Here is a 72,089-nt window from a genome sequence, read left to right on the forward strand (position 1 = left end):
TGAGTGGTCTTAAAGAAAAGACAGTTGTCTTGCATCTTTCTAACAAATCATTGTCTATATCTTTGGAAACATCTTTAAGTTTGATTTTATCAATATTGGTATGGAAAACCAGTTAGTATTCATCATTGAAGAACTTGTTGATTTTGAATAAATGATAGCTCATGACCTTGATCTTCAGAGCATTGTCTCCCAAAATGGTTGTGATAACTTATTTGTTATGCTCTATGTCCTACTTACCCTTACCTGATCAAGGAATTATGGGTGAATGCTTCCATCGATGAACTAAATCCAGAATATGCTATTCTTTCTATTGTATATGTAGTTCCAATCACCACTACCCCACTCAATTGCTAATGTAATAAACTATGAAGATGAAGGTGTGGTCCTGGATATGCTCTTCTAGGAATCTTGTTTGCCTCCTCATCTCATCTTTGATGATCTCTTCGACCTATCCAAAGTCTCCATTATCAATTCCAAGCCATTAGTCTGGTATCACTTGTTGATTTCAATTTTTTTGCCAAAGAGCAAGGATCTGAACTCTTTGGATATTGATGAAAAATATTTTATGTTACTTCTCAACTCAGATATGAAGATTAACCTCCCTCAAGTTATATTTGATTATTTAAAAATAAATCTCACATCCTTTCACAAGGGAAAGTCATGTTTCATTCCTTATGGAAAGGTTTCTTTCTGAACTCTTCATTCAGCAAGGACTTGAGAAAACTATGACTGAACAAGTATGGGGAGACAAGTTGAAACTTACAAAAGCTTTGAAAGCTGTTAACTTATTCAAGGTCAAGGTGGTCTGTGTAGATGGATCACCTTCTTCTGTTTAGTTGTATTATGTTTTGTGGTTATCTTTACAGCTTATTTACTTTATATTTAATAAAAAAAAATTATTTACTTTCTGTGTTTTATCTTTCATATCTTCTTACTAACTAATTAAAAAGCATTACCATATTTGAAGGATTTCAAAGGAAGATTATGACTATTGGAAAATGAATGGAAACTTTATTCATTCAAAAGACATTACATGATACGATCCTAAAAACTATTACATCCGCTTTCATAATTGATCATATATCTTCTTCTGTGTCTCCAGAAATATTTTTCTGTCTGAATGACACTCTTTCTAAATAAGAGTTTTTAGATCTGTATCTGAATTCTTTCCCTCCTCAGAGACTCCACTAGATGTGCCTTCTTCATATGTAGTTGTGGATCTCTGAGCCTTTGATATTTCTACAGCCTTCTTCTTTTCTTTTCTTGCATTATTTCTCATCAAATTATGTATCTCTTTTATAAAATCTCTCTTATCTCCCTTGAATGTCTTTCTTTTGCCCATTCTTGTGTCTCCCAGAGAAATTTTAGAGTTGTGTGTTTTGGTGTTATTTATGCATCTGCTCTTATAAGGGTATGTTTCAAATCTCCTATATCTTGAAGACTGTGCTCTTTGATTCTTTTGCCTCTGTGGTTACTGTTCCTTGAAAACCATGTTATCAGAATCATCTTTTTGACCATCTTAAGAAAGGTAATACATATGCTTATCAGTCATATGTAACTATCTTTATTTAGTTTTTGTTGATGACAAAAGGAGGAGAAATTTATGGGAATATTTAAGAGGATTAAAAGTATTTTTTAATGCTTTTAATTTACCTGAACCCTAATTATTTTGATATAGCTTCCATCTGAACATTACTTTATCAAAATAGGTTTAAATTAACTTGGATAGGACTTTGGGGGAGCTTACAGAACTCAACCAATGGACTATTAGACTCAGGGGGAGCTTACAAACCTCAGACTATGATGTTGTCAAGTTAGTTAAACTGACCAAACATTGTTCTTAAGTATATTTGTTTGTCATCATTAAAAAAGGGGAGATTGTTGGAACAAGATTGTTCATATCCCTTGGATTTTGATGATAACATAGTACTTAAAGAACAAATGTGTATACTAACATATGTTCAAACTTGCAGGATCACAAGCATACAATTAATCTTGATTGAAAGCATATGTGGAATGGCAATAAAATTCTGATTCTGATTTATTAGAATCTGATAACTCTGAATATGTTCATCAGCCTTTGAAGGTTTAGACTCTATTCATATATTGCTACCTTTGGTGACAGCTCAGACTCTAAAGACTTGAAGAGCCTTTGATCCTTACACTATACCAAAGCAGACTAGTGTTGTCAAAGCCCCAGATTTATGGACAGAGTCAACTAGGGTTTTGTTTTACAAGGTTCAAGGAACTGTGAATGTGACCTCTTTAGTATGTTCTACCTTTTGGTAGATACATGTTACTAACCATATACATTCTCCAATGTCTCTCTTAGCATGCTTTTTCACTAAGTTTGCTCTTCTGTTCAAACCCTCCAATAACTCTTTCTTTACCTCTATAAAAGGCATCTAAGGATTTGAAGGAATGGTACAACAACAAAATACAATATCTTGAGCATAACTTTGAGCTTTCATTTGTAACTGTTACTGCATAAGATCTTAAGATTTATTATCTTTGTATATCTTAGAAATCTTAAGAGGTTAAGAACCTTTATGGTTATTGCATAACTACTATACTTTTGATTGTGTATATAAGTATAATGGTTATATTTTCTACTAAACTATTTGTTTAAAGTAGAGTAAGACTCTTGCGTGTGTGCTTGAGCAAGGAAACCTCCTGTCTGTGTACTTGAGTAGTGAAGTCTCTTTCTAGGTTTATTGAGCATCAGTCTTTTGCAAGGTTGCTTGAGCAGAAGTCTCTTTCTAGGTTGATTGATAAAGTGAAGTCTCTTGCAAGTGTGCTTAAGCAAAGTGTAATATGATGGTTATAGTGAAAAACTCTTGTTGAAACAAGGGGACTGGACTACTCTCAGTTGAGGAGAGGAACCAAGATAATCTTTATATGTTGCTTACTTTTAATTCTAATCACTATTATTTCTGGTGTTGTTACTAGTTCTAATATCAGACTCTGAAAGTTGTTCAGATTCTGAAGTTGCTTAATCAGAAGCAAAACGCGTTTTTGGAATACACAATTCAATTCCCACCCCTTCATGTGTATTTTCTCTCCTTCACTATCATGACAAGCGAAGGAATGCAATTTAGTTCCAAGAGGGTGATCATGTGTTCTTGAGAGTCACTTCAGTGACTGGTGTTGGTCGTGTGTTGGGGTCTCGAAAGCTCATGCCTCGTTTTATTGGTCCTTATCAGATCCTTCAGAGAGTATGAGAAGTGGCCTATAGAGTTGCCTTACCACCATCTCTTTCGAATCTTCATAATGTTTTTCATGTGTCTCAACTTCGGAAGTATATTCATGATCCATCTTATGTGATCCAATTGGATGATGTACAAGTGAGAGAGAACTTGACTTTGAGGCATCATCCCTGCTGATTGAGGATCGAGAAGTGAAACATTAAAGGGGTAAAGAGATCACTCTGGTGAAGGTAGTGTGGGGAGGACCTGCTAGAGAAAGTGTGAAGTGGGAGCTGGAGAGTCGGATGAGGGAATCTTATCCGGAGTTGTTTTCTTTAAGTAATTTTCGAGGGCGATTTTTTTTAAGTGGGGGAGAGTTGTAACACCTCAATTTTAATTTTTAATATTATTAGTAATAGTTTAATATTTTTAATATTCTTTATTTTATAACTATTTGAGGCTTGATATGATTTTATTTAATTAAATAAATATTATAATTGAATTATTTAATTATTGGGTGGGGAGCTTTTACTGAGAATTAGTCAACATTTACATTAACTAAGAAAAATAGAGAAAATAGAATTTTATTAAAATTAAAGAAGGAAATGGTGGAGTTAGTAAAAGGAGGTTGCGAGTTTATGCGGTTAGGGTTATTTTTATTTGTATGGAGATGTTAGAAGAAAAAATATTTAGATAGTGAAATTGGAGAACAAATGAGAAGGAGGTAGAACGAGACCTAGGAGAGCGTAAGAGGAATGGAGAGAAATACCAAAAGGTGAAGTTTCATCGCTCTGCAGTTTTGAGGTAATGGGGGATTTATTGATATATAGGTGGTTAAATAGAGGGATAATAAAGGTTCCTTACCCTCTTGTTTTCTCCCTTTCTCGATAATCTATAATTAATGCTTTGTTCGTGGCCAAAGGGGGTTTGGGGAAAATCCTCTGAGGCGATCGATTTATAATGTTTTTACTTTTGAGTAATATGATATGTATTCTTAGTTGATATGTACTATGACTTTGATAACCCGATAAATGCCTTATTGATGCCTTGTTGATGATTGTATCTTGTTGTGTATGTCAGATGCCTGAGTTATAGATCTATTCAATAGGGTAAATTTTCAAAAAACTCAAAAGTAGAAAAATAGTCAAAATTAAAAAATTAAAAAAAGATCAAAAATCAAGTCATGGCGCTGGGTACGACCTACCCGCGTACGGCCGCATGATGGCGCTAACCGCATGTGGGGTGCGGTAAGTATGGTGTATCACAACATTTTTATTTTAATATTATTAATATTATTTTTATATAATTATTTCAGTATTTTAATTAATTAATTTTATTTCATTAATTTTTTTTGGATGATTAAGTTTATTAGAAAAATTATAGAATTATGTTATTTTAATTAAATTAGAGTAATATTTAATTTAAATAATAATATAATAAAATATAGAGTTTTAGAAAATAGGAAGAGTAGGGGTGTAAGAAATTCGAAGGGTGAAAGGAGATTAGGATAAATTAGGATAAATAAATAGAAAGAGTGAGGTGAGTTTTGTACTGTACGTGCAAAACTTGAAAAAAAAAGGTAAAAAGGCAGAACCTAGAAAGGAACCTTAGAGAGCGAGGAAAAATCTCAAAAGGGAAAAAGTTTTTATCATTCTGCAAATTCGAGGTAAGGCCTTTTTAAATAAAACGTAAAATAAAGATTATAAATAAAATATAAATAGTATTTTAAATAAAACATTAAAGTTAAAATAAATACAAAGTTAATTACTAAAAATTTAAATTACATGACTTAAAACTACCTTAAAGTAATGCTTTACGCGTTCCGAGTGACTTGAAATCGTCAATAATTGACTCCGAACTAATGTTTGCACTAATCTCCCTTTCAATATATACTGTCATCCTATCTCCAAGAAACCCATCATCCATCTTGTTTCTCAACTTAGTCTTAATAATTTTCATTGCTGAAAAAGACCTCTCAGTTGTGGCCGTAGAAACAGGAAGAGTCATGATAAGACAAAGTAGTTTATCAATCAAGAAGTAAGTTTCAGCTTGTCCAGATGCAACCAAACATGAACATAGTTCTTGAATAGTTGATAAATTATTCAAGTTTGATGCTTGACGAGCAACAAATAGAAAATGTTGGAGTTGAAATTGCAAATTATTCTTCTCTTGATCACTAAAATCCATAGGATAGTATTTTTCAACTAAAGAACAAATAGTATTAATGCTAAAAGCTTTATATCCATCCTTAGGAGATAAAGAACAAGAAAGAGTTAACAAATCCATTGCCTGCTCACTGAATCTGCTATTCAACTCTTGTAACTGTTTATCAATGGTAGTGAAAAAGATTTCAACTTTAAACTAATGTTGAATTGTGACTTGATTCTCTTCAAGACGGGAGCGTCCAAATCTTGTTGTTGAATGAACATCATTAAGATTAGGAATCTCAATACCATGCTTTTCACAAAAAGATACCACTTTAGTAAACAATACATCCCAACCATTTTCTCTCAAACCTTGAATAAGATGTTTTGTTGAACGAACCAAGTTCATAGCATTAACTACATCTTGATTTTTTTTGTAAGGCTTGACAAAGCATATCTGTCATACCCTTAGCCACGAATGTTAGAAACATCAAGGTTATGTTGAGAAAGTATATCACATATTGCTTCCTTAAGAGTTAAAGATGTGGTGTGTTTAACATGTGCCACATCAAAAAATCTCTCTTGTATTTAACCAACTTTATCAACAAATCTTAATACAAGAGCCATTTGTTCCTTTTTTGACTCATCACGAGCTTCATCAACAACGATACAAAATTTGGAATCACCAATTTCCTCACGAATACTCTTTTTCACCATACTAGAAAGAATTTGCAAGAGCTCTTTTTGAATTTGATGTGAAGTATACTTGCAATTTTGTGGAGCATTTTCCAACACAACGTTTGCAACTTCATCATTGTAGGATGCTAAAAGTTTCAATAACTCAAGAAAGTTACCTTGATTTCTTGATTTGCTACTTTCATCGTGACCCCTAAAAGCACAAGCTTGTAGTGTTAACCAACAAACAGTGTCAATTGAAGTCTTGAGTCGTAACCGATTATTCATTCTTTGACTTGAACTTTGCACTTGAATAACATTTCTAATATGACCATCTTGATTCAACAAGTCTTGACAAGCTTTCATTGCATTGTTGTGTGGTGAGCAAGGATCCTTCCCTATGTGTTTAAGAAAGGAACAATGTTTTCCATTCCTAACTTTCTTCCAAATTCTAAAACCCATAGAAATAAAGACAAGTGATCTGGGACGTCCACTTAGTTTTTTGCTAAAAAGGTAACATGGTAAGCAATATGCGGCATCTTCAGATGGTGAATATTTTAACCATGATGGAAATATGATAAACCAAGTATGTTGAAACCTTCTCGGATGATCCTCGTTACCGGACAAAGGATAGTTTTCTAAATGAATTTGATATAACCTCATTTTAGATAAGCTCTTCGTATTGCATCCACTTGATTTTGTGGATATTGCCAAATCGGAGGACGCTTTCCAGGATCGCGTTCCAAAGAATTTTCAAAACCATGATGTTCTTCAATTGTTGGATTCTCAAGAACTGTTTCAGATTCGGATGTCGGGATTATAATTTCTTCATCTCTCTCTTCTCTTTCAATTTCACATGCTTTCCTTTTGAAAAAAGAATCAATTTTTCTATTATTCATCTTTACTCTTCCTATAATATCATATCAGATCCAAAAATCAATTTAGAGAACATAAAAATTAAAAGAGAAAAAAATTAATAAACTTAATTAATCAACTTTAATCCGTTTTCAAATACCGGTAACTTCACTATTAGAAATTAACAGCAACAATGATTAAATAAACCTTATTGCAGTGTATAACTATATTTGGAAATTCCAGTGTTATGAATTGGCTTAATAAACCTCATATATATTATTTTAACACATCAAGAAAGAAGAACCCTAAAAATCTCAAAAACACAAATCAAGCAATCATTTTAATTTGTTACTTTTTATAAAAGAAGAATGACTGAAGTTTTTTACCTGTTAGATACCGATCACTTTAATCTGTTCCGATTCCGGTGCCGGTAGCAAACCCATATGAGAAAGAAAGGAAATGTATGTGCTTTTTACCTTGTCTGTATTTTAACCTAACTTTGAATGAAAAATAAAAAATAAAAAATAATTTGAATTTAAAATAAGGATGTTTTAGTAATTTAATATATATGAATTAAAAAAAATAAAAAGTTGAGGGGTGGCCGTGGCCTTCCCACGTCCCCCCTCAGTTCCGCCACTGGACGGATATACAAAAGTATTTGTATTGAATAGAGTCTGAATTTGTTATATTTGATATAGTCTGTCGAAATATGCAATCAAAGTATATAGTTAAAGTATGTAGTTGTCGAAGAAGTCGGTAGAGTCGAAATAATTAACTTACCTAGTCTTAATATATTTCATGATGCCGATTTTACCTCACGTATTGAAAAATCGGAGTATAATTCCTGGACGCGCCATTTTTTTTAAATATACAATATATTCTGTTAGTTATTTTAAAAACCGAGGGGTAAACATATTCAGTGTACATGCTTCGAATCTCATCAGCCTCAATTTATATTTTTATCTCATTAAAAGTGGAGTCTTCTTGAATATTTTATTTTTAATATAAAAGTATGCTACTTTTCACCTCGATTTTCTTTTCAACCAAGGTGAATATATTTCTCTGATATATATATATATATATATATATATATATATATATATATATATATATATATATATATATATATATATATATATATATATATATATATATATATATATATATATATATATATATATAACCCTAACAAAGAGCCCTAAACAATTAGAGTCATAAACACGTACAATCTTCAATACGAAGATGTTATGTGTTTAGTGCTTTCGTTTCTTTTTCAGATATCCAAATTATTTTCTTTTACTTCTTCTTCAGAGATCTGGTACATCAAACATCACTACTAATATTGTTGTCATATTGTTGTTGTTGTTGTTGTTGTTGTTATTATTGTTGTTAATGTTGTTGTTGTTGTTCTTGTTGATGATGTTCTTGTTGTTGAGACCCTAAATCCTAGAAGTTGTTTATTGACGTTGTTGTTATTGATATTGTTGTTGTTTATTGACGTTGTTGTTCTTGATATTGTTGTTGTTTATTGACGTTGTTGTTCTTGATATTGTTGTTGATGTTGTTGTTGTTTTCTTCTTCATTTTGTTGCTTGTATTGAGATTATATTTTTTGTGATTCTTTGTGCAACTCTCATCTTGTTCCGTCGAGTTGAGTTTATTATATCTAATGTCAATTGTTTGTTTCACTAACCCTTCTTTGAACATATAACCTAGTAAATTGATTTTGGAAATAATCATATACAAAATTATGTTATATCTGAAACTTATCTTACACTGATTAATGATTTTTTAGTATTCTATAACTCATCATTCATCTCATGTTATTTTATTATTAAAATCTCTTCAATTATTCTAGTTTTCGTTCAACATTCTTCCATATTTGTTCATTTTTCAAAGAATCAAATTTTATGCTTTCAAGAATGAATTAGTAGAAAAGAAAGTGTTGAATAAAGAACTTGAAACATTGAAGAGATTTTAACTATAAAACAACATGAGATGAATGATGAGTTGAAGGATGCTTCAAAATCACAAATCAAGGTAAGTTGTTCTTCAAATATAATGCAATTATTCATATAATTATTTTCCTAACCAATTTTGATAAGTTATATGTTTAGTATAGGGTTTAGTGAAATTAGCAATCCACATTAGATTTAATAAACTCAAAATTGTTTTACCCCTCGATTTTATTGGATAATCGATTTGAAAATGTGTTATATCATTTGGTGAAATTACAAAACTGAGGGGACATGTATTTTTGCCATTTCAGAATTCTAAAAAGGTTTTCCTGGGGATCGGATCCATGATCTTTTCACATACACGTCGATTATTTTAAAATTGAGAGGTAAAGTTTGCATTTTTTATGACGTCCTTCATTACCTCGCATCTATAGCCGAGGTTAAATGCATTTCGCGTCTGAGGTTAAATATACTTTTTCAGTCATGCATTGGTCATCTTGTTTCAAGTGTAATTTGAGTTTCGTAAGTCTATTTGAAGTGTAGTCAGTTGCGTTAGAAAGATGGTTTAATAATATTTTAAACTAGAGTTTCATAAGTCTATAATTTTTTGTGCAATTTTAGAACCATACATTATATTTTAGAGTTAATTTAAATTAAGAGAGTTGAGTTTAAGTTATTTGATATTTTTAGAGTTGACTTGAAATGTTTAGGGATGAGTTTAGTGTCCTTTTAACAATTTTAGAGTTGAAGGTAAATAATAATGTATTGTATTGAGTTGTATGAAGGGTTATGAGTTGACCCTGTTGAACGTAAGGGTTGTAGAATATTACTGTTACCTTGTTGGTGGGCTTACACAAGTAATAATATGAGTTTAGAATATTATTGTTACCCTATTGGCGAGTATATTTGTTGAGTAATAATATGTTTACCTTGTTGATGAATAATATTGAGCATGTATAATAGTTTTCTTACCCTCTTGGTAGGCTTACATGAGTAATAATATGTTTACTCTATTGATGAGCACATATGTTAGTATTTTCCTTGTTGGTGTGTAATGTTGAATGAATATATAATTATATGCATGTGTTGAGAAGTGATTACATGTATATTGTTGAGTTGAGTAGTTCAGATGAAGAACTACGGTGGTGTCCTTGTATTGGCGATGTACGGACTTCAGTCCAGTGATGAGTTACTGGTTCAGAAGTGGGGACCAGTGACGAGTCTAGGACTTCGGTCCGATGACGAGTCTTAGGTTCAAAGAGGAATCTGAGATGAGTTTTGGAGTTGGAGATTGAGACGAGTATTACATTTATATTTTTTGTCACATTCACGCATCATGTATACTGGAGATAGGTGCACGGACTTCGGTCCAATGACGAGTTTCTGGTTCAGAAGTGGGGACCAATGAAGAGTATGGGATTTCGGTCCAATGACGAGTTTTAGGTTCAGAAGTGGGGACCTGGGATGAATTTTGATTTAGAGAGGAACCATCGGTGGGCCTCGCATATTCCATTGACTCTTGGGGGTTGGGGGGTGAATTGCATGTTCTCTTCAATTCAGAGTATCATGTTAGCCAAGTCTTGAGAATTTTATTGTTGTACAAGTTTGTAGACAATATTCAGCAGGTATGTTGCTCCTTGCATACCTAGGTTGACTTGTAGTTATTGAATGTTCAGGAGCATCTCGTGTCCAAGCATCAACGATTGTGAAAGAGGTTACTGCGAAGGTTAGCCTTGGTAAAACGGTTGCATAGGTTGAAAGAACCGTAAGGCTTAAAACGTTCCCCAGTCAATTCTTGGAGGAGCAAAATCTTCTTACACAAGAGCGGACAAGGAGGTCACGAGGACTCGATCATTCTCTATTGGAGGAGGAGGAGGAACTTTGTTAGCCTCAATGACGGTGTGACGTTGAGCGACAAATATGGTAATCTTTGATGTTATTATGGTTTCAAAAGTTTGTTATCTGATTTGTTTGAGAAAGAGATCGGTGTTTTGAGAAAAGAAGATCGATGATTACTTAATGAAAAATAGTATGAAAATGAGAATGAATTGCATTTCTAAAATTTTACAATCAAATCTTTATATAATATGAATAATTAAAACTGTTTTAATTCAGAACATTATACAAATGACCGTTTAATTTAATATCAATATGGTAGAAGAGATAATCATGTATCTTTGTCAGAAATAAGAAATTCACATATTCAGTTTAATTTTCCTTTTAGCACTTGAGCCTTCTTCGTGAACTTTAAGAACACCTCTTATAACTATTTGACCTAATATTACATAGATTAACCCTCGACCCAATCAAAAATAGTTTGGTTTGGATTTTTTATTTGAAATCCTAACACAATCGACATCTAACACTCTAAACTTTACAACAAAGAAGTAAAGAACAAGTAAGACACTAGTGCATAGTTAGACAATCTAGCTGTCGACTGTGGTACTATAGTTGTACTAATAATATAGGAATAGGACAATGTCCTGAGTGAATCCTAGAAGTTCGGGAAAGAAGGAAGGACAGGACACTAATAAGTACGTACCACGTAGTTTCTGAAATATGACATGGATGTTTCATAGTCAACACGGTTTGAATGTAATCACTTATTGCCTACCTACGCTGCCATGCATAGCTTTATTTGCATTCTTCTCAACTCAATTTGCTGTTTTCTTTTTTTACTTCAAACCCAGCTGGCTTAACGCGTTTGTGATGACAATTCGCATATTACTTATTCATCTGTCTTTTTTTCTTATCCACTTGTAGTATTCTACTGCACACAAGTGAATAATATCAAAGGTATATTTAACAATAAATTCAAATAGAAGTTTTTATTTAAGAATATATATTAATAATGTGACTTGTCGTCTCTTTCATTTTGGGAAGATTTACTTTGTATTAATAATATAATAGTACACGCGGAAAATGTCGACGGAATTGTGTTTCTTTATGAAAATGTCGCATATTTTATTTAGGTAATGGTGCATAAAAATGTCACATTGAATTGAACAGTAAAAATAATAAAAATAAATTTACCAGAAAGATAAGAGAGTGTTCGGATATGATCAGCTTAAGTCTGCGTCAGGAAAAAAAGTCACACACTCACACATGTTGATTTAGATTATTTTGGATCTAACTTTTATTAAAAAAAATTACTCATGCATTTATTTAAACCAAACAACATATATATGTTTGCAATTTCACTGTAATTTTTAATAAAGTAATTTTTCTCATGATTACACACAATTTCACTGTAATTGGGATTTTTCATACTTATATTTGCAGCATTCCAATAAAAATATTTTATTATTCATCAAACCCTCTTATACAATTTTTGTACGGACAAGACTATCTTCACAAATAGAATTGTAATTTTTACATAGATAAAATATAAACTCTTATGAGTACAATTATAATTTACGAGAACAAAATTATAAATTCTCTCAATTTTGACAAAAAAGTTAAAATCCTCTCGACTATAATTCTCAACTACAGTTACATTTTTTTATGAGAAAATTACAATCTTTTTAAAAAAAATTTACAACTCTTTTAAACTATAATTTTTACAAAAATATTACAAACCCTTGAATAAAACATAACTACCTAAGCCCGCAATATGCACCCAAGAGACTATAGTAATTGTAATAAAAAATATTAATCCTCTCTTGATATTTATATTAATATTCTATTTTTCCACTGTTATTCATAGACTGTGATGAATATACACTTTAACACAACATATTCTCCTTGATTCAATTTTTTATATTTTTCATTTTTTTTGTCAATTTTATTTAGAATAAGAGATCACTATCACGACTAATCGAAGTGGCAAAATAATAACTCTTCAATTTGCTTATCTTCTTTTTTAGCCTTAGGCAAATCTTTTACAAACCTTGTACTTGTACATTGACATAAGAAGAAATTCATTCTTCCAGAAAGATATCCAAATTGAATGTAGTCATATTACTATTATCTATGAAAAATATAAATAAAATGATAGTTAATGTCTCTTGAAATGTAAGGCGCAATGCTTCAAATAAACGAACATTATTTTTCTTTCTCTTTTGAATAGAGTCGTTTGTATGTGATGTGTCAAGTGTGAGTTAAAGTCTCACACTGATTGAAAAAATAGATGTCGAGCATCTTATAACTAAGAAGACCAATACACCTAATATTTTAAGATTTTTCGGCGAAAGTGTGATGTCCAAATCACTCATGTGGTTTCTCTTAGCTCAATGTGTTGTTTAAACCTAGTAAAGACTCCTCTCAAGTTTCAATAATTTTTTCACAACCTGATTGAATTTATGGGGAAAGCGAGAGAGATTCATAATGTTGGATCAAGGATACAAAAAGTGTATATATATATATATATATATATATATATATATATATATATATATATATATATATATATATATATATATATATATATATATATATATAGAGAGAGAGAGAGAGAGAGAGAGAGAGAGAGAGTATGTGAGAGTGTGTGTGTGTGTGAGAGTGTGTGCATGTGAGAGAGAGATGTTAACGTGTCAAGTTTGAGTTAAAGTCCTATATAAATAAAAGAGTAGATGTTGAACATCTTATAATTGAGATGACTCATACACATAATGCCTTAAGATTTTAGTGAATGTGTGGTGTCCAACACACTTATGTGGTTGCTCTTAGCCAAATGTGAGTTAATATTCAACACTGGCTGGAACAATAGATTTTGATTATCTTGTAACTGAGATAACCCATACATTTAAAGCTTTAAAACTTTGAGTGAATATGTAGTGTCCAACTCACTTATATCATTATAATTAGCCCAAATTGTTGGTTCAACCTAATGAAGGCTTCCCTCAAGTCCCAACAGGTATTAAATTCAAATTCGACTATGTGGGGAGAGCAATAGAGATTATTTGTGTTGGATTAAAAACACAGAGAGTATCACACTTGAGGAATATATGTTGTGGTGTTGAAGTGAGTTAAAGTTTCTCATTGAATGAAAGAGTAAGTGTTAACATCTTAATATAAGTGAGAAGACTCATACATGTATTGTCTTAAGATTTTAGGTGATGATGTTGAGAGAGCGATAAAGATTCTTGGTGTTGTATTAAAGACGCATGGAGTCTCACACTTGAGGATTAAATGTTATGATGTGTCAAGTGTGAGTTAAAATATCGCATGAAATGAAAGATTATATGTTTAGCATCTTATAAGTGAAAAAACTCATACATCTAATGTCTTATGATTGTGGATGATTATGTGGGGGGAGTGATAAAGATTCTTGTTGTTAGCTTAAGGATGCAGAAAGTATCACACTTGAGAAATAGATGTTATGATGTGTCAAGTGTGAGTTAAAGACTCACATTGTGTGAGAGTAAATGTTGAGCATCTTATAAAGTGAGAAGACTCATACACCTAATATCTTAAGATTTTGGGTAATGATGTAGTGTCGAACTCACTTATATGGTTGATCTTAGTCTAATGTTTTATTCCTACCTAGGGAAGAATCCCCTCAAGTCCCTACATTTCATACCAAGAATTCACTTTCAAAATAAGAGTTTAATTCTGACCATCTGCTGCTCACCTTTTTCGTCTTGCCACAAAATTTATTATTATTGCATGACTTTAAATATTCTACAAAATCGAATGTCAAACCAAAGTCAAATCTAACCTAATCCTAACGTTCTCTCCCAGAGACTCAAAACTTAAAATAACACAGCATAGGACAACACCAACTCTTAGTAACTCTTAATCCAACCACCTAAAAATAGTATACCATACATAGACAATAAGTTTGTAAATACAAACAAATGGTTAATCGACTTATCTAATCCTTACAAAACACACATGATAGACTATTAGAATCCACGATAATCCTCTAATTGAAAAAATTATATCAAATAATAACATTATTCTAAAGTAACATACTGCCAGAAAAAATAATGATCGTAGAAAGAGTTCAACTTTTACAAAATTTATATTAAATTTAGGTACATAGGTTTAAATAGTCTTTTGATCTTTATAAATTTGTGTGTTTTTATTTTTCGTTCTTGTATCTTTTTTTTCTATGTAAATTCCTTAAATGTTGAATTTTATTTGGCTTTAATTCCTAAAATTAAAGTTCATAAATTTCCTATAAATTTTAAATTTAGAGACTAAAATCAAAATTGATTTTAACATTCAAAAATTATTTTCAGAAAATAAAATACAAATAAAAAATAAAATAAAAATTCAAATTTATCGAGACTAAAAAACTATTTAAGAAAAAAAATATTTAAGCCTTAAATAATATATAAATTAATGTAGTAACAGTACCAAATTAACTTAGGATATATATTGAGTAAAATAATAATCATTTATTCAAAACCTAACCATTTTAACATTATCTTGGTGAAAGGTACAAATATGGAAGTGAGGTGTAAAAGATTACTGTTAAGGAAGTTGCTAAGCACGGACTAGTAAAGTTACTTGACAAAATTAACACTAATCCCAATGTGTCAGTTAGTGCCAACCTAACCAACTTGATAAACTTCCAACTAATTGACAAATAAATGTGGAATGTAGCATATTTTGTTACAAATTAAAATTAAAGAACAAGTAAGTGAAGGCTTTTTGGGAGACAAATCCTATTAAGCCTAGCTGATCAGTACATATAAGTACTATTTAATGTTTACATGGAACTAGGATCTACCTAAGTTAAGTGATCAATTAGAACACTTCTTTTGATTTTGATTTTTTGATAAAGACTTCTTTTGATTTTATATACTAATATATGTTTAGATGGCAAATTATGATCGTTATTAATTATTACTTAAGATACTAGATTTTTATATTTTTAATTCTTCGGGTATAAAATTAAAAACATTAGCTACTATATACTCCCAATAGACCTTCGACTAATATATCTTACACCTCATATATGAAGTTGCCTTCTTGATTATATTATATTTATTAATTACGTTTAAAAACTAACATATTATAGTTGTTAAATATATAATTTTTTATGTCGAAGTTTTAATAGGGTGTTTGTATTCAAATACAGTGGTGGAACTAGATAAAAAAATTTGGGATGACTGCTAACATAAAATAAATATTATAAATAAAATATAAATAATATTTTAAATAAAATATTAAAGTTAAAATAAATACAAAGTTAATTACTAAAAATTTAAATTACATGACTTAAAAGTACCTTAAAGTAATGCTTTACGCGTTCCGAATGACTTGAAATCGTCAATAATTGACTCCGAACTAATGCTTGCACTAATCTCCTTTTTAATATATACTGTCATCCTATCTCCAAGAAACCCATCATCCATCTTGTTTCTCAACTTAGCCTTAATAATTTTCATTGCTGAAAAAGACCTCTCAGTTGTGGCCGTAGAAACGGGAAGAGTCATGATAAGACGAAGTAGTCTATCAATCAAGAAGTAAATTTCAGTCTGTCCAGATGCAACCAAACATGAACATAGTTCTTGAATAGTTGATAAATTATTCAAGTTTGATGTTTGACGAGCAACAAATAGAAAATGTTGGAGTTGAAATTGCAAATTATTCTTCTCTTGATCACTAAAATCCATAGGATAATATTTTTCAACTAAAGAACAAATAGTATCAATGCTAAAAGCTTTATATCCATCATTAGGAGATAAAGAACAAGAAAGAGTTAACAAATCCATTATCTGCTCACTGAATCTGCTATTCAACTCTTGTAATTGTTTGTCAATGGTAGTGAAAAAGATTTCAACTTTAAAGTAATGTTGAATTGTGACTTGATTCTCTTCAAGACGGGAGCGTCCAAATCTTGTTGTTGAATGAACATCATTAAGATTAGGAATCTCAATACCACGCTTTTCACAAAAAATACCACTTTAGTAAACAATATATCCCAACCATTTTCTCTCAAACCCTTGAATAAGATGTTTTGTTGAACGTACCAAGTTCATATCATTAACTACATTTTGATTTTTTTGTAAGGCTTGACAAAGCATATCTGTCATACCCTTGGCCACGAATGTTAGAAACATCAAGGTTATGTCGAGAAAGTATATCACATATTGCTTCCTTAAGAGTTAAAGATGTGGTGTCTTTAACATGTGCCACATCAAAAAATCTCTCTTGTATTAAACCAACTTTATCTACAAATCTTAATACAAGAGCCATTTGTTCCTTTTTTGACTCATCATGAGCTTCATCAACAACGATACAAAATTTGGAATCACCAATTTCCTCACGAATACTCTTTTTCACCCTACTAGAAAGAATTTGCAAGAGCTCTTTTTAAATTTGATGTGAAGTATACTTGCAATTTTGTGGAGCATTTTCCAACACAACTTTTGCAATTTCATCATTGTAGGATGCTAAAAGTTTCAATAACTCAAGAAAGTTACCTTGATTTCTTGATTTGCTACTTTCATCGTGACCCCTAAAAGCACAAGCTTGTAGTGTTAACCAACGAACAATGTCAATTGAAGTCTTGAGTCGTAACCGACTATTCATTCTTTGACTTGAACTTTGCACTTGAATAATATTTCTAATATGACCATCTTGATTCAATAAGTCTTGACAAGCTTTCATTGCATTATTGTGTGGTGAGCAAGGATCCTTCCCTATGTGTTTAAGAAAGGAACATTGTTTTCCATTCCTAACTTTCTTCTAATTTCTAAAATCCATAGAAATAAAGACAAGTGATCCGGGACGTCCACTTAGTTTTTTGCTAAAAAGGTAACATGGTAAGCAATATGCGGCATCTTCAGATGGTGAATATTCTAACCATGATGGAAATATGCTAAACCAAGTATGTTGAAACCTTCTCGGATGATCCTCGTTACCGGACAAAGGATAGTTTTCTAAATGAATTTGATATGGACCCCATTTTAGATAAGCTCTTCGTATTGCATCCACTTGATTTGGTGGATATTGCCAAACCGGAGGACGCTTTTCAGGATCGCGTTCCAAAGAATTTTCAAAACCATGATGCTCTTCAATTGTTGGATTCTCAAGAACTGTTTCAGATTCGGATGTCGGGATTATAATTTCTTCATCTCTCTCTTCTCTTTCAATTTCACATGCTTTCCTTTTGAAAAAAGAATCAATTTTCCTATTATTCATCTTTACTCTTCCTATAATATCATATCAGATCCAAAAATCAATTTATAGAACATATAAAAGAGAAAAAAATTAATAAACTTAATTAATCAACTTTAATCCATTTTCAAATACCGGTAACTTCACTATTAGAAATTAGCAGCAACAATGATTAAATAAACCTTATTACAGTGTATAATTATATTTGTAAATTACAGTGTTATGAATTGGCTTAATAAACCTCATATATATTATTTTAACACATCAAGAAAGAAGAATCCTAAAAATCTCAAAAACACAAATCAAGCAATCATTTTAATTTGTTACTTTTTATAAAAGAAGAATGAATAAAGTTTTTTACCTATTAGATGTCGGTCACTTTAATCTGTTCCGATTCCGGTGTCAGTAGCAAACCCATATGAGAAAGAAAGGAAAGGTAGGAGCTTTTTACCTTATCTGTATTTTAACCTAACTTTGAATGAAAAATAAAAAATAAAAAATAATTTTAATTTAAAATAAGGATGTTTTAGTAATTTAATATATATGAATTTAAAAAAATAAAAAATTGAGGGGTGGTCGTGGCCTTCCCACGTCCCCCCTCAGTTCCGCCACTAGACGGATATACAAAAGTATTTGTATCGAATAGAGTCTGAATTTGTGATATTTGATATAGTCTATCGAAATATGCAATCAAAGTATATAGTTAAAGTATGTAGTTGTCGAAGAAGTCGGTAGAGTCGAAATAATTAACTTACCTAGTCTTAATATGTTTCATGATGCCGATTTTACCTCATGTATTGAAAAATCGAGGTATGATTCCTGGGCGCACCATTTTTTTTAAATATACAATATATTCTGTTAGTTATTTTAAAAACCGAGGGGTAAACATATTCAGTGTACATGCTTCGAATCTCATCAGCCTCAATTTATATTTTTATTTCATTAAAAGTGGAGTCTTCTTGAATATTTTATTTTTAATATAAAAGTATGCTACTTTTCACCTTTCCAACCAAGGTGAATATGTTTCTGTGATATATATATATATATATATATATATATATATATATATATATATATATATATATATATATATATATATATATATATATATATATATATATATATATATATATATATATATATATATATATATATATATATATATATATATATATATATATATATATATTTATATTTATATGTATATATAACTTTAACTTGTAGCATTCAATTTTATTTGTCTAAACAACACAAATAGAACCCTAACGAAGAGCCCTAAACAATGAGAGTCATAAACACATACAATCTTCAATACGAAGATGTTATGTGTTTAGTGCTTTCGTTTCTTTTTCAGATATCCAAATTGTTTTCTTTTACTTCTTCTTCAGAGATCTGGTATATCAAACATCACTACTAATATTGTTGTCATATTGTTGTTGTTGTTGTTGTTATTATTATTATTATTGTTGTTATTGTTGTTGTTGTTCTTGTTGATGATGTTCTTGTTGTTGAGACCCTAAATCCTAGAAGTTGTTTATTGACGTTGTTGTTATTGATATTGTTGTTGTTTATTGACGTTGTTGTTCTTGATATTGTTGTTGATGTTGTTGTTGTTTTCTTCTTCATTTTGTTTGTTTCACTAACCCCTCTTTGAACATATAACCTAGTAAATTGATTTTGGAAATAATCATATACAAAATTATGTTATATCTGAAACTTATCTTACATTGATTAATGATGATTTAGTATTCTATAACTCATCATTCATCTCATGTTATTTTATTATTAAAATCTCTTCAATTATTCTAGTTTTCGTTCAACATTCTTCCATATTTGTTCATTTTTCAAAGAATCAAACTTTATGCTTTCAAGAATGAATTGGTAGAAAAGAAAGTGTTGAATAAAGAACTTGAAACATTGAAGAGATTTTAACTATAAAACAACATGAGATGAATGATGCGTTGAAGGATGCTTCAAAATCACAAATCAAGGTAAGTTGTTCTTCAAATATAATGCAATTATTCATATAATTATTTTCCTAACCAATTTTGATAAGTTATATGTTTAGTATAGGGTTTAGTGAAATAAGCAATCCATATTAGATTTAATAAACTCAAAATTGTTTTACCCCTCGATTTTACTGGATAATCGATTTGAAAATGTGTTATATCAATTGGTGAAATTACAAAACTGAGGGGACATGTATTTTTGCTATTTCAGAATTCTAAAAAGGTTTTCCTGGGGATCGGATCCATGATCTTTTCACATACACGTCGATTATTTTAAAAACGAGAGGTAAAGTTTGCATTTTTTATGACGTCCTTCATTACCTCGCATCTATAGCCGAGGTTAAATACATTTCGCGTCTGAGGTTAAATATACTTTTTTTAGTAGTGTAGTTGAGTTAGTTATTTTGTAGTTACTTTGAGTGCAAGTAAACTCATTATAAATAGAGAGAAACTCTATTTCATTTGTAACTAAGTGATAATAAGTTTTGTATTGTGTCGATTCTAAAATTACGGTTATGATTAACATACATTATCAAACACTTAGAATGCAGTTTGCACAATAATATACATTCATCGTCTTCCTCCAGAATTTCTCTTTTTCTCTCACTTTCAATTGCATTTTTGTTTATTCTTTCAATTCTCTCTGTAGTGTAGAATCATCTTGCAACCAAGGGATAATTGTTTCACCTGAGTAAAGGGTGAAGAACAAGAGGTATGATCAATCAGAATGATTAATTCTTGTTCATAAAGATTGATTCGATTAACTTCAATATTGGAGTTTTCCCAATATTTGGTATCTAGAGCACTGGTTGTGTGATCCTTGGGACGCATAATCACAATGAATAATCTGAACGGGCATTTTCTAGCGAACCTTTCATTCTTGAATGATAAGAATTATGAAAATTCATTTGAGCAGATGAAGGTTGTTTTTTGTTATCAAGATCTTTGGGATCTTGTGAAGAGTAAAGTAACACCAGTTGGAGAGAATGTTATGGATGAACAAAAGGTTGCACACAAAGATTTGAATAAAAAAGATTACAAGGCTCTCTTTTTAATTCATCAATGCGTTGATCTAGACAACTTTGAGAAAGTTGGTGATCTAGATTCAACAAAGGAATCATGGAACATCCTAGAAAAATCATTTGGAGGCGTAGAGAATGTGAAGGAGGTGAGGTACAAACTCATAAAAGAATGTATGAATTGCTTCAGATGGAAGACAATGAAAACATGACTGATTTCTTCACTAGGGTAATAATACTGGTGAATCAAATCAATACTTGTGGAGAAGTGTTGACATTAAAATTTTTAGTGTTAAAGATTTTGAGGCCATTGGCTCCAAAGTTCAATCATGTGGTAGTAGCCATAGAAGAATAGAAGGATTTGTAAAGTATGACAAAAGAAGAGCTTCAAGGGACTCTTGAATCTCACGAACAAAGAATGGCTAAAAGAATTGTAAGCAAGTCAAAACTAACGTGGCTTTGCAAGCTTAGTCAATTAAGAAAGACAAAGGAAGATGGAATGATAACATGGGCAGAGGAAGTTACAATAATTCGAATGGTAGAGGAAACCATCAAGAAGGTAGTTCATCAAATCAGAAACAATCTTTTAACCAAGGCATCCATAGAGGTGGTTATGTAGGTAGAGGAAGAGGCGATAAAAGAAAACCTGATAAAAGTCACATTCAGTGCTACAGTGATCAAAAGTATGACCATTATGCAAGTCAATGTCGAGGAGGTAAGAAAGATCAAGAAAGTGATGCAAAGCTTGTAGAAGACAAAGTGATGCTAATGGTCACAACAAAAGAAGAAGAAAAATTCAAATATTAATGGTATCTCAACTCAGGTTGTTCTTCACACATGACTGGAAGAAAAGATTGGTTAAGCAACCATAGTCCCTCGTCGAAGAACAAGGTAAAATTTAAAAACGAGAATACCATATCTGCTGAAGGTATTGGTGATGTTATGATAAGTAAAAAGGATGGTAATCAATGAGTAATTTCCAATGTTTTGTACATACTATTTACTGTGAAAATTGGTAAACAACAGTTGGTCTTCCAAATTAAGGACACTTTGGTTACTCACGGGATCGACCAGATTGATCCTAGGACATGTGCTATTGTTTAAAATTGTATTTGAAAAAGGATGAACACTTCGACAGTATTCATGTATGAAGAATGTTTATTTAAAGCGTTTTCAAAGGGATAAATTGCATTATGTAAAGAAAGTGTATAAAAACGCTTGGTAAATGACTTGTAATACAAGATAAATTCCGGACAAAAGATATAAATAAACTTTGATTGATATAAAGAAAGTGGTGTTATCAAACGTACATTCTCAATTATACTCGTTTCTAAACACGCTAGATACTTTGAGTAATTCTGAGTGATTGTACAAAAATTGAACACACCGAAATCCTAACACTAAGACTCCTATATATACTAAATCGAAATAACCACTACCAACAACTTTTCTCTTAGGCATTGACATGTCGCACTTGGCATGTCTTCAATTCATGGTAACGCTCCACGCGTCTTTTCTTCAAAACTGGATAAAAATGAAATATGGTTATCCCTCTTTGATTCAAATTTAAATATGTGTCGAACGAACCCTTCTGCCGAAATATCATTCTGAACTTAGAAGCATTTCTAAGTCTCGCAGCAATCCCCTCTTACACAAGGCAAACTTTGACTGGCTTTCTCATACCATGTTCTTTTTTTCGAAATCAAAAATATATTTAAGAGCATTCTCTCTTCTTTGTTTATTAGCTCCATCTTGACATCTAAATTTTTAGCCTACAAGTTTCCCCCAAAAAAATGTCTTTTTCGACATACCAAAGGAAATGGCATTTTTTCACAATCCAATTCGATGTCACAAACTATTCATCTGTTATGACGTCACAGTGATGATGATAACTTTTGCAAAAAGTCTCCTCAAAATCCATGTGAAGATCTTTAGGGATTCATCACGTTTCCTAGTCTCTAAGAGATCGTGGTTAACCTTTAATTGCTAGCGTTCTTCATGGCCATTTTAATTGACATGTGTCCCACTTTCTTTTCACCCATTAATGTTCAACAAAAACCGTTTCCACTTCAGCAGCTTATAAATAGGTACACTTAACACTTTTTCTAACTTTTCATAGTTTGAGCTTCCTCAAACAACGATTTCTTCTACTCTTCATCTTCCTCAAACAAAAAAAAACATTTTACTTCTTCCTTCAATCTTTCTGGAACAATGGCGTCATCTGCAAAAGCTACCAAGGAATCCACTAATAACACAAAGGATTCCAAGAAATATCAAGGTCTTCCTCTTGATGATAGGATTTTGGGCCCTAATACCATTGGTAATCAATAATATGTTCCAGAACTTCTTACTGAAGAATAGAGGATAATTTTTCAATCACAGGTATTGATTCCTATTTCTATCTTTGGAAAAACTCATGCAATGTTAGGACCCTTATCAAATCCAAATGTTGATCATGATAAGCTCAAGGAATTTTTCCCAACTTACCACGAATATAAACCCATAGATTGCGCTAAAAACCCTAAGGTTAGTCAGGAAACCCATACTGAGGAAAACCATAACCAAGATAATCAGGACAACCCTTCGACCGATGAACCCATTAACTTAATATATATGAATAGTGGTTTTAAGGTATTTTGATCATGTCCTTTATTTAGGGATCCTTCTGATTATTTAGGTTGGTTGAAAAAAATAGAGAAGAAGAAATCCCAAGTTTGGAAAGAAGTGAGTATTTTCGACTTAATACAATTGTCAAAAGTAGGACCTGGTTATTGCCAGACAATGGTAGTTTATTCCTTATATCTTTGGGATAGTACCCACCATACTTTTCACCTCCCTTGTGGAATGATGACGCCTACACTCTTCGACATAGCTGCCATCACATGGCTTAAGCCCACTAGTGAAACCTATGATCCATATTTTCTATCCAAAGACACCATTGGCTTCGACACCTCTAGAGTCGCCTTTACCATACACATATCCTATTACCATGATAAGGATATTGACTAAGTCTCTAACACAGAGCACATTGCCTTTCTTTCTTTGTGGTTGTCTCGTTATTTTTTTTTGTTCGAAGTCTTTCTAAGTAGCAAAGAAATTCCTTACATTGGCAAACCAGCTTCATGCTGGACGCAACATATGTCGCAGCGAAATGATTTTAGCCAATCTTTATGAATCTCTGGGCGAAGGTGTAACTGCCCTTACAAACATCCAAACAAAAGGGAACTTACTACTTTCTGGCCCCTTCTGGCTGCTACAATTATGGTTGAATGCTAGTTTTGAAGCTTGTCTTCCAATTCACAACCCTATCGATGCAGATGATGATGCAATGAAGAATATGAGAGTCGAAGGGACGCGCTTAGCTATGTTAACTCCAAGTGATGAAGGTCAAAACCTTCAACAAAGCTTCACCAATTACGTCATGATGTTTGCTAAGTGCTATAACTTCACTCCAGCTATGGCCCCTTTTGCCCCAAGAACATGCGGTCTGGAGTGGTTCACGAGGAAATTCCCCTCCCCGTTGAAAGATAAAGAAGCTGAATCGATCTCTATTTGGGAAGCATTCCTTACTCCCAGGGTATTCTCCCTAAGGCTTAACCAATCGAAAAGCCAAGTTACTCTTATAGTGTACCAACCAAATCTCGTCGCAAGACAATTTGGTCTCATTCAAATTCTTCCAAAACCTCTTTATGCAAAAAACAATTCTCTTCTTCTTTACAATGCAATCCACGCTGAGGCTACCAACAATAGGCAATAGCTAGATATGTTGGCCAAACAAAACTTACTCCAGTCGCCTTCAAGCCTTATTTTCTCTATACTCATGAATTCGACCTTTGGTGGCGTGGTTACTACTCTGAAGAATTTTTTAATGTTTCTGTATTCCATCACCATCTCACCAAAGCTTTCACTTTTGTGCAAAAGAAGGGTAAAAAAGGTATTTCAAATCACATCAAAGAAATCCAAGCATTCCAAAAGTACTTTGAAACTTCCTATAGACACGATGATCTTAGACGAACCATTCGTGATGCAGCAGTCACTCTGAAGGAAAAAGTTACCAAAAATGGAATTTTTAAAATTACCTTTGTGCGTTAAACCTGAGCAACGGTACAAAACTGCTTTTAATATGTATCCTCCTAAATTCCCTCGACTGCCAAGTGTTGAATTTGGTGTGGCTATTAGCCCTCCATTTCCAGACTGGTTCGTCTGTGGGGACTTTGTAAAAATCCTTCGACAAGAATCTCAGAAAAAGGCTAACCGGGTGGTTTCGACTAAGCACAACTTGGACAGTTTTAAAGGGCACCTTCATATTGGCATTGAAGATGTTCACAATAAGTCTGAAATCTATGAAGGTGTGGAATGGGAGGCTTTTTTACTCGCTTATTCTCTTGATTCTTCTCACTTCTTTATCTTGCAATAATTTGATTCTTTTTCAGTTGTAAAAAAGCCGCCCAAGAAAGCTGCTCCCATAGCAAAAAAGTCCATCGAAGCAAGAGAGGAAGACACCAGCAAAGCAACAACAACAACAAAGGTGTGTATATTTTATATATTGACACCTTCAATTTATGTATCACTTTCATATTTCTAATTATTTGCACCCTCTTTTTTCCTCAGACTAGCCAAAAACCACCACTAACCCCTAAGAAAAGAAAATAAAAAGAACCCGGGGTCAAAGTAATCGAGTCTGATGATGATGACCTATCCCCAAACACTTCCAAACCCACTAAAAAAAGGAAGAAGAACCAACTGAATCTTCAAGGTGCTCATGTCTAGCCGAAGGTAAAAAGAAGCAAGTCAACGAAACCTCATGCCCTAAAAATACTTGGGGCTGAATTTGGGCCAAAGTCGAAGAAGACTCCAAAATAAATTAAGAGTGATAACTCTAGTTCTGGGGCCGAAGGCCCTAAGGTAAAATATTTCACCTTAAATTTTGAGTAGTTAACTGTATCATCGTTTACTTTTGGCTCATACCACTTTTGTCTTATTTTCAAGCTGTTGCAGGAAGTTCTAAACACCCAACAGTTGAACCAATCATCGTCACGATCCTCCCAGAAAGTAATGGTGCTCCAACATATCATCCCACGACTCCTCTTGACTCTGACAAAGGGTTTATGGGTGAAGTAAACAATCCTTCTACAGAAATGTAGGAAGATTCTCCACCAAAAACTATCACTCAGCATTCCCACACTAGTGGCTTCAAACATGGGGATGACCAGGATGAAGATGCCCCTATGGAAAAAGATGCATAAATGCAAGATGATGGGGAAATTCCTAAAGACGAATATGAAGATGGTTCCCTCGAAACTAGCCAAGGTATGGGTGATCCTGATGATGAAAAAGAAGACGATCAATCCCTGTTTAACTTTGATGTAGAACCCCCAAAGGACGAGGATGAGGGACGAAAGATGATGGTAATGAGGAAAGGTCTGTACAAGAGGATCGACAAACAACGGAATAACCTATAACCAACCCAAAAGTTGATGCTGCGAAAAACACCACAAAACCTTCGACTGACACTAACACTGCACCATCTCCTGCAGAGTTAGAAGTGATAAAACAAAGCAATCCACTAGAATATTTGAAGGCTATTACCATTGCCAAGGGTAGCTCATCAGAGAAAAGTCTCAGCACTTCGACAGTGTCAGGGGGGGCAAACTACAAGCCAGTATGGTAGCGAAGTGCTCCAGAAACTTAAAGAGAAAGCCTTAGATATTGACCTGATCCAACTTTTAGAGAATGACACTTCTGTCTCTTACGGGATTAAATACCTTCTAAAACAAATCGATGTCGTACATGCTTCTCTAGAAGTCGCATATCTTGTCATGGATTTGGGGCTGCTGATTGATTGTGTTGTTGTTGACCTTAGTCGAAAAAGGGAAGCTTTTAACAAAATTTAAAGCAAATCAGAAACCTAAATAGCAGAATGGGAGGCAGTCGCTGAATCCATTGCAAAGAATGCTGAGATGGAGAAGGCTTCTGAAGAAAATAAGAAGGAGGTCGAAGCCTGTGACAAAAACATTGAAGCTTGGGAATAACAAATTAAAGAGTTGCAAACAAAAATTGGCAAGGCTAAGGAGCACAGAGAGAAACTCCTAAAGTTGGATGGAGATGTGTTGGAAAAGGAAGTTCAAGTTGGTTTGCGTCATGTGGAAATGGCCCAAAAGTTGGAAGAAGAAATTGACACTCTTACTTGTCACAAATCTGGTTGGGAACGATGCTTACAACTTCAAAAGTCGAAATACCACAAGATGAAAGAATCTCTCCCCTTTTGAATTGGTCGAATTTATTTGAAGTGTTTGTCTCCTACGCAGTTCAATTCTAATGTAATGAATTTTAAGCCCTTTGTGGCTCTTTATGTAATGACTTAGTCATTTTGGAAATTTGTCTAATTTTGATTTTACCATTTTGGCATGACTGGTATACATGAATTACCCTTCCGTTATTTTTGTCTCTTGAAGTGCGGACTTATATTTCTTCAAATATTTCCCATTTACCCTCAAGAGCCTTCAATCTTCAGTCAGTTCTTCGATTTTGTATCCGTCATTTGAAAAAACTTGAATAATTTGAAAAGGGCCTTCCCACTTAGGGAACCATTATCCAAATGTTCTATATTTTTGATCCATGGGTAAAATCACTGTCCACACTAGATCTCCAATCGAAAATAGTTTAACTTTAACCTTTTTGTTGTACGATTTTTCTACTCTCTTTTTCTTCCTTTTCAATAATTCTAAGGCATTTAATCTTTCTTCGTCTAAATCAACTAATTCATCCAACATCATATTCCATTAAGACTCAGATGGAATCTCATGGTATCTTTGAATTCTTGTTGACTGCAAGTAGATTCCGACTGGAAAAATGGCATCATGACCATATGTTAGCCGAAAAGGCATAACATTTATAGCCTCTTTAGTGGAGGTCCGACACGCCCATAAAATATGGTCCAATGTCTTATGCTAGTTTCTTGGCTTCTTCCCCACATGATTTTTAATTAACCCAATTACTACCTGAAATTCTGGTATCAGATATAAGATATCGAAGGTAATGTCACGACACTGATATCTGGTTATAAACAATGGATAATTAAACAGAATTGAAAAGCAAATCACACAAGCAATTGTTAACCCAGTTCGGTGCAACTCACCTACGTCTGGGGGCTACCAAGCCAAGAAGGAAATTCACTATAATAGAATTAGTTCAAAGACTATCCGTACACTTCACCAAGTTACAATCTTTCTCACCTAATCTCTACCCGTGCAATTTCTACCTAAGCACTCTTAGATATGAGAACCCACTCACTTCCCTTACAATCACAAACCCGTGATCTTAAACAACAATCCCTTGTGAAAAGAAAATACTTTTCAATTACAAACTCTTGATTTTACTTCACAGTTTCAATCAAGAAGACACACTCTTGATCTTGCTTCAAAGCTTTGATCAAGAAGACAAATCAGTCCAATTCAATCATCAATAGATGACTTGAATGACCTACAGACACAAACCCTAGCTCTCTCTCTAAATTTCGCTCAGTCTGGGTTGTATGTACAAACAGGTTTTCTGAGTCCCTTTTTATAGAAACAATGGACATCTTGAAAACCCTAAATATATTTTCCAATCAAATCTTTTTATAACAGCTGTATAGATCTCCTTGGAAAATAAACAAATCTGGTTGAAATCCTTGAAAGAATGCGCCAGCTAGCCATATCTTCAATCAACCAATGATTGCCATTAATTGTGCAATCACAAAACACCAGACATTCATACTGAATATTCTGTGTACAGGATGTCATGACATCGGGTCTGACATCTGGGAAAAATCCTGCATAATCCATATGTCTTTTTATAGCAGGTACAACCATATCAGATACCATGACATTGTGTATGTCATCTGAAACAATCCTGCATGAACATGTCTTCCATTTAAGCTCCAGCAGGTACAACTAATATCAGAAGCCTTGTTATTTTATGTGGCATTCTGAAACAATCCTGCTTGCACATGTTCTTTAACTCCAGCAGGTACATAGGATATCTTATGTTAAGACATCACACATGACATCTTGTGAACACTCTTTGTTTTACCAAAATTGCTGCCAACACTTAGAATCAAAACTATCTTATTCGCTGCTTCAACCTGACCATTAGCCTAAGCGTAATATGGTGTAGACGTTAATAATTTGAACTCCAATTCCTTAGAAAACTCCTGGACTTTTTAACAAGTGAAAACTGATCCTTGATCCGTTGTAATAGTTTCTGGGATTCCAAACCTATAGATAATATGCTCCTGGATGAATTCGATTACAACTTCTTGGTCCACACTCGTTAAAGGTATAAACTCAATCCACTTAGTGAAATAATCTATACCCACTAGAATGTATCTTTGACCTTTAGATGACGCTGGTCGATTTTATCCAACTAGATTTTCTTTAACACATTTGTACTCCTTTGTGAGTTATTTTATTACTAACTCTGAATCTCCTATTATTTCGACTCGAGTTACCCCCAATTCCAACAAGATCTCAAGGCCGACTATCAAAGCCTCATACTCAGCCTCATTGTACGAACAAAGGCCTCCGACCTTGTACTTGAATTTTGTTGGAATTCTGTTAGGAGAAATAATTAATACTTCCACACCCATTCCATCCTTATGAGTAGAACCTCGAAGTATAACTTCCAGGGCTCAAACTCCAAATAGTTTAAGGAGTTTTTGACTATGGAGTGGTCGACTATAAAGTCTGCTACCACTTGTCCCTTAACAACCTTTAAAGGCATGTAAGTTAAAGAATACTCAGCTAAAGCCAATGCCCATTTACCAATTTGACTATGTAAGATAAGTTTAAATAACATATGCTTAATAACGTCAAAATAAGACGAAACATAAACAGCAACTGACTTTATATAATGCTTTAATTTTGTACATCAGAAATATAGACATATGCATAATTTTTTGACTACACTATATCTAGTCTCTACATCATTGAGAACTCTACTAAGGTAGTTAATGGACCTTTCAACTCCATTTTAATCCTCTTGAGCCAACATGCTCCCTAAAGTTACATCAGATGCAGCTATGTACAATATCACACTTCTATTCCTACAAGGAGGTGACAGAATTAGAGGATGCACAAGGTAGTCTTTGATCTTGTCGAAAGCCTCATGTTGCACTTTCCCCCATTCAAATATTTCTTGCTTGAGTCTAAGTAGAGGTGATAAGGCTTGACTCTTGCCACTTAAGTTCTATATAAACCTCCTTAAGAAGTTGATCTTGCCTAGCAACGACTGTAATTCCTTATTTGTCGATGGCGATTTCGCCTCCATGATGACCTTGGTCTTAATCTGGTTAATTTTGATCCCTTTCTTATGGACCACGGAGCCTAAGAAATCCCCAACCTGCACACAGAAAGCACACTTTAGAGGATTCATCTTTAGGCTATGTTTCCTCATTCTTTCAAATGATTGTAGAAGATGGTCTATATGACTTTTTGCTGACACAAACTTAACCATAATATCATATATATATATATATATATATATATATATATATATATATATATATATATATATATATATTTGCATAAACGTTTTGATGAAATCACGGAAAATAGAATTCATTGCCCGCTGATAAGTTGCCCTAACATTTTTTAAGCCAAAAGGCAATACTACCCATTCATAGGTTCCTAAGGCTCCAGGACATCGAAATTTCGTTTTTGGCACATCTTTGTCAGCAATAAAGATCTGGTTATATCCAGAATATCTGTCGAGCATGCTAAGATACTCGTGTCCTGCGGAAGAATCTACTAGCATTTCTACCACATGCATTGGATACTCATCCTTTGGGGTTGCAGCATTCAAATCTCTGAAGTCAATGAAAACCCTTAAAGTACCATTCTTTTTAATAACTGGTACAATATTAGCAATCCATTCGACGTACCTGGTGGTGCGGATGAATTTGCATATGAGAAGCCTTTCAACCTCTTCTTTGATCTTTGACAGAACTTCAGGTGCAAAACGCCTTGGAGTCTGCTTGTTGGGCTTCTTCCTAGGCTTTATTGGCAGCTTCAGTTTGACCAGATCTCTGCTTAAACCAGGCATTTCATCGTAATCCCATGCAAAGCAGTTTTTGTACTCCTTCAGCAACTGGATCACTTCGATCTTGAGTTCTTGGCTGATGTTGGAACTTACGTATGTTAGCCTTATGATCCCCCCTTTACCCAAGTCAACTTGTTCTAGAGGATCTTGCGCTAGCATCTTTGTGTTATTCCCCAACGGATCCTTTTCAAAATCCAAAGGCTCGTCATCATAGACGACGTCGAGCCTCTGGCCTTGCGCTTCTTCTCAAACCTTATCAGGTGGTTCTGGCTCAAAGTATTTAACAGGACCATCCAAGTGCATTTTAATCTTTTTAGCTTCGACATCCATGTATTTAGCTTCAGCCTCTAAGGTCGCTTTCAATTTGTTTTCGGCTACATAAGCTGAAATCCTTTCTAATGTCTTTGGATCAGACATCATCACCGAATTCGCTTCCCTAACCCGTGGGTTGGATACCTTCTGTACCTATATATCTGAAGTCTTCTTCGCCTACAACTTCTCTATCCTATTGAAAATCATGGGTTGGGTGTATATAGAGGGAGCAAAATATGTTGTATGCAGGTGAGAAGTCGAACCCTACTGGATTGCAAGGTGTTATGAGGGTCAAGGTCTTCTCGAAGTTGCTTATGTCCACATGATTAACTTCGGCCATGAAATAACTCTAGTCCACTTCTATGTTTTCCATGATCCCATCGTTTCTCTAGATGGTGATCCTCTGGTGCATCGAAGAAGGGATCACACCTATGCCATGAATATACTCTCTACCCATCAGTAGATTATAATTGGCGTTTGATTCTATCACCATGAACATTCTCGGCCTTGCTATTGTGCCGACAGTAAGGTCTACTTGTATTATCCCCATTGTTGTTCCGACATTTCCTTCATAGTTCGACAAAACCATGTTGTGGGGCCTTGTGTCGGTGTTTACTTCCATTCCTCACTCCTCACTCTCTCTAAAAATATTTTTGTTTACTTTCTCTAACTAAAGTTTAGTCGTAGTGCTTTTGAGAAAGTTGATTTGCAAATGAGGCAGTTGTAATTCGGGAAGGGTAGATATGTAAGTTCGCCAAGGAAGTTTTGTTTTTACCTTGGTTGAAAAATTCATCCATTTAGGGATTAATTATTTTGGTTCGAAGCTAAAATTCTTAAAAGTTTGGTTTGGGGGATTTAGTTACTAAGTCGCCGATTCGGTTCGAAGATCATCCTATTAAAAGTCTTCATTTGGTTCAAGCTCAACTCGATATTAAAAGCATATTAAGGCTGGAGATCGACCCAATATAAAATCTCATATGTTCTTGGTTAGCCCGGTATAAAACTATGGTTCAATTCATGAGCTCAACTCGATGTTAAAAGCTCTCCCAGGTTCAAGATCAACCAGTGCAAAATCTTGGTTTGAAGCTTGAAGACTAACCGCTCCAAGTTTCTTATGAAAGAAAAGACTATCTAATTCAATCCACCGTTTGGAAGGAAGACCTGCGGCTTCTCTCCTTGTTCGTTGTTTGGAAGTTAGCCACAAACTTTACTTTCCTTTTATAAGGGGGATTGAGAGTTCAACATACTAAAAGCTCTTAAATTTTATTGGTTACTCTCAAGATTAAATATTAGAGACAAGATTAAGTCTTGTTTAACTATACATGTATAATTTCTTGTGTATTCTCTCTTCCCTTAACTTTTACTTTTTGTATTTTACCTTTTAAATTTTATTTTCCACTACTTACTATAAAAAAAATTCCATAATATTTTTAGACTCTGAAATTAATTCTAAAAGTTTTTCAAAATCAAAGGAGAATAAATCAATGAAACAAAACCGCAAACGAATGAAGTGATGAAACAAAGTCGAAAGGGAATAAAGCGATGAATCAAAACCGTAGGTGGATAAATAGTAAATAAATATTCAAATATTAAAGGCGATTCAAAAAACCAGGAAGGAAAATAACTAACCAATTGCTAAGTAATTAAAAGCATTGTCTAGATAAAGGTACAAATGCCTAAGAAACTAAAAGTATTATTTAAGCAAATATCATAAAAAACATCTTTCCTCTCCCTTCAGGCCCCTCGTCCCTCTCTTCCTCCTCGCTGTCTTCTACGTCATCCTTCATCGCCCTCTAAATATCACTTACAATCTCCCTGATAACGACCTTCTTTTGCAATCACATCCTCTCCCGAGAAATTTCAATTCCTGGGAAAAATATTTGAATTTGGTTGATGGCCCTCTAAAAAGTATTAATGGCACCTTAAACGCAATCATTGACGGCATCATCATACTCCTCTCCTAGGTATTGTACATGTTCCCTACGAGATTACCTTTCTTCTTCTAAGGCCCCTTTAGCGACAACAAGTTGGGAAGACAACTCAATTTCAGAGAACTTCGCCTTCTTCGAAGTTTTTTTTATGTCAACTAATGTCGCCTGGAGGTTGGTGATCTTAGTGACAAATTCAGATAGAGCACCATTAGTATCTACCTACTTTTTAAGGCTATCCATCTTCTTACCCTCCTTATTCTTGTCCTCTTATTACTTATGGGACTTCTCCAGTTCCTCATGAACCTTTGGAACTTTTTTTTGGTGTAAGCCCTAGAGGCCAATACTTTTGATACTTGTATCGAATTATTTATTAATAATAAAAGGATTTTTCTTTATTATGTTTATTTAATAAAGTCCCTAGAATAGTTAGTCCGTTTAATGTATCAAGTGTGACTTAATCATGAGATACCATTGAATATATGGACACTATTCTTAAAGTATCCGTAGTCGAGCTTTGTTGTGAATTGGGATAACATTAAAGCATTAAGACTATTATGTATATAGACTGATGATCACATCTCATGGATCATGGATAAGGAGTTATAAAGTCTTAAACATAAGTATGAATATTGAAAGTGATATTTATACTGGATTGACCCACTATGAGAATACTATATAGAATGTTATGCTAAGTGTCATAAGTTATTCTCATGGTGATAATGGTGTATACCACCCTTTGACCTGAAACCACTATGTACCCTAGATGTAGAGTCGAGTGCCTTATTGATGATCAAATATTGTCTGTAACTGGATGACCATAAAGACAGTTGATGAGTACTCCACGAAGCATGCTGAGAGACATGAGTGACCTAGATAGAATTTGCCCATCCTGCGTAACAGGATAAATGTCTACGGGCCCAATATTGAACTGGACAAGGATGACACGGTCTATGCCTTGTGTTCAATATAGACATAAGGGCAAAAAGGGTAATTGTACACATAAGTATTATCACAAAAGGATTTGTCATATCACATGATATTTTCGTGTCTTAGGTAGCAGTGATGTGTTGCTAGATACCACTCACTGTTTATTATGTTAAATACGTGATTTAATATAATTGCCAATGCCGCGAAAACCTACAGGGTCAAACACGAAAGGATGGATTGATGAGAGATAGAGTAAATAAGGAACACCGTAAGGTACGGTGCACTTAAGTGAATTGTAGAACATCGTAAGATACGGTGTACTTAAGTAGAATACGAAATATGTTAAGGTACCACGCACTTAAATGATTTTGACATATTATAAGATATGGGCCACATACACTTAAGTGGGCTTTTTAGCTTCAGCCCACATAAGTGGTTCTATAAATAGAACCCTTGTGCAGTTGCAATTTCGTTTTCTCTCTCTCTCTCTCTCTCTCTCTCTCTCTCTCTCTCTCTCTCTCACTCACTCAAAGCCTTCATTCGTAGCAGCTAGCACTGAGATTGAAGGAATCCGTTCGTGTGGACTGAGTAAAGGCGTTGTCACCATTCAACGTTCGTGATCGCTCCGTAGATTTGCATCAAAGGTTTCAATCGCCACAAGAGGTAACGATTCTATCACTGATCATGCCCATTCGTAAGGATCACTAAAGAAGATTTTTTTTTAAATTCCGCTGCATTTTGGATCGCTCTTCTCCTTCACCTTTTCTCGGAGAGCAACCCACTTACATATGGTTGCCTCACACTTTCTCTTCCATTGTTTCTTCTCCTTGAGAAGTTGTTTGGATCAAATATTCCCCCAACCATCCGCTGCCATGGTAATAAGAGAATTACCACAAAACATATGGTAAGAAGTCTCAACCATCAACTTCATCTTGCCAGTATATAAAGTCCTTGAATATAAGTGGGGTCATGCTGATTAAAACATGTTCGCACCTCTCGTTAAATACAAGGAACCCAATGAGAGAGAACGACTAGAAACTTGAGAGGAACCACCTCAAAAGTATCAAGAGAAATTCTAAGAATGACGGAACTAGAGGACTTAGACTTCTTGCCTGACTCACCTTCTTAGACCAAATTCTTATCTTGACTCTATTTGTTCTTATCACCGGCTACGGGAGAGGGACAATAATTTTCCTTTTTTCTCCATCTTTTTCCTTGCTTGAAGGTAACTTCCTATGCTTGGGAGATAAGTAAAATCTTAGCGGCATTAGAAGGCTGGTCGATAGCAGTAGTTAAAGAAGGATGACATGTTGCTTCTGTGGGGGAAAGGACGAGATGAAATGAAGAAGCCGGGGGAATAACAACGGTCACCCTAACTTTCTTCCATTCATATCGACTTTTGATGGACGCCATAGATTATGCAAAAATAATAAAGTAATTAATAACTATTAAATAAATACAAAAGCAAGTATAAAACAAATATCATTTACTCACCGAAAAGGTCTCTCTTCTTCTCAGCACCGACAACATCCAGGATGACCCGAGTATTTATGAGTTGCCTCTGTTGTTTTCTAAGTGCCACCTGTTCAAGACCTTCTCCCTCATAAAAACCTAAGCTTTTCCAGAAGGTCACTAGGTCCTCATTTTTCAACACTTTTTTATGGTTAGTTTCAGGCCCGACCTTTAGCATGAGCAAAAAGTGCTATAGCACTGAGCCCCAAATTTTGAGGGCTCCACATATTTTTTTTATTTGCTACAAATATATATTTTACACCTGTTATTTTAAAAATAGGTGTTAAATCATTATGTTTTCAAAATCTATTTTACATCTGTTTGTTAAAAATAGGTGTAAAAATATATTTTTTTTCCAAAATTTATGATTTTGTACCGTTTTTTTTTTAAAAAATCGATATAAATTCATATTCTTTTAGGGCAATTTTTAAAATTAGATCGGGGCCCCCGAATTTATTGGGTCGACCCTGGTTAGTTTGTTATCAGAGATGACATAATTGAACGAGTTTCGCTTGAAATGGTTCCAAGTCTCGTATTTACTAATCTCCCCCTGCACTTGTAAGGCAAGGAGGCGAAATCAATAGCAGGGGAAGAACCCCTATCAGAAACCTTACAAAAACGGAGTGAGCTTCCAAAGTCAAAGGAGTCACCAAGATAAAACGATCCTTCAAACTCTACCGATTATCCATATAAATTCCAAATGTCCTAGTTGATTGTCGGAGCGAAAGTATCCCATGCCCGCGGACCGGATCCCTTGAAGTATGAGTTATAGAGAATAAATTGAAGAAGATATTAAGGGACGAAATTTTCTCCGGCTAATTGCACCAATAGATAAACACCTTGGCAAAGACCCAAATTGATGGGTGAAGTCGAAAAGGAGCAACATTTAGACAATTCAACATCTCTCTTAAAACCCACTGAAGGGCAACCTAAGCCTCAGTCGGGTGAAGACAAAATCATATAAGGGGATTGTGCACTTATCAATAGGGTCCCGAACATACGCCTCTGTAAAACATTCAACATAAAAGAAGGCTCTTCGCTCATCTCGTGTTGTTATGGTTGCGTCCCGTTCATTGTAGGATTAGAAGGAGGAGGCAATGAAGGAAACTACTTCTATATAAGTTGGATTACAATATTTCCCATCTCCACTCTCCTCAAAAGAGCTAAGAGTACCATCTCCACTCTCAACGAAACCTCCTCCAAACCCAGAATTGTCACTCAACACAATAAAATTGGGGTCGAGGCCATTAATTTCTAGAGGTTCAACATATAGGATGTCAGGATTCTCATAAATCATTGATACTGGAGAATCTCCCTCATCAACTTTGTTTATTTTTAAGGAACTTCTCATAAGTTATCCATGGTAAACGTGAAAAAATGGATAAATAACAAACGAAAAGGTTAGAGAATGGTACTGGAGTAAGAAGATGAAGCGAATAAACTAGTTAAAGTAGGAAAGGTTTGACAATGTGAAGGCCCTAAAAACAAAAGAAGATAACAATAAACAATAGTTATTAAAGGTTTAAGAGGAATAAGAAAAGGGTCATAGGAATACTAAGGTCAAGTATGAGAAGGAATAAAAAGTTTTTTGAAATGGAAAAGCCACCCTTATATAATAAAACGGGCAAACAAATCAACGTTGTAGAATAAAGGTCTAGGGAAGGTGAAAAAACAACGGTCCAACACAACTTAAGTGCACACAAGCACCTTAGATAGAAGCTACACACCCTAAGTTACACACCTATGACCACATGCAAAGTAACTTGTGAAACATCTCAACAATGAGATAAATATTTAATGAAGTTGTCTTCGGACCTTTTCCACTTCTCAAGACATGGATGCAACTAGATACTTCCGACCTAACTCGTTGGAAGACTTCCCATGCTCCACAACATATAAGCCTTAGGGGCAACTATTTTGAAATGACGTCCAACCCAATTGCGCCTGTTACATAAATTGTACCACTTGAGAAAAAATGTATGATTTTTGATCCATAACTAACTTTATCCTCGTTACTCAAAGATTGACTTGAGAGTTAAAATACTAACCTTGCATGTCCTCCCCGCGCGACCACAACAGAGCAACAAGAGCCACCACATTGATGATCCACGTCAACAATTTTGATTCCAAGACGAAACAGTAATAAATATAACAAATGTTTAAGACTAACCAAAGTCAAATTTTCTTTAATATCGGGTCGCCAAGTCGGGGGAGTTGAAGTACATCATGAGATGGTATCACCTTCATGATTTACAAGATCAAGGTTGGCAAAATGTCCGAGAACAATCAAATATTAAGAATAAGGGCCTGTTTGAAATGCATCTTAAAAACTCTTTTTTAGTTTTTGAAAATTTAAAATTTAAAAACTTGTTTGAATATAATGTTTTGCAAAAGTATTTTTAAAAACTCTTTTCTATTTTTCAGTTTTTAAAAGTAAAAAAGTGAAACAGTTTAGTTGTGTTTTACTTCTCACTTTTTAGTTTTTAGTATTATAAAACTTGAAGAAAAAAACATAAAAAATTTATAATTTTCATTAATAACATTAATATGATTTTAAAAGATTAGATTATCAAACAAATTTTTTCATTTTCATATTTTTAAAACAGTTTTTAAAAATTACTTTATCAAACAATTTTTTTTGTTAATTTTCTTCTTAAAAATAATTTTTTGAAATAAATTTGAAAAACAAATTTTAAGAACTAAAATTGAAAAGTGTTTCAAACATGCCCCAAAATTCTCTCAACACTATATTTTAGGACCTATTAAACCTTAAATTCTCACTATAAAGGCAAATGAACAATTCAGACACAAGAATGCATTATTCTAAACTTTAAACATCATATTTATGACTTTCAATGATTTAATTCTCAAAGTGTTTGTTGGAACACCACCACCACCATCACACATATACATGAAAGCATGTCGTTCTAGAATACATGAGTAATAGTATTATCACCATATTCAACAACACTTCAAAGAAGATATCTTTTCAAATCAACACGAATGTAAATTATATTTTTTATTAAATAATTTAATAGTTAAACTCAAACACCATAAATGTAAAAATAAATAAATCATATGAGCTTGAAGTCCAACACTTACTTGTTAACGTCCTTGCCAGTGTATTTACAAAACAAACGAATGAAATCAATAATAATATTTTATTAATATAGTAAAATTTATAGAAAACTAAATGATGTTTTTTATTAACAATTAATTTACCTTAAAATGAATTTCTTATTTAAACCCAAGAAAACCTCACACGTTTATTACCCATGTATCACCCCGGATAATAAGCGCTTAATCAACATCACTTTCAAAGTAGAATAGAATCCAGTAGGACCCACATAAATTTCCAGCTATATCCAGTACTACTACTTCACACTCTTTCACAAACCACACACTCCATCCTCTCTCTACATAAACCCCCCCAAAACAACATTAAACCATAACAACGTTAACACACACAACCATAAACTCATCACTCAAATTTTCTCTCTTCTCTTCTATTCTCTTCTCACATGTCCATCACAAACCAATCCCAAGCTGAAGCTTCAGCTTCTCCCACCTCAACAACAAAACCCACCTCCAAGAACCGTGATTCAACATTCCACGGCGTGCGAAAGCGAACATGGGGACGCTACGTTTCAGAAATAAGACTACCGGGACAGAAAACTCGAATATGGCTTGGTTCATTTCAGACAGCTGAAATGGCGGCGCGTGCTTATGACTCCGCGGCTTTCTTCTTAAAAGGTAGCTCGGCTAGCCTTAATTTCCCCGAAGAGGTTGCGTTTTTACCTCGTCCTGGTTCTTCTTCAAGGAAAGACATTCAATCGGCGGCGGCTAAAGCGGCTCATCAACGAAGCCGCCACCATCAACAACAATCTTCTTCTTCCATCGAAACCAAAAATAAAAATGAAAATGAAAATATTATTATTATTAATAATGAAAATAATAATATTAATAATAGTAATAATAATAATAATGGCATTGATGATTTTTCTATTGAGACGATGGAGTTGTGGAATCAAGAAGAATGTTCTTCGACGACGTCGTTTTGGGATATGAAAGATGCTCCTCTAATGAGTCCAACAAGGGTGGGGTCCATTTATGGAGATATGCTGACATGGAACGAAGTGTTTGATTTCAATGATGACATTCTTCTAGCCATGGCGCATCCATAACAACTCTTTAATATTTATAGTTTCTTTCTTTCTTTTTCTTGTTTTTATCTTGCAATTAGTTGTAAACAAAATGTATACTTAAAATGAACACATCAATGTTGTTGTTTATTTAGATTTTTGTACCTACCTATTGTTCTTAGTTGCAATAGTACAACAGTGTTTTAGAACATTTTAATTTTATTTATTGCTAAAATATTTTATTTTTAATAATAGTGTATTTATTTTAACTTCTGAACATATAAATTTTTAAAATAAATATGAAACCTAGATTCTTCATAACTCCTTCGTCCTTTTACATTTCGCATGGTTATCTCTTTTTAAGAATTTTGATTTTGATCACTCAAATTCTATATTAAAGTATAAGAATCAATACGAAAAGAGAAAGAAACTATAAAATTATATTATTGAGTTTAACCAAATGTGATCAGGGCATCGTGTATATACAACTTCTATTACAAGTTGCAAAACAAGTTTAACAAATTGTAATTAACTATTTGTCAAAAAAGGAAACTACTTAACTAAATTTTGAAAACCGGTTACTATAAATGGAAAGATTGTTAAGAAGCTAAAATAAAGTTTTTAATCATTTCACTATACTTCATACTTTAAATCCACGTCTTCATAATTTCAACATCTTTGCTAAAGCTTAAGCATAGTAAGTATCCAACATGCCAAGCTTGGAAACAAAAAAGTTGAATTTGATTTAAGGTAATGATTTAGTAATGAAATCTGCCGATTATTCTTGCGAGAAAATACGTAGCAAGTTGTTGAACCTTCTTTCTTACTAAATGATAACCGATTTTACGATGCTTTGTTCTTTCATAGAAACCACGATTGAATGTTATATAGAATGCACTTTGATTATCACATATAGAACCAGTGGTTTAAAGCAACTAATGTGTAGATCCATAACAAGGTACAAAAGTCAAGTAAATTCATAAGAAGTTGTATCAAGTGCTTGATTATCAGCTTCAAAAGATGATATGAATGTTGTTTGTTATTTCTTTTCAAGATACAAGTGATGAACGTAGGAAGAAACAATATATTGATGTGGATTTTCTTGAATCGATGCATCTAACCCAATTTGCTTATGAATATCCTAGGATTTGCAGGTTAGAAGACCAAGGTAAAATCAAGACTCAACTAGGATTGTGCTTCAAGTATCTGATCACTCTACAAGCTGCTTGATAATGTAATTTAGTAGGACTTTTAAGAAATTGACTCAATTGTTTGGTAGAAAGGGTTATGTATGACCTTGCATTGTTCAAGTACAACTGTCTCCCAATGAGTCTTCTATATGAGGCAATGTCTTCAAGAGGTTTTCTTTCATCTTGGTGCAACTTTATTTAGGGATTTAACTATGTCGCAACATGCTTCGATGCTATCATTTTCATATCATTCAGAAAATCCAAAGAATAATTTCTTTTTGAGATAATAATTCCTTCTTTAGAACGTGTCACCTCAAGGCCAAGGAAATACTTCAAAATTCCTAGATCCTCGACTTTGAAATTGTTATCAAGTATGTCGCCGATGTTTTAAAATTTAGAAAACAATATCCCGGCTAGTGTAATATAATCAACATATACAAGTAGTATTGTGATCTGGTTGTCTATTTTAAGGGTGAAAAGAGAGTAATTTGAACTTGATTGAGTATCTTCTAACTTTAGAAACAACTAAGTGAACTTCTGATACCACTTTCTACTTGATTACTTTAAACTATACATGTTCTTTACTAATTTGCATACTTGGTTTGACATGGTACATTTGATTCCTCGAGGTACATTCATGTAAACATCTCTTCTAAATCTCCATGTAAAAAAGAATTATTCATATCCAACTAATGTTATTCTGTCGTAAAACCAAAATTACAGGTGTAAGTCTTTAAGGTGGTGTTGCATGTTGCTTAGGTCTGATTGCTCGGGGTACATATACAAAATTAAGACTCCAACGTCTAAGTCAGTCTTCGAATAATGGGGATAAAGTTAGTTATAGATTCAGAATCATACTTGTTTCTTCTCAAATATAACAAGTAAAATTAGGCCTCCCTTACATTGGGCCTAGGGTTAACCCATAATAGTTTCCCCAAGACTTGCCATGCCGTGGTGCATGGGAAGTCTTCCAAGGAGTTGAGTTGGGTACATCTTATCGTGATCCCATGATGAGAAGTAAGGAGGTTCGGAGATAGCTTCATTAAATGCACATCTCATCATTGAAACGTTTCGCAAGTTACTTTGCACATGGCCCTAGGTTTATAGGTTAGGGTGTGACACTTTTTTCTAGTGCACTCAAGCGTTGTTGCTTTTTCGAGGTATCATTTAGACCTTATATTTTCACCTTCCTTCTACCTTCATTATGCAACATTGATCTATTCACTCATTGTACTATATAAGGGTCACTTTGGAATTTCAAACAAATTTTCGTTCCCTCTCATACATGACCTTAACATTCTTGTGCCTTTTTCTTATTCGTCTTCAACACTTTGGGGATCCTTGTTTCTTGCCACCTTCCTTCCTTGTTAGAACCTTTGCATGATCAAGCTTTCCTTGCATTAACTAGTCTATCTACTTCATCTTTTTGCTCAGGTACCATCTTTTAACCCTTTCTTTTTGTTTCTTATTTGATCTCCTTTAGCGTTTACCATGGTTAACCTAGGAGATGCACTTGGCAACATAAATGAAGCCGGTGAGAGGGAAAGGAATCCCTAATATCACCATTTATGATAATCCTGACATCCCATATGCGGAACCTCTAGAAATCAATGGTCTCAACCCTAATTTTGTTGTTTTGAGTGATAGTTCTGAGTCTGGAGGAGGTTCCATTGAAAGTAAAGACAAACCTCTTAGCTCTTATGAAGGATATGAAGATGGGAATTACTTTACTCTAACTTATATGTAAGTGTTAACTCGCACTTCCTCATCCCTTCAATCCTACAACAAATTGGACACAAACATAACGATCTAATATGATCGAAAATCAATCTATTTTGCTAAAACATTTAGGGCGGTGTGAGGTCGGGACCCTAGTGACATAGAAATTAGGGACCATCGTACCTTTAGAAATTACCATTCTGTTTCTGACCACTATTATATTTTACGTGACAGTTGGGAAGAAATGGTAATTCAGGGACATGCAGATTTTGTGTCTCCACCAAATTATGGGTTCTAGCATTGGGTGATCTTGAGTTGTGGGAACAATTTCTATTTCTGAATGTTCATAAAATATGGAGGAAGCTCAAATAATATTGAACCCTTCTTTAGGTTGGTTTGTTTCACACATTGACGATGACAAGAGGATTTGCAGCTCTTTTGACAGGTGCTCAATTCCCTTCATTTAATGTATCTTCACTCAATTGAGACTTAACTTTCCTTTTAGTGTGTTTAAAGAGGAGTTACTAAACCATCTAGATATTTATCCTTCTCAACTTCACCCTTCTGTTTGGACCTTTACCAAGGTGTTTCAGTATTGGTGTGAGTACCAAGAAAATGTGTCGTTCCTTATTCTTTTCTTCAATTTTTTCTCAGTATCTCATACTTCAAGGGACCATGTCTACGGACAAGGAATGCTTCCCCTCCACCAATCATTTATGATGTTTGGCGTTTATATGGACATTTGGAAGGATTTGAAGAATCACTTTGTCTTCGTGACTGATTTTACTTATGAAGCCTACTCCGATTTATGTAAGATTCTTAATGGAAGATACTCCCCTGAGGATTCCACCTCCTCGTCTTCCAAGTCTAAGGAAATGATTAATAAATATTGGATTTGGAACCATTTCAAGTGGGATTATCTTAATCATGTTATCTATGATGACAAAGTGACCCTAGAAGAGGTGTCTATGAAATAGGACCGAATGACCTTCTGGGAAAATCTGGGTTTCGAGGATGGAAATGTCATGGAGAAGTAGAGTCTATAAAGAAGTAGAGACAACTCATCAATATTAGGGTTATCTCGGTGGCCGCTAATGTTGAAGAGAGAGCAGAGACCTTTTTTGGAGAGGAGAGAAAAATAACTATATGTTTGCTTTGGTATTTCTTGAATAGTTACTAATTACTAATTACCTAGTTCTTTTTTTGTGTGTGCATAATTCGTGGTGTCCATCAGGAGTCTCAATGAGAGGAAGAAGGCCAGGGAGGTCGCTGTTGCTTCCCATTGTGACATCCTAAACCCCAAATTTATATTTACTCTAAATTTTAAATACTTTTAAAATAAATACTCAATCAACTATATTTTACAGCGGAGAGAAAAACTAAAATTCTATATATAATAATTACTAGATTATTTATCACAACCGGTTCAAGGTACCATATTTTACTTACACTTCACAATTAAATATTCTTAAATTAAATCATTGTTATAACGATAAAAGTGACAAACTATTTTTATTTTCCTTTCTATTTAAAAAATACATCAATTTTTTTTGTGCCAAAATTAGGTAAGAAAAATACATGACTCAATAAAAAATTCCTAAGTGTCACTATCAGAGCATACTTCCCCCAAACTTGAACTTCAAGATTTATTAACTTGTATTTATTGCAATTTCGCAAACGCAAGGCCAAGCCATACAAAAAGAAACACAAAAGGGTGAGTTTTGAAAATATTTAACCATATAAAATAACTGAAAAGAATACACAAATTATCAAATAAACATCATATTACATCAAATCACATTTATTATAGACCATTAACTTCAAACATCTACAAGATTCACAATGTTAAGGTAGGAGAACTCTCATATAAAGGCACCCTTAATACAAAACACTCAATATAGAACATCGATATAAATCACGACACTAATCAAGCTCGATCACAATTCAAACAATATGAATGCTCTTAGGTATCATTCTACTCTGTAGAGTGTCATGATTCTTTCTATTATATTATACTATGTAATACTTATTTCTATGTTACCACATTACACTTATAACAAAAATACAAATGTGTTTCTCCCAGTTGATACTTCAATTGTGTAATATTTCTTTCAAGTGGTATTGTATTACAACATATGGTTCAATTTCGGGTGTGGCTCACTCAAGCGATATTGCACCATGTGGTAACTTCTCTCTAGTGATATGGTGCCACATCAGGCATGATGCTTCTCTCTATTTGATACTGCACCATACCAACCCTATGAGTCAGCTACTTCTATAACATCGATTAGACTTATCTGATATATATATATATATATATATATATATATATATATATATATATATATATATATATATATATATGATAACAAATTAAACTCCACCTCAAAACTCCTAACATTTTGTCCCTCCCCTTGTTGGCCTAGGTTAATCCTTAAGAGTACCATCTTCAACGTGGGTAGGAACATGTGATATCTCATAATCTAAGGGAAACATCAAATATATTGACATATGAATTTCATCATTCTTATTCATCGTTATGCACTTTGTATTATCATGCCTCACTTAACACACACGGATAAAGAAATCAATCCACTTTTATCCAACACATCAAATATTCAAATAAAGTCATTCATAGACACTAAAATATTACTAGTATATCACAACCAACACTTATCACATCAGCTCATTTGTCACATATAATCAACTCACAATCAATTATCACATAATAATGATAATAACAAAAATTTACACTCGAATAGAATAAAACACAACTTTTCACAATAACATCGATTACCACACTCAAAATAAATCATGAACTCCATAATTTTTTTAATTCATACTTTATCTCTAGATCTCATATTTTCACATTATTCTAATTATTTCTCTATGGCTACCATCCTACGTGACAAGTCTGGCTATATTTTGGGAAACAAGATATTCCCATTCATAACATATATTTACTCTTCTCTCTCTCTCTCTCTCGTCTTCTCTCTCTCTCTCTCTCTCGCCTCTCTCCTCGCTCTCTCTCTCTCGCTCTCTCTCTCTCTCTCTCTCTCGCTCTCTCCTCTCACTCTATCTCTCTCTCGCTTCTCTCGAGAGAGCTATCTCTCTCTCTCTCTCTCTCTAGCTCTCGCCTCTTCTGCTCTCTATCTCTCGCTCTCTCTCGATCTCTCTCTCTCTCTCTCTCTCTCTTCTCTCTCTTATCTCTCTCTCCTTCTACCTCTCTCTCGCCTTCTCTCTCTCTCTCTCTCTCTCTCTCGTCTCTCTCTCTCTCTCTAGCTCTCTCTCTCTCTCTCTCTCTCTCCTCTAGCTCTCGCTCTCTCTCTCTAGTCTCTATCTCTCTATCTCTTCTCGCTATCTCTCTCTCTCTCTCTCTCCTAGCTTCTCTCTCTCTCTCTCTCTCTATCTCTCTATCTCTCTCTCTCCTCTCTCTCTCTCTCTCTCTCTCTCTCTCTCTCTCTCTCTCTCTCTCTCTCTCTCTCTCTCTCTCTCTCTCTCTCTCTCTCTCTCTCTCTCTCTCTCTCTCTCTCTCTCTCTCTCTCTCTCTCTCTCTCTCTCTCTCTCTCTCTCTCTCTCTCTCTCTCTCTCTCTCTCTCTCTCTCTCTCTCTCTCTCTCTCTCTCTCTCTCTTAAATTTTACCACCAAATGGATTTTTAGCACTAAGCCATGATATTTTCAATAACAAAAAGAGACCAACATTACTATCAAACAAGATAAAAAAACATCATGAAGTTCTTCGAATCAACAAAATGTGATTGATAGATTATACAAAACTCAAAATAAATTAGTGCTAAATAATTAATAAATAAAAAATTAGAAATAAACAGCATAATATTTTTTTTTGAAAAGTCTCACAAATGTTCTAGTATGCCAAAAAGGGCATGACGTCAATTTTAGACATCGAACAAACACATAGTGTTTCTTGAAAGTTTTGATGTAAGGATTCCAAAATGATGTCAATTTTTTGAGAAGACGAACAAATTGATTAGAATCGGGAAAGATAACAGTGTTAACTCAGAAATATCGTTTTTTAAAATGTAATTGTTTTTTATTTTGAACATATGAAATGAAACAGGGTGTTGCATGAAGTTCAAATATGGTCTCTGTTTTTGTTATCCACAATTGTCCTGGTAAAAAAGTCGATCTAAAAGTGGTGGTGCAATTTTTAGCAGAGTGAAATAAAGCATCTTAAATGATGAGTTATGGTGGAAATAAAAGATGAGATCTCGAATTTTTATTAGCCCAATTGTAATGGTCGTATCTGAAGAGACAAGTTTGAGAAAAAAAAACAGAAAAAAAAGAAAAAAGAAAAGCAGATGAGCATTGCACAAGGAAGAAGAAAGCTGGATAATGTCTTTGATAATATTTAAGAGGTGTGAATTTCAAACTCATTTTAAAAGGCGGTGCATGGAAGTAAAAGCCCAAATATTTTATTGAAACCATTATGTGTTTTAAAACATAAAATTCAGACAAACTCATTCTTAATATTTATATAATTAAAATAAATATTCTATAGTATTACTCATATTTAAGTTAATTATTTTATAGATAAATATAAATAAATATATTAAAATAATAATTTAAAATACATTTAAGCATGTACTCATCATAAGCACACAAAATATCATAATGATTTTAATTGTACACATGCAAACTAAATTATTTAAAATAATAGATAATATTTCATAAAATTATTAAATTTATGTATAGAAGTATACAAATATATTTTTATAAAAATTAGAGATGTTACACCCTGACCCTCAATGTGTTACCTTTTCTTGATGTTTTTTTTGTAAGTGTACAGAATGTATCGGGATAATATAAAAGATTGTCGAATCCACACAGAACAATAGTTAATCTTATCCCTATCTACCGTAGCTATGTAAATCTAATGGTAATCAAATTTTGATGAGAAGGAAAATTAAAGTAGAAGATAAAGCAAGTTTGTTTAAAATATTTAATAAAAGCGAGGCAAGAATATGACTCGCGTCGATAAATAGTACTCACAACTAAGTCGGGTTGATTAATTAAATTGGTACAATATTTTTCTTTAATAGGAAGAAACTTACAGAAAGTGCTAGAGCAGACTTATGTTGAGCATGATGTGACCGTGGATCAGTTTGACCACATAGTTGCCAATATTACTTCTTATAATAATCTAAGCTTTTGTGATGAAGAGCTTCCCGAGGAAGACATAAATCACAATTTGACATTGCATATTTCAATGAACTGCAAAGAGGACGCTCTATCCAATGTATTAGTTGTCACTGAATCATCTTTAAATGTGCTTCCGAAATCAACTTTGTCAAGACTCTCTTACCAAGGTGCCCCAATGAGGTATAGTGGTGTGGTTGTCAAAGCGTTCGACGGTTCTCGTAAAACTGTCATTGGTGAAGTGGACCTTCCAATTAAGATAGGTTCGAGTGATTTCTAAATTACTTTCCAAGTAATGGATATCCACCCGACCTACAGTTGCTTGTTGGGAAGGCCATGGATTCATGAAGCAGGAGCTATGACTTCTACTCTACACCAGAAGCTGAAATTTATGAAGAACGACAATCTTGTTGTTGTTGGTGCAGAGAAGGCATTGTTGGGGAGCGATTTGTCATCTTTCACTTATGTTGATGCTGAGGAGGAGGTTGGAACGCCGTTCCAGGCCTTGTATATTATTGATGAAATGAAGAAAACTGGGGCACCCATGTCTTCTTTGAAATACACACAAGAGGAAATTTAGGCTGGCAACACTAATAATGGGGTCGTATGGTGGAGATTGCCGAGAACAAGAATAGAGCCGGATTGGGTTTTCAACCAGGGCCGTTCAGCACCAGAACTAAAGTTGTGTAACCAATTTTCCGCAGTGGAGGATTCATTCATGAGAATGATCAACACTCAACTGCCGTTATTAAGGACAATGGTGATGAAGACGAAGCTTGCGCCAACTTTGTGACGCATGGTCAGACTTGCAACAATTGGGTTGCTGTTGATGTTCCTATTGTTATTCATCGCTCTAAGTAATTTGTTTACATTTATTTTAAAGAAAAATCCTTCTCCTATGCCTAAGGGAGAAGTGAACATTGTTGGGCATTTTCCTGATTATCATCAATAAAATACAATTTTATTCATCCACATCTATGATGTTTTATTTTTTACTTTTTGCTTTTTTTGAAAATGGTAACCACAAAAAAAAACATAAATAAATAATAATCTTCCATCTGCATAATATTTAATCGCACTTCATAGACTTTAAGGATTTTGATCCTAAGATCAATGCAACTTTAATACCGAAGATACAAGCCTCGTACTCCCCCATATTGTTTGTATATTCTAAAAACAACCTTGCAGTGAAGGGGAGGTGGAAACCGGGTGGGGAGGTGATGATTTCCCCAATCCTATTGCCATGAGTGTTAGAAGCTCCATTAAATACCAATGTCTAACAAGATCCAGGATCTAGTCCTTCTTCGGGGCCAAGGATATTGTAGTCTCTGATTAACATGATGTCCTCGTCGGGAATTCAAAGCGCATAAACTGGTAGTCTTCCAAGGGCTGATGTGTAAAAAGTCAGAAATACACTTCTTTTGATGGCCTTTTAAGTGACATGTTGGATGTCGTACTCAGTCAAAGCCATTTGCCAACAGGATACTCTACCGGTTAGAGCAGGCTTCTCGAAGATGTATTTGACAAGGTCCATCTTGGAGATTAACAATGTTGTATGAGTGAGCATGTACTTCCTTAAGCGTTTGGCGGCCCAAGCTAGCGTGCACCAAGTCTTTTCAAGCATCGAATACCTCCTCTCACAATCAGTGAACTTCTTGCTTAAGTAGTATATAGCGTGTTCCTTCCTACCAGTCTCGTCATGTTGGTCAAGGACGCATTCCATGGATCCTTCAAGGATAGTAAGGTACATTATCAATGTTCTTCCAGGCACAGGTGGCATCAAAACATGAGGCTTTTCCAAGTACTCCTAGATCTTCTCAAAAGCGTTTTGGAAATCGTTGTTCCAAATGACAGCTTCATCCTTTTGAAGAAGTTTGAAGATCGACTCACAAGTGGACGTTAGGTGAGATATGAACATAGCTATGTAGTTTAATCTACCAAGGAATCCTCAGACTTCCTTCTCAGTTTTGGGTGCAGGCATAGCTTGTATGACCTTCACCTTCTCGGGATCTACCTCAATGCCACGTTGGTTGACAATAAAACCTAACAATTTTCCAGATCTTACACCAAACGCGCACTTGTTGGGATTAAGCCTTAATTTGAACTTCCTCAGCCTCTCGAACAACTTTTCTAGATTGATAAGGTGTTCGTCCTCGATTTGAGATTTGGCGATCATATCGTCAATGTAGACCTCGATATCTTTATGAATCATATCATGAAAGAGTGTGACAATGGCTTATTGGTATGTTGCGCCAGATATCTTTAATCTGAAAGGCATGACCTTGTAGCAGAAGGTGCCCCATGGGGTTATGAAAGTTGTTTTCTCCATGTCTTCTTGAGCCATGCAAATCGGGTTATAATCGAAGAATCCATCCATAAAGGAGAAAAGAAAGAACTAAGCGGTGTTGTACACTAGTACATCGATGTGAGGTAGTAGGAAGTCATGTTTGGGACTTGCTATATTTAGATCTCTTTAATCTACACACATTCTTACTTTGCCGTCCTTTTTAGCACACGCTCAATGTTGGCAATCCATTGGGGATAGTTAGAGACTGCTAGAAAGCCCGTGCTACGTTACTTTTATACCTCATCCTTGATCTTCATGGCCATATCGGGACGAGTCCTTCGCAGCTTCTGCTTCACGGGAGGGCATTCTTCTTTGAGAGGTAGACAATGGACCATGATATCAATATCGAGGTCGGGCATGTCTTGGTATGACCATGCAAACACATCCATGTAATCCTTCAAGAGCTGGATCAATTTTGTCTTGACCTCTTCTTGTAAGGCCGGACCCACTCTGACTTCCTTGGCTTCCTCATTTGCTCAAAGATTGACCACCTCCACTGACTCTTCATGTGGTTGAATGACCTTTGACTCTTGCTTGAGAAATCTTTCCAATTCTTTGGGGAGCTCATCATCTTCATCACAATCCTTGTCGGTGTGATTAATCGGGTTATCAAAGTCATATGAGACTATAGCGGAATTGTCATTGGTGGGAATCGAGGGTGATCTACACAATTTAGGGTTCATGTTTTTATTGATATGTAAGAAAGAAAAATGATTTGAATTAAAAGGAACTTTAAGGAAAAGTATTACCATTTTTTTTTGAAAAATGAATAAATAAATGAAAGACAAGGATCACAAAATTGAATGCAAAACATGAATTTTTTTCATTAACGATAAAAAAGGGAAATTCATTGAGGCCCTACAAATGATTGCCCCATGCCTTGGGCACAACATGGGATCTTTGGATTAAAATGGAAAATAACTAGGGAAGTTACGTCTTAATCATTGTCACTACTGGTATTTCCATCTTGTTCCACTTGGTGGAACCCCTTCCTTCAGTCCTCTTAAAGATTAGTCTTACATTTTCCTCCAAAGCACATACATGGTCGTCAACAAGGTGGCCGGCACTTGAGAAGTATTCTGATAATGGGAGGACATATCCTTTTTCAGGCATTAGCGACGTCTTCTTCAAAATTTTGGAGTTGTATCCCAAACCAGAACGGTCCTTATTGTTAGGCAGATCGAGCGTTCTTCCCCATCCCAGAGGGTGTCTTTCGTATGATAGTCAAGGCATCTTGGAGGGAGGCCATCGGAAATTCAACATTTTTCGATTCATCCCTTATAGGGCAAACCATTTTGACGTTGACAAGTTCAAACGACTGAAATGCGATTTCCTTTATTTCCCCTTCTCCTTAAATGTAACATAATGATGCGAGATTACTCACCATAAAGTCTTATTCACCTTCTACGACCACTAGTTTCTTGCTCACTAAAAATTTCAACCTTTGGTGAAGCGTTGAAGTAACGACTCTGGCAGAGTGAATCCACGGTCTTTCGTGTAGGCAACTGTAAGCTGGATGGATGTCCATTACAAAGAACATGATGAAGAAGGTATGGGGGCCAATCTTCATGGGCAGGTCTACTTCATCAATCACGGTCCTCCTCGATCCATCAAATGCTCTCACCACAAGCTCACTCGATTTCATCACGAGTCCTTCAAAGGTCAACTTAGCAAGGGAGCTTTTGGGCATCATATTGAGGGAGGAACCAGTGTCCACCAAGACTCTTGATATAACTGTGTCTACACACTCAATAGAGACATGGAAAGCTTTGTTGTGATTTCTTCCCTCAGCGGGGAGCTCCTCGTCACTGAAACCCAAGCTTAGACGGGTGGCTATGTTGTTAACCACTCCTTCAAACTAGCATACTGATATTTCTTGTGTTACATGGGATGTCTTTAAAAACTTCACCAGGGCATCCCTATGCATTTCTGAGCACATCAGTAGAGACAACATCAATATTTTTGATGATGTATGGTTGAGTTGTTCAACCACCCGATACTCGCTTCTCTTGATGATACTTAGAAACTCATCTACCTCACTGGTAGGGTCTTGCCTTAGTTGGGTATTATCAGTTTTCTTAGCCCTGTTTTGGGTTGATGTACCACTAGGACCAACTGGAGAAGGTGATGGTGCAAAGATCTTACCGCTTCTTGTTACCCCTCTAGTTCCAGCTATACTGATTAACGGGTCACTGGACTTCATTGGCTCTTCTTGCATTTTCTGACCATGAATGTACACTGAGGCGTCATACATCCATGAGACTGCCTTCATGTTATCATAGGGGAATGGTGTTGGAACTGTTATTATCATTGGAGCGATAGGATTTGCGGAGAGAGTTAACTGAGAAAGATTATACAAAATTTGCAGAGGGAGAACCTCATTGTATGGTATCTCAAGGGTGGATACATATTTGATAGTAGAGGGTCGATCAATTAACAATATTCCTTGATTCACCAGGGTTTTAATGGAAGCATTTAATACTTCACATTATTGTGGGTCCTTTAAACAATGTTCACAAGTCTTGGTGAAAATTGAGAATGCGTCACTTCTGAATATTACATTTTTTATTTCAATGAGCGGAGTTTTCAAATCACTGACAAAGGTTATCCATTTTCTTCCATCGTCCAATTCCACCATACTCACATTTTCCTTATTATGCGGAAGCATAGGATTATTGTTTACATTTGGGTCGTTGGGTGCGAATGTAATTGCCTTCAGATCAATCAGATCTTGGACTTTGTACTTTAACTCTTAACAATTTTCGATAGAATGCCCGGGAGCTCCAGAGTGGAATTCACAATGGGCATTTGCATTATATCCGGGAGGAAGAACTGCTGGTGGGGGTATTAACTCCCTTAATTGTACAAGAGATCCCCTCAAAAGTTATGGTAGAATATGGTTGTATGGCATTAGAACCGGGTCAAATCTTCTTTCTGGTCTTCTCTGTCTCTGTTGCTGCTGCTGGTACTATAAGCATTATTGTTGTTGTTGCGGTTGATAACGTTGTTGATTTTGTTGTTGCTGATAGCGTTGTTGTTGTTGTTGTTGAATTTATTGAATGGGAACAGTAAAATGTTGTTTTTGTTGTTGTTGAGCGGGAGCCACGGTGGCTACTTGTTGATAGGGAACTTGATATGTTGGATTCTTGGTCCGGATGACTGCTGCTGCATTGGTCTCTCTTTCTCTTTTCTTATCGTAGGCAATGAAAAGGCTTCTTCACCATGCTAGAGGTGCTTTTGGAGTTATCGATCCATTCCCCAGCCAAAACTGGGTCAAAAAAGCCCGAGGACATGCTTCCTACCATTCTGGAAAGATACGGGCCTTGTAGGTTACCCATGAACATGTCCACTAGCTCTCTTTCTAGCAATGAAGGTTGTGCCATGGCTTCTAACTCCCTCCACCCCTAAGCGTACTCTTTAAAGGTTTCCTCAGACCTCTGCGCTAAGTTCTGCAATTGGGTGTGGTTCAGCGCCCTATCAGTATTGTACTGATAATGTTTGAGGAACGCCTCAGCCATTTCCCTCCAAGTACGAATGTGAGTGCCCTCCAACTGCATGTACCAATCCAGGGGCGTTCCACTTATGGAATCTAGGAATAAGTGCATCAAGAGTCAGTCATGTCGAAATAGGCATCCATTTTCTATTAGTAGGCTCTGATGTGGGTTCTGGGGTCACTGGCTCCCTTATACTTCTCAAAGTCGGGGACTTTTAATTAAGAAGGGATAACCACACCAGGCACTAAGCACATTTCAACTGCGTCAAGACCTAAATCATCAATACTCTCTATTGCCTTGAGCTTTTCTTCAATGGCCTTGACTTTCTTTTCCAATTCATTAGTTGTGGGACTGAAAGCATCATATAGAGAGGTAGCCTTATGGATGAAGAAAGCATCATGATGACCGTCTACCTCGATGACAGGGGAATTAACTGTAGCAGAAGGGACATTGTCGGGTGCGCCTATTTGAACAAGAGGGTTTCCTTAGGGAAGAACCACCGAATTCTCTACAACTGGAGGAAGAGTAGAAGGATTGGAAGTTGGGATGGGATTAGCAGCGTGAGCACACTGATTCATTTCTTCCTGCATCTTTGCCATGATCTTTTGGCCCCTTGCAATTTCTTGTAGCGTCTCCATTAGTTTACCCCATCTGGGACCTCACTTACGATACCTCCTCTTAGAGTGATGCTTAGTTCTGCTCGAGCTGGTCCATGACGATTTGTTGGTGTCTTCGCGTACTGTACCAGAAAGTCAGCTTGGAAGTGGTGTTTCTGATCAGAAGAAAAGGGGTGGACAAATGAGTTTTTTTGTTTTTTTTATGTTTTTGAAATAGGAAAATGATGCATGAATGTTTGTTTTATTTTTTTAATGCAAAGCTATTTAGTTTAATAATGTTGTTTTAATGCAAGAAATACTTGACTATTTATGTTAGCAATCAAGAATAAAGGGAAACACACAAAGTGAATCATAAAAGCTTAATTGATCCTTTGAAGGGAAATCATATGAATTACAAATACATAAGAATTGAAAAGTACAAATGATCGAGACAAATAAGCTAACTTGATGTCGACCCTAAAAGTGACCCCTTGAGACTTGCAGAGATCCTTAATGTCGATGATGAATTTGGCCATCATCTTCTTGCAGAATTTGACGAAGTGATAGACCTCCTCAGGGGTATTGTCTGGGCACATGATTAAGTCAGCTTCCTTTAACTTATCCGGAAAGTATTGGAGAGCGTAATTTGTTAGCACTTCCATGTCGGCATATTTGTCCATCCATTCGTTGTAAAGGGTGTCGCATCTCGAAAAATACGATTCCTCGCGATGGTCGCGGAAAAAATTATGTTCGAACAGAGTCGCCACCGAACTTTATTTATCCCAATGAAGGAATAGGAAAATATCGATAAAACCTTTAGGAAATAGAATAATGGTCGTCACAACCATATTCGGGTTCGGGAGTGGATTACGTAAGGGGAAGGTATTAGCATCCCTTACGTCCGTTGTACTCAACGGGAACCTTTTAGTTCTAATGTGCGTTTCGAGTGTTAATTTATGTTTGTTTGTTATCTTTAGGTTATAAAATTATTAAAAATAGAAATGGATGAGAACCTCAAAAAGGGAAAGGGGAGGTTTTTTATTAGTGTGCTCGCGAAGATACAACAATCTCCTGCCTACGTATCCTTAAATAAGGAAATCAGAGCATTCGTAGTTCGGGAAACTACGGTTGGTTGATGTTTTTTAATGAACAACTGTTTAGATCGCATTCTAAAGGCTAAACGTTGGCTTGTCTACTCTCGGCGGAGGCTTAAGCATTGGTCTGTTATACGCATTAGAAAGGATTAAATAGTGTCCTTTTCGAAAAGAGTTTTGGTCACACGAGGGTGATAAGTTGGATTAATATGTTGGATATTTTGTTTGATTGGTTATGATGTTTCTGGTTGGATGACGATTACTTGGATAGTCGAGTAAGACAACTCGTATCCTAACAGTCGGGAAAGGGAATAGAAGACTCTAGACCACTTTCTGTTTCATCTGAGTAATTATGAAAAGGATTGGATAATAATTAAGGTGTTTTGAATGGATGACGATTACTCGGATATTCGAGTAAGACAACTCGTATCCTAATAATTGGGAAAGGGAATAGAAGACTCTAGACCACTTTCTGTTTCGTCTGAATATTTATGAAAATAAGGTTGTATATAGTTGATGTATTTTTTAGAATAAACGACAAGTACTTGAGTGGTTGAGTAAGACTACTCATATCCAAGCATTTGAGAAGAGGAATTGAAAACTCAAGACCATCCCCCTTTTCGTATAGTTTTTATTGAGAATGATTTGACTTATGGTATAACTTGGTGGAAAAATGACAATTGTTCGACTGACCGAGTAAGAGAATTCATATTCAAACAATTGAGGAGAGAAGTTGAAGACTCAAAGTCATCTCCTTTTTCATTTCATTATTATGAAAGTGTTTTGATTTAATCAAGGTTTGGAAGTTTGTAGAGGAACGACAATTATTTGACTAACCAAGTAAGAGAACTTGTATTCAAATAATCGAGGAGAAAAATTGAAAACTCAAAGTCATCTCCCTTTTCGTTTCATTAATATGAGTATGAACTCGATTTGATTGTGCTTAGGTGGATAGAAATGACGACTATTTGACTAACCGAGTAAGAGAACTCGTATTCAAATAATCGAGGAGAGGAATTGAAAACTCAAAGCCATCCCCCTTTTCATTTCCAAATGAAATGGTGTTTGATTGTGATTTTTAATTTGAATGAAAATACTCGACATTGGATCGAGGTTTTAAATTCGTGTTTTGTGAATAAATTGGATTTTAGTGAATCAATCATCTAATCGATTAATTAAAATCGGATAGGTCTCATTGTAAGAAGGCCCAAGAGTAAGCCATGTGAGGTTGATGGCGATGCTTTTACAAGCGGTCGACTTACAACGGTGTGGAAATGGTCTCGATATTGACTCAAGAGTTGTGCGATTTTGAATGATTTTATCATGGTTTTGAATTAATGAGGAAATGGAAGGAAATTGAATTTGTATTGGAAAATGATAGAAACCGATCAATTTTTTTTAATTACCAAAGTTAATTGATTAAAATTTGATTAAATCAGTTAATTAATATAATCAAAATTAATCATCAAAATTATTTGATTAAATCAAATATTCAAGGTAATTAAAATTAATTATTAAAAATAACTAATTTAAATGAATTTTAATTAACTAATATATATACTTAGAACAAAATTGGTTTAAAAGTAATTGAAACGAATTAACAAACAATGTGCCCAAAGTTAGTTTGTACATAGCGACAATGGTATTGACGTGTCGTACGTAATGGACCAAAGCGCGGTGAAACCGTATTGATATATCAAAAGAAAATCCAATCATTGCAACAATATATATAAATGTTGAATCGATGGATTAAAATTCTAATGTTAATTTCATTTTATTTTTTAAAACAACTACTATTATTTAAAATTTCTTATTAAAAATTTCTCATAAGTATTTTGATTTGAATAAATTTTAATTACTTTAGTTGAATAATTAACCTAAAAAAAAAGATCGATTATAAATAAAAGCCGGATATAAATTTGCTCGAAAAATTAAATCGGTCACATTAAAATAATCAGCACAAGATATACTTATTACAAAAATACAGCGTTTCTTTAAATTTTGAAATAAATTTGTACTAGTTAAAAGGCTCAGGCGGGTTAAAACGCAACTGAAACAGCTGCTGAAAAATACAACGAGCACACCAGGTTAAACTACATGAACTGTAGATTAATAATACTGGTGTCTGTAATTTTAACTCTGAAACTTTTTACCCGCTGATTTTACATGTTCTTGAGAAAAGATTCAACCGTTTTGTCTGTATTTTCAATAAATTTATCCTGACTAATATTTCAGGTGTTATTAATGATAAAATACATGTTATGCTGTACATATGATGTAAACTGAAAATAAAATCGAATTTTATAAAAATTTAAATATGCCCGGACAAAATTGGGGTATGACAAAGGGTTTGGAGGTTGTGGATGATTTCATCCCTGTGAGCAATAGAAGTTTTGACTCCATGGCATTACTCCTCCCAATATCTATGTTGGCTTTTTAACTCTATGTATGCTTGGTCATATATTCCCATCTTCAGATTTTTAATCTGCTTAAAAGCTCGTCCAAGGTTGAACTGCTCGTGCAATAAGCTTCGGTGAATTTTATCCCTCTCTAGTTATTCCTTAGCCAAGAGGTCCTTGCACTCTTTGAGAGTGGTCCCGAGCTCGAGGATTTAGGCTTCGTAGTCCTCCCTAGCTTCTTTCTTCATTGCATTAGACCTCTCAACGGTTTTCTCAAGGTCCTTGATGGTTCGGTGTGCTTGATCTAACTTGTTGTTGCAGAAGTCTAGCTCAGAATTAGCACCTTGTAAAGCTCCACCAGCCCAAACTCTCTGGCCTTCAGCGACTCAAAGTCTCTTCTTGATACCTGTGAACTTTTCATAGACTTTCTTACCCCTGTCTTCCAATACGTAGATGCATCCCTTGGCAGGTTGAGTTAGACTCATAATTGAGTGTTTTCCAACTCAAGCTCTTTGATTTGATTGGTAATCTTGTCCATGTCCTCTTGCAGGATAGGCTCGAGCTCGGGAATCAACAGAAATGAAGAAGGGTAAAAAAGGAATAACATCGTGACAACCCTAGCCCTCTCTTTTACCCATATAAAGTAGGATTCCTTGACTAGGATGTTCTTGTTTCCCCATTCTTGGTCAATACGGACTATGTTTGTCCAAGCTTTTCGCACTCTCTTCACGTTTGAACCGAGCAGATCTATGATATTGATGACGAAGGGAATGGAATCTCTTTCCTCAGGAGGACTCAACATGGTATACCCCAATTGTCTTTTGAGTAAAGTGGGGTTGTAATTGATACAACCTTGTGTTCCTATTAAGGGTACGTTTGGGAACCCCCCACATCTTCCAATGACATCTCTTGCATCCCATTCTCTCTTATACCATAAAATTGAACTAGAGGAGAGAGAGAGAGATGCAAACTTTTGAGGCCATGTCATATTGCTTTAAGCAAAAGGTCCACGCTGAGGCATGAGATCCCTCATCCACATGTTCAAAAGGGGAACACAATAGAGGAAAATACCTCCTTTCTTCTCATGACTTGTATGGAAGGTATGATAGAAGTCGGCGAGTAGGAACAACACCGAGTTCTTTGTCAGAAAGACTTCAATTTCCAGGTGATCCACGAACTTTTCTATGTTTGGGAATAACACAATTCCATGAATCAAAAGTGCTAAGGTGACACTGCAGAAGTCGGACCTTTCCTTCTTTATCATTTCCTAAGCATGAGCTTCGAGGGATTTTTGAGTCAAATCCTTGACAAAACCTTTAATACCCCAGTTGGCCACTAGCTTGTTGGCGTTGATACCCAAGATGAGTGAGGGCTCGATCAAACATAAACCTTCTTCCGATTTTGGAAAGGGGTTGTATTACATTATTGATTGGTTGAGAAGTCTCTCAAGGTTTGAGAGATTTTGGAAATCGGGGAAAGTGAAGCACCTCAGAGGGACGTCATAGTATTGGGCCATTATAGTGACAACACTATAAGACCCCAAATTTTGACCCTAAGATCCCTCATGCTATCTCGTCATTTGCATTGGCTTTGGGATCACACCTTGGTATCCTCATCACCCCCCATTCATTGGGTTTGCATTGAGAGAGATCACCAAGTAATTTTGATTGTATCATACTTTATTTTCTTTTGTTTATTAACTAAAATACCAAAAATATGTCTATGTGTAGCTTTTTTTCTTTTGTAGGTGTGTGCATCCACCTGTGCCCCATCAAGCTCATATATAGGGTTTGAGACCTTCAATACAAGAGATCAATCAAGAAAAGGTTCACAATGGTTCTAAGTATCATATATGGATTCACATGATCTACATTTGTCATTTTGATCAAGAATTCATCAAGAGTTTGAAGCCTGCTTGCCTTTGAAGCCCTAATTCATTTGGGTATCTTGTGTGACTTCCTCAACAAGTTTCTTCATCAATTGATCAAAGATATCAAGGGATACTCCATTATACACAACCTCAATCATATATGATTCTCTATGAGCCCCAAAGATTAAAAGAACTTAAAGTTTACAAGTTGGTTCAAGGAGGTTGACCAGAAAAGTCAACTAGTCAGATTTAGGGTTCCCTAGATCCTATCTCCTACAATTCTTGTCATATGAAAATGATTACAAGAGAAACATTACTCTTTATGAGATTACAGACACCTTTCATGTTGGTATAAAGATATAATTTTGCTTGGAAAGTCATTTTTATGGTGAAAGATTATATGTCATTTTGTTTATGCCCTAGCTGGAAGGTGAACTTCCAAGAATCATAACTTGCTCATTTTTTATGATATGAAGTCCATCCAAGTTTCATGATCAATTTTAAGATGTGTTATCCACCTTTTATTCATTGATAAATGTCAAATTATACTTGAAAGGTCATGTGCCATGAGGAAATATTATAGGTCATTTTGGGCCATCATCATTGAACAAGCCATTTCCCTCAACTTCTAAAATCCATAACTCCCCCATCAAAGATTCAAATGGTGTCAAATTTTTTTACCAAATTTAGGAGGAATGAAATATATACAACTTTAAAGAAGGAACCATTTTCATTTGAAGCTCATAGCAAAAGCTATTGAAGGTGGAAAAAGTGGTCATTTGACTTCTAACTTAGAAAATTTTCAACTATGTTTGATTTCTCTAAGTTCCACCTCAACATTCATCATGATCCAAGCTCCAAATGGAAAAAGTTTTAACATCAAAGTTTATCCCCTTCATGTTACCTTTCCAAAGAGTCTAAGATCATGGCATTTGGAGCATTTTTGAGTGGCTTTCACATGGGTGTAATGCAAGGTCCCATTTGGAAGATTTCATGACCAATTTTCAAATCAACATTACATGGTTCCATGTTATTGTTTCAACATCATTTGGATGTGAATTTGGACCTATTTGCATCATTTAATGGGCGTTGTGCACGCCCATGCAAGCATGCACCATGGCTTTGCAATTTTTAGTAAAATTTGAAATGGTGTAGAAAGAAATTGGTAGCTTATAAATACATGGTCCTTGAGCTCAGAATAGGGATCCCTTTGCCCAAGCTTTGACCTGCATCTTCCCTAACCTTCATTGAAAGGATAAACTTGAGGATTTCTCTAGAAATCGAGTTTCAATTCTCATTCTGTTTTGGAATTGAAACTCTAAGAATCAAAGCCCTTTGATCATCCATTTCACTTCCTACAAGTTTTTAGAGGCAAGCCAAGGCAAATTGGAAGCAAGATCAAGCTCAATTGAAGAAAACCGAAGGTGAATTTTTTGGATTTTCTCTTCTTTGATTCTCCCTCAATTCTCCACTATTTTTCTTGTTCTTTGGTTGTCTGAAGACCTACCAATGTAGGAAACAAGATTGAGTTACTCTGAAGTCAAATCGAAGTAACTCAATTCATACTCCTTAATTTTCAATTCCACATATCTTTCAATATAATGAGAATTGGAAAATTCTGAGGGAAAATTTGGATTCTAACTCGTCTAACAGGATTCCAACTTCCTATAACAGAGTAGGAACATGATTCCCAATTAAGAAGATTATAATGGCGTTAACATCCACAAAACCGTCAATGTTAGGGAACAAAGCTAGCCCATAGATGAGCAACATAAAGATGGATTCAAAAGCATCCACACTACCGGCTTGAGCAAAGACAATAGCTTTACCAATGAGGAACTCAGAAGTCAACCCCATAATTCCTCCTTTCTTCACCAAATGAGCTTCAATCTCAGATTTCTTCAAATGAAGAGCTTCAACTATGATGTGAGGTCGGGGAATCTCCCCCAATCCACTAAAGGGTACCTTGTCAGATACGGGTATTCCCAAGAGATGGGCATACTCCTCTAACATATGCACAAACTGATAATCAGAAAAAGTGAAGCATCTGTAGAGAGGATCATAGAACTGAACCAATACACTTAGAAGTACTTCAACCACATCACCAGATAACACAAACAAGAGTTTCCCATGGCATTTCTTGAAGTCCAAAGGATCTAGTTCAAAAGATGACAACTTCCTTAGCTCTTTCAAATCAGGACATTTGAAACTGTACTTCTTAGTGTTCCTTCGTCCATAATCCATGGTCTGAAAATATTTGCAAATAAGACCTCAGTTCCTTAAAATTTATTTTTCTGTGATGAATGCCATTATGCGTATGAATGCATGAATGCAACAATCACAAACAAGAGATCACACACAAGGCAAAAACAAACAAAGGTCAAGGGATGGATCAAGTCATTATCAAGATCAATCATCTATTTTAGTGGATTATGGTTTTCACCTTATCAACACCCAAGTTCCATTGATATTTACAAGACTTAATCGAATGAACCAAGAATCAAAGGGTTTGTTGTGAGTCACGAGCATGGAATCAAGTTAAGAACCATCCCAAAGGAGTGTACTATGGATAAAACCTACAGATCAAGTTAGGATGACTGACTCATCAACCTATAATATTCTCAAGTGAAACTCGTCTGAGTGTAGTATCGCGTAACAACTGTTATCAGGTCTACTCCTGAATAATCTTCACACTACGTCTTAAATAGGCCAAGTTGGGATACATTTTCTACGGTCCTCATCTTCTCGGACCCCAAATCAGAGAAAGTAATGCCTAACCACAAATAACTTGTGTGACATTAGTAACTCCAAAAGGGTCTCCACTGAGTAGATGGGTCTCAAGCCAACTTGTTAAGGACTACTCCACACAAGTTGAACATGAATATACTATCCTCCTATCTTAATTGAACTCAAGTTCGGGTTAGAACTTATCTCACCACTTAGAGATCACCAAGCACAACAGACAGATTATATCACACAAACAAATATACAAACATCAAATATACAAATATATACACATAAAAAGTAGGCTAAACCCATTGAGGACTACTCCCCACCAGAGTCTCCACTTAATTTCTGTAGCGGTAAATTCATGACCATCAAACAATGGATAAGTTTAACGTTAATAAAACCAGAGTCGCCACCGCGCTTTTATTATTTCTAAAAGAAAAGGGAAAAGTACGAACAAAATCCAAAGATAAGAAGTTTTCAAATCAAAACTAATAAAATTCCAGAGATTACAGGTAAGGGGGTTGGTTACACAGAGGGAAGGTGTTAGCACCCATAGTATCCTAGGTACTCCTAGGGAGCCCTTTTTTATATGTGTAGGTGCTTTTGGTATAAAATGATGTTTGAGAAAAATAGAGTGTGCGAATGAGAAAAGAATTCATTGATTATATTTTTTTTGTTTGACAAGACCTTCAGACTTGTGCCTACGTACCAACATAAAAATGAGGGATCAAAATCTCGTAGTTCATGGTAACAATTTCAAAATGAATGAATTGCTTTTAACAAAAGTTTAATAAGAAGTACCCATAAGGGACAAAAGAATTTGAATGAAGTTGTTAGTTCTTTTTGTCTTTTGAAATTTTAAGTCAATATGATAAGATTTATTTACAAGTTTGATTTAAGAAAAAGGAGTTTAAAAAATCAATGGCATAAAGCCAAAGTTTTTATTTGAAATAACGTCTAAGTTTTGAAATCACAAGCAGAGAAAGTTTTTGAAAAGGGGGAGAGATTTTGAAATTTAAGAAGTAGGGGGAGATGAAGAGACTAATCCTAAGCATAAAATTAAAAGTTAAGAGTTGAAAAGATCTGACCAAAGAGATGCAATCCAACAGACAAGTATGTCATATAGAAAACCCACTCTCCCTTTGGACTTTGAATCAAGCAATAATCAATCACGCAATTAACAATATCAGACATCATGAAGATCAAGGTATCAAATAAAGATAGCCACATCCGCGCATGCAACTCCATAGCTAGCAGTCTTGTTTGTCTTCTCATGAATCAGATGAAATGCTCCTTAATCAACTCTGAATAAAGCATCAGACACAAGATCAAAATAACAGTTTGCATCAAGACAATGTGACAGATGAGTTTAAATGAATCCCAAGACTTGCATCAGATGAAGGCTTAGTTCACAATAACTTGATCTTAGAATCTTGGCATTGGCCAAGTCCTTTTTGCACAGGGAATGTTGCTTAGTTCTAAGTCCAAAAGTTCAGATCAAGGTCAACATTCCACCATTTTTTTTTAGGGTTTTTGTTGTTTATTAGGTGTTTTAAGGTCCTAAGACCACAAGCAAAATCAAAATACACAAAAAAATATATACAATCACAATATATGGCTCAAATAAGCAAAGAGTAAACCGTATAAATATAAACAAGTTTAATGAAATGTAAATGACAATGAATGATAAATGACTGAAAATTAAATTACATAAAGTAAATGACTTGAAAGTAAAGAAATTATTAATAAGAGTTAGTCAAATGTTAGTCAAGGTTAATTGAATGTTAGTAGTGTTTTGCTTTTTAATTGATTAAGTCATTCTTTGGAGAACACTAAATCATCCATTCACAAGCATGGATCCTTGAACCAAGACATCTTCCATAAGAAGGAAAAAATGCCAAGTTTCCACACAATACCATGAAGGATGGGAGACTTACAATCTCACTTACTAGAATATTATGCCTTTAGGGTCAAATTTAGCTCTATGTTAAACAATCGTAATTGGACTTATGTAGAAGTCACAACTATCTGAGGTCGGGCAATAAAAATTTAAGTGTTAATGCATGTTAGAGATTTGGTATAATGAACCAAACTCCTAAAACATACCACACACTAAAAGAAAAGATCAAGATGGATGGACCTATCTCATCCATACTTGTATTGGTTCATCTGACACAAGGTAATTGATGAACCAATTAGCCTTAGGATATTTGAGATTACATTGGTCAATGAAAGGAATGGGAAAGAATAGGGATGAAGATGAAGGGGTAAGGGAGTGAGAGAAACACAAATTGCTCATGGGAGGAATTTTATAAAATTAAAACCATTCATTCATTTTGGGAGATGAAATGTACATTTCATCAATCCCCTAAGTCCAATGATTTTAATCCAACAAGAGTCAAATCAACCTTGACCAAGACCCAAATAAATAGTCAAACAACACAAGACCATAAAAATGGCTCAACACAATTTTTACACAATTAATCAATTAAAAATAAATTTAAAAATGCATTAAAATACAAATTAGTTTGGTCAAAACCTAAAACCTCTTCAAAACACTACATAAATGGCCAAGAGATTTATTCTAGGTCAAACAAGGTCAAAGGACCTTAGACAAAAAATTTAAAGATTTTTGAAAAGTCAGAAGTATTTTTAAATAATTAAAAATATGCATAAAAATAATTAATTCATGAAAAATATCAAAATTAATCCAAAAAATAATTTTAATTCAGAAAATGAAAGAGAAAAATATTTAAATATTTTTGGTGAAAGTCACATATATTTTTGGATTAAAAATGAAATTATTATGAAATAATCAAAATAAAGCAATTAAATGAGAAATCAGAAAATACAAAAAAACAAGAGCCATCAGATCTCCCTCATTAATTGAGGTGGCAGATCTGATGGTCCAAACACGCGCTTCATCATGCACCACAGTCAACGCGTGTACACGCGTGGTAATCATAAGTGAAGACCAAGATTAGAAGATGGAGGGAAGATCTGATGGTTCAGGACATTGCCAACACATCACAGGAGCTAGGGCTTCGGTCTTCTTCTCCGATGGACCTCACTAGACTGGTCTACCACTAACCACCACCAAAATAAAAACACAAAGACATGGATTTAAAGAAAAAATGCTCAGGAACTCGAATCTGGTCTCAATTTTCTCCAATTCCAAGTATATAAAAAGATACAAGGATTTGAATTTTGAGGATCATGAACTGAGTTACTTCGATTTGACCTCAAAGCAACTCAATCTTGTTGCCTACATTGGTAAGACTTCAGCCAACCAAAAATCACAAAGAATAGTGAAGAATTGAGGGAGAATCGAAGAGATGAAAATTCTGAAAAATTACCTTCGAAGGAGCTTCAACCTTGCTTGATCTTGAACCCCATTGTGCTTGGCTTGGCTTCAGAAGCTTGTAGGAGATGATTAATATTAAAGAAAGGCTTGGACTCTTGGAGTTTCAATCTCAAAACAGAATGAGATTTGAAGCTCGATTTTCAAATGAAAACCTTCAAGATTATCCTTTAATGGTGAGGGTTTGGAATGCAGGTTCAAAGCTTGGGCATGAGGTCCTCAATTCTGAGCCATGAGGGTTGTATTTATAGCCAATGTGATTCATTTCCACACACTTCCAAATTTATGCCAAATTTAGAAATTCACCTTGCATGCTTGCATGAGCGTGTGATAGACCCATCAAGTGATGCCATAAGGTCCAAAAATGCTTGAGTATCATGCTGAAATCATGTCATGTGGCCATGCATTTGAAATTGAAATGCGAAGTTGAAAATCATCCAATTGGTCCCTTGAAAAGAACCCATGTGCAAGTACTTCATACTTTGGACAAATGGGGTGGTCTTGGACTTTTTATAAAGTTGATATCAAGGGGAACAACTTTCATGTTGAACACTTTTCCATTTGAAGCTTGAAAATTTTCTAAGTACCAAGTCAAATGTTCACTTCTTCCACCTTGAACAATTTTTGCTATGGACTTCAAATGGAAAACATTCCTTCATAAAAGTTGTATCTATTTCAAACCTCTTCAATTTGGTCACAAATTTGACCTTATTTGGATTTGTCATAAAGGAGTTAGTCATTTTAGAAGTTGAGGAAAATCACTTGTTCAATGGTAATGGCCCAAAATGACCTATAATGTTTCCTCTTGGCACATGCATTTTCAAGTTGAATTTGAACTTCTTACAAACATAAAAGTTGAAAAGGACATCTTGAATTTAATAATGGAACTTTAATGGATTTCATATCATAAAAATTGAGCAAGTTATGGTCCTTAGAAGTTGACTTTCTAACTAGGGTTCAGACAAAATGACCTATAATCTTTCACCATAAAAATGTCTTTACAAGCAAAAGTAGATCTTTACTTTAACAATAAAGTCGTTTGGAATGTCATAAGGAGTAACTTTTATCTTTGAATCATTTTCATATGACAAAAATTGTAGGAGATAGGGTCTAGGGAACCCCAGTTTTGACCAGTTGACTTTCTCTGGTCAACCATCATGAACCAACTTGTAAACTTGACATTCTCTTGATATTTGGTACTAATGGAGGATCATATATGTGTAAGATGATATAATATGAAGTATACCTTGAGATATTTGATCAAATGATTAAGAAACTTGTTGAGGAAGTCATACAAGATACCCAGATGAATTAGGGCTTCTAAGGCAAAAAACCTTCAAACTCTTGATGATTTCTTGATCAAAATGATATGTGAAGACGATGGGTATCCATATATGATTTCTAGAACCAATGTAAACCATCTCTTGATTGATCTCCTTCCATTGAGGGTCTTAAACCCTAGATATGAGCTTGATGGAGCATGGGTGAACGCACACACTCCCTACCAAAGTAACAAACTATACATTGACATATTTTATGGCATTTTGGGTAGTAAATAATGAAAAACAAAGTATGATACAATCAAAGGTGCTTGGTGACCTCTCCCAATGCAAACCCAATGAATTAGGTGTAAGGAGGATGCCATATATATATATATATATATATATATATATATATATATATATATATATATATATATATATATATATATATATATATATATATCAAAACAATAAGTTAGCACTGCGGGGGATTTTAGGTCAACATCATATCAAATGGGAGACAACCCTATAGGGGGACAACATCAATACTTCTCAAAATCAAAATATTGTCTGAATGAAAAGAACTTCTATCAGAAGATGACATTCCACCGGGGATCCAAGTCACAACAAGAGGCAAAACCCTGAGTGAGGAATCAAATAAACTGTTGGGGAGCATTTCGTCAATCAAATGTAGTGGATAAACGACGAACTATTAGGGAGGTAAAATCACCGACCAACTGCTTGTGGAAGGCAACAATGCTTCACACGTCAAGACTCTATCGTTCTTAGATTGTTGTTGACATTTCATTTTGAAATCGATGTTCTTAAAGTAAATGCCTTATTATTTCAGAAAAAGGTTTATTCATTGATTTATTTATTTCAAAATTATCATCATAAAAATTCAATTTTATTAAACAGAAACAAATAAGAATAAAAATAATTGGATAAAATCTCAACTTTATTTAATAGAATGGTAGTCCACAAATGGCAGGACTCCATGGACCTTTACAAAGTTTAAAAATGGTAATTTACATGGAAAAGGGCTACATTGAATACAATGACCACTACTCTCTCTACCAACTTTGAAATCCACTATGCTCTTGTCTTCGGTTGATAATGATGAATCAGGACCAAATGACTTTTTAAAACGATTTCAACGATCAGGACCAGCCGGATGCAGTTACTTGCCATAATCCCTAATTTTTGCATAGATTTCCGAAGGTGGGGGTACCCAATCTACCGGGATAATTTATATTTTATGTCTCTAACTTTTGCCTGGATCGCCCTTTCAGGTTTTCAATCCACCGAGACGCTCATTTTTGCATAAGCCACCATTTCGGTTTTTCAAATTAGTGAGTTGTTCTTTTCTTTTTTAGGCAAAGTATTTCTTGATTGCATCGGCATTCACAGGACGCGTGAACTCCTCACCACCCATAGTTGTAAGAATCAAAGAATCGCCTAAAAAGGCTCTCTTAACAACATATGTACCTTCATAATTAGGAGTCCATTTACCCCTATCATCAGGTTTGAAAGATAGAATCTTCTTGAGCACGAGTCACCTTCTCTGAACACACGAGGCTTTACCTTCTTATCAAAAGCTTTCTTCATTCTTCGCTGATATAATTGACCATGATACTTGGAAGTCAATGTCTTCTCTTTAATCAAATTGAATTGGTCAAACCTGGTCTAGCACTATTCAGCTCCAGTCAACTTGGATTCCATCAAGATACTCAATGACGAGATCTCAACCTCTACTAAGAGCACAACTTCCATGCCATAAACAAGAGATAAAGGGGTTTCCCCTATTGAAGTGCGAATGGATGTACGGTACCCATGCAAAGCAAACGGGAGCATCTCATGCCAATCTTTATACGTTACAACCATCTTTTGAATAATCTTCTTAATGTTCTTGTTCGCAACTTCAACAACCCCATCCATCTTAGGTTTGTAAGGAGAAGAATTATGATGTGCAATCTTGAAGTCTTTGCAAAGAGCTTCCACCATATTGTTATTCAAGTTCGATCCATTATTAGTAATGATCTTACTTGGCACACCATAACGACATATAATATGGTTCTTGATAAATCGGGCCACAATCTGCTTGGTCACATTTGCATATGATGCCGCTTCAACCCACTTTGTGAAGTAATCAATAGCCCCTAAAATGAAATGATGTATGTTTGAAGCTTGGGGCTCAATCATGTCAATCATATCAATTCCCCACATGGAGAAGGGCCATGGGGAGGAAATGACATTCAACAGTGTCTTAGGAACATGAATCTTATCTGCATAAATTTGACACTTATGGCATTTCTTCACAAACTTGCAACAGTTAGATTCCATTGCCAGCCAATTATAACCTGCTCTCAACATCTTCTTTGACATAACATGTCCATTGGAATGAGTACCAAAGGAACCTTCATGAACTTCAGTCATCAACATGTCTTCTTCGTGTCTATCCACACATCTAAGGTGGACCATATCAAAATTTCTCTTATATAGCACGTCATCATTCAGGTAGAAGTTGCCACCTAATCTTCTTCAAGTCTTCTTATTTTTCAAAGATTCCCCAAACGGGAAAATATAACTTTGGAGGAAACACTTGATATCAAAATACCATGGCTTTTCATCTTTGACTTCTTCAATAACAAACACACGAGTTGGCTTATCAAGACGCATCACAGTCAGATTGGGAACTTTATTCCAAAATTTCACCATAATCATGGAAGCCAACATTGCAAGAGCATCTGCCATTTGGTTTTCATCTCGCGGGATATGATAAAACTTAACCTTTGTAAAGAAAGTTAAAATCCTCCTCGCCTAATCTTTGTATGGTATTAATTTGGGTTGATTCGTCTCTCGTTCACCTTTGATCTGATTCATAACCAAAGCTGAATCTCCATAGACGTAAATATATTTAATTCGGAGATCAATGGTTTCTTCAAGCCCCATAATGCAAGCTTCACACTAAACCATATTATTTGTGCATTTGAAGGTTAATCTAGCTGTAAATGGAAAATGAGTGCCTTGATAAGTAATAATCATTGCCTCAATGCCATTACCATACGAATTAACAACTACATCAAATACCATGCCCCAACGGGAAACAGGTTCTGGCCCTTCTTCAAGCAATGGTTCATCAAAATCCTTCATCTTCAAGTACAAAATCTCTTCGTCAGGAAAATCATACTGCACTGACTGATAATCTTCAATAGATTGGTTAGCCAAATGGTCAGCTAAGGTACTACCTTTAATAGCTTTTTGAGATCAATATTCAATATCATACTCAAATAATAACATTTGCCAACAGGCGATCCTCCCAGTTAAAGCAGGCTTCTCAAAAATGTACTTGATTGGATCCATTTTGGATATCAACCAAGTAGTATGATACAACATATACTGGCACAAACGCTTAGCAACCCAAGCCAATGCACAACATGTTTTCTCAAGCATAGAATACTCAGTCTCACAGTTGGTGAACTTCTTACTGAGGTAGTAAATTGCATATTCTTTCTTCCCAAATTCATCTTGATGACCAAGAATACAACCCATACTCTCTTCAAGCACAAAAAAAATACATGATCAACGATCTTCCTTCAACAGGCGGAGACAAAATCAGAGGCTAGAGCAGATATTCCTTGATAATATCAAAAGCTTTATGGAAATCCTCGGTCCAATCACAAGACTGATCTTTCCGAATGAGCTTTAATATAGGCACACATGTGGCAATCATGTGTGATATAAATCTTGAGATATAGTTCAAACAGCCGAGAAAACCTCTAACTTACTTCTCAATGATTGGGCGCAGGCATCTCTTGTATTGCTTTAACCTTGGCAGGATCAACTTCAATACTCTTTTCGCTAACAATAAAGCCCAACAACTTACCAGAGCGAAGACCAAAAGTACACTTATTGGGATTCAAGCGGAGCTTATATTTCCTCAAACGCTGGAATAACTTCAACAAATGCTTAACATGCCCTTCTTCATTTCTTGATTTAGCAATCATATCATCAACATAGACCTCAATCTCTTTATGCATCATATCATGGAAAAGAGTGGTCCTAGCTCTCTGGTATGTTGCACCAGCATTCTTTTAACTAAAAGGCATCACTCGATAACAAAATATTCCCTAAGGTGTAATGAATATGGTCTTCTCCATATCTTAAGGTGCCATTTCAATTTGATTATAACCGGAAAGTCCGTCCATAAACGAAAAGAATTTTAATTTAGATGTAATCAACGCACATACGGACTTTTCCATCCTTCTTAGGAACATGCACAATATTGGCCACCCATTGCGGATAATCAGAGGTAACAAGGAATTCAACATCAATCTTCTTTTGCACTTCCTCCTTAATCTTCACTGCCATATCAGGACGAGTTCTTTTCAACTTTTACTTGAACGGCGAGCATTCTGGCTTCAAAGGCAATCTATGCTCCACAATCTCATAATCCAAATCAGGCATATCTTGATAGCACCAAGCAAACACATCAGAGTATTCACGGAGAAGATCAACCAACCCCTTCTTAAATTCTGGACATAGTTGAGACCCAATCTTGACTTCCTTCACATCATCTTCGGAACCCAAGTTGACTAATTCAATTCGCTCTTCAAATGGATGAATGGTTCTTCCCTCGTGCTCAAGCAAACGGGATAACTCATCAGACATGTGATCATCATCATTCTCTTCCTCAACTTCAAATACAGGGAAATCAAAGTTTGGAGAGGGAGTAGGATCATTACATTCAATGGGTTTGAGAACCAACCTACATAATGATTTGATATTTTGATTTTAGAGAAACAGAGTGTAAACAAATATTATGCAGATATGGGAAAAATTATTGTTTATTTGTGTTTTTTGTGATTATCATTTTCAGAAAAAGAAAAAAGTAAAAATAACATATCATAGACGTGGATGAATAAAATTGTATTTTATTGATGATAATAAGGAAAATGCCCAACAATGCTTCACTTCTCCCTTAGGAATAGGAGAAGGATTTTTCTTTAATAATAAAACAAATTACTTTGAATGATGTACAATGATA

The 72,089-nt window shown here is 34.7% G+C and overlaps 1 protein-coding gene across 1 annotated transcript; it reads left to right on the forward strand.

Moving 5' to 3' along the window:
* The first annotated feature begins 39,074 nt into the window (after positions 1–39,074).
* LOC127106478 (ethylene-responsive transcription factor ERF039) lies at positions 39,075–40,032 on the forward strand. The gene has a single exon (XM_051043767.1). The coding sequence runs from the start codon at positions 39,203–39,205 to the stop codon at positions 39,863–39,865; it is 663 nt and encodes a 220-aa protein (XP_050899724.1). The 5' UTR covers positions 39,075–39,202; the 3' UTR covers positions 39,866–40,032.
* The last annotated feature ends 32,057 nt before the right edge of the window (positions 40,033–72,089 follow it).

The sequence above is a fragment of the Lathyrus oleraceus genome, chromosome 7 (genome assembly GCF_024323335.1).
Source record: "Lathyrus oleraceus cultivar Zhongwan6 chromosome 7, CAAS_Psat_ZW6_1.0, whole genome shotgun sequence".
NCBI lineage: Eukaryota > Viridiplantae > Streptophyta > Magnoliopsida > Fabales > Fabaceae > Lathyrus > Lathyrus oleraceus.

What these genes read in the sequence shown, in the direction of transcription:
- LOC127106478 (XM_051043767.1), top strand. Translation starts at nt 39,203, where the DNA reads ATGTCCATCACAAACCAATCCCAAGCTGAAGCTTCAGCTTCTCCCACC.